Below are 72,089 nucleotides of genomic sequence, written 5' to 3'. Positions count from 1 at the left end.
AGATTTAGCACCCGAGCAAATGGTAGGTCTCTCGTTTCTCCTCTTCTCTGGAACTGATTCGCATTCCTGGAAACGTTCGAATAATACGTATTTAGCCTTCCGACACTGCAACACTTGGAAATGCATCTACGAAATGAGTTTACAAACGACTGGCTAATACTGTTCATGCTCTTGGGAAAACATGGTTATAAAGGAATGTGACGTACCATAGTTAGACGCAAACCCGTTAAATTCGCGACTTCGTTTGGTGGCAATACAACTTGAGGTGATATATTCATGTGGCTGATCGAACTAATGCACTAAAATTCGGTTTCTCAGTATATTATTTTTCTTTACTATTAAATCGACAAACTTTAAGTGGTTGTGGAATCCATAAACTGTGTTATAAGTTAGTGAACACAGCTCGTTTCATCAGATTAGGCGAGACAGAATGGCAGGGACCACTGCAACACGAGAGACATCTGCCGTCAGTAACGTCAAGTGCACGCACCACACAAATGGGAAATGTAAATGATCAAAGGGACGTCGCAGTGACAGCACCGCACCACCAGATAAAGCGGGACGCATTGACGGAACACCAAAGCACGTGCTGCAAGTTCGAGAGGCAGAGACATGCGTGCATAAAGCGGCAGTTCTGATCAATACCTCACGACACTGTGTTCCGGTAGAGAGTACCAGCGAGTATATACGTTTTGGAACAGCATCGAATCTACGACGTAGAGGAAGACAAATGCACAGTCCTACAGCTATTCATACGAAGCGTAAGGTCTTCGTTACAATAGGATGTTCGCAACCTCGCACACAAAGATGGTAGCACTGCACGCATTCCCACCATACACACAACATGACGTGAGGATCGCCTGAATGGGCCACAGCAGCATTGGAGAGTAACTCTGAGCTGACAAAAAGTCATGGGATAGCTATTTGTGAATATACAGCTGGCGATAGTATCGCGTACATACGGTAAAGGGAAGAGCGTTGGTGATTCGTGTGATAAGGTTTCCGACGTTATTATGGCCGCAGACGGGAATTAACAGACTTTGAACGCGGAATGGTAGTTGCAGCTAGAGGCGTGGGATGTTTCATTTCGGAAATCGTTAGGGAATTTAATATTTTCGGATCTACGGAGTCCAGAGTGTGCCGAGAAAACCAAATTTCAGGCATTACTTCTCACCGCGACCGAGAGCCGTGGTGTCTGCGTACAGTCGTCATTGCTAACAGGCTAGCAACACTACAGAAGGGACCGCAGAACTCAATATGGGAAGTACGACGAGCGTATCTGTTACGACAGTGCGGTGAAATCTGGCGTTGATGGGCTATGGTAGCAGACGACCGACGTGAGTCCCTTTCCTGCGCATGCAGCGCCTCTCCTGAGCTTGTGCCCATATCATTTGGATCCTAGGCGACTGAAAAATTGTGGCCTGGTCAGATGAGTCCCTATATCAGTTGGTAATTGCTGATGGTAGGGTACGAGCGTGGCGAAGACCCTAAGAAGTCATGGACCCAAGTTGTCAACAAGGCACTGTGCAAGATTCTTTCTTTCTTTCTTTCTTTCTTTCTTTCTTTTGCTACTGCCTTTATCCTGAATTGTGCGCAGGGTCGGCAGGGTTAAGTACGGATTTGGCATGGTTAATTTTAAGGGGTGGCCGGATGCCCTTCCTGCCACCACCCCATACACACCGGGACGGAATTAGTGTACCCCAGCTGTCCGCGTCCAGTGGAAATCGTGAAATAGTGTGAATGTCTTTCAAATGTCTGCGAGTCGTGTAACTGAGACGGGATGTGGGGGCCAGCCCGGTATTCACGTAGTAGGATGTGGAAAACCGCCTAAAAACCACATCCAGGCTGGCCGGCATACCGCCCGTCGTCGTTAATCCGCCGGGCCTACCCGAGTCCAGGAAGCAGCGCGTTAGCGCTCTCACCTACCCTGGCGGGTGCACTGTGCAACATACTGCTGGCTCCATAATGGTGTGGGCTGTGTTCACATGGAACGAACTGGAACCTTTGGTCCAACTGAACCGATCCTTGGCTGGAAATATTTATGTTTGGCTATTAGGAGACTATTTGCAGCTATTTATGGACTTCGTGTTCCCAAATACCAATACTTTTATGGATATTAATCCCGTGATAGACCACACTGCTGTATAAATGAGCACAAGGGTACCCCAAGCATCGTGTTTTTTATATAGTGGTTGGACGAAAATATGGAAAAACGAAAAACACAATACATTATCATACGTAATACTATGCAGAAAACCTGTTGGCATTCAACACAGGCTCCAGACGTATCGGAATGAATAAATACAATTTCTGTACGATTTTGCAGGTAGTCTCATACCAGTATTCCTGCAAAATAGTGGCAAATTATGGTAACGAAAATGGAAGTGGTTAGCGATGAAGCATCCTTCTCTCCAAAGTAGACTAAGGATTAACAATACCGAGATCTGCTGACTGTGGTGGCCACGGGAGATGCGAGAGTTCATTATTCTGCTCATTAAAACAGTCCTGGGTGATGAGAGCTGTGTGAACTGGAGTCTTGTCGTCTTGGAACACTGCATAACCTTTAGGGAACCTGGTGAGCCAAAATGGTTGCATGATCCTTGGAACTAATGCGGCCTTGAGGAGTAACTACGTGCTCCATGGAATACCACGACTTTACTACCCAAATCATCATCACGCCACCCTCATTTTTCACTCTTGAGCCGTGAACTCGGTCAGAAGTTGGAAACAGTGTGAACCAAGACTGATCCAACCAAAGGACATTCCTCCATTGCTAAATAGTCCCTGTTTTACTGCTCAAGCGCCACGTTTTCCTGTTAGAGGTTCAAATGGTTCAGGTGTCTCTAAGCACTGTGGGACTTAACATCTGAGGTCATCAGTCCCCTAGACTTAGAATTACTTAAACCTAACTAACTTAAGGACATCACACACATCCATACGCGAAGCAGGTTTCGAACCTGCAACCGTAGCAGCAGCGCAGTACCAGACTGAAGCGCCTAGAACCGCTCGGCTACAGCGCCCGGCCCTGTTACAGGTATTTACATCACTCATGAGTTGTTTTTGAATAACAACTCTTCCTCCGATTCCCAGATTATGGAGATCCTTTCGAATTCTTTGGTCCTGATTGGGTTCGCGAGTGCAACATTCAGTTACGCAGTGACTGTCGCAGCTGCCACAACTGCCTTCAGTGAGCGTCCATCACGATCAGTCAACACATACTTTCCTCCACGTTGAGACTTAGCGGATTATGTTTCGCCGCCTCCCCTGTGTGCGGTTTAAATCTTCGATCTTATTTCTCTTGAAACGCCAAACACTTCGGCTTCCTAGGTTAAAGAAGCACGCACCATAAAACACCAACAATTTGCACACTTTCGAATTCACTTAGCTCCAGTATAATGCACTCAGAAGTACAAAGGACACCTTTCAGACCACGGCTGACACTTTTCCAAATAATATTACACTCCTAGCTTGTGTGGTTCCGCTGGTCATACTTGTCTGTTACACATATCGTTTCCTTATCGACCTGTGCTGTAGTCTCTGTTAATCTTCACACATCGACTGAACACAAATACATTTACAGATAAATTACGTTGATATCTGTTATGATACACACATTTCCGAATTTTAAAACTCTTTTGTTCTGTTTTGGCAGTTACAACTGAGATCTTTCTCTCAGATTAAACTGGAACGGAACTAGCGGCCGCACTTACCTGCTTACAGGCAATACGCGCAGCGAACGGGCTTCAATCATTCCCACAGTGCACAGCAACCGGATAATAGGGCTGCAGCATCAAGGAGATAATTATGTATTTCTGAAGTGAAACGTCTTGTTTTTCCTTGCTAATTACGCCACTGTCTGTAATACGTCAATCAGGAAACTGCTCTACCTCAAGGGGTGAGACAGGCGCACCAGAGATCGTAGGCTGCGTGGGTTGACTTTGTTAAACACTGGACTTTCGACAGCAAAGGACAAACCCCTAGGTTACTCTTCGGGTTGTGCAGATTCAACTCGCTGTTGATCCGCAAACTGTTAACTGGTTGCTCCGTATGACACCCAACCGCGGTATCCCGGTGAAATCTTACATGGTAACGAATTTGGCTGCTATCTCAGAATGTGGACGAGCTCTCTCCCCGTTCCTTCAGTGTGCTTAATAATAAAAAAAAGTAGATGGAGGAAAAGTTACTGAGGCTTGACCTGATTTGTGCTCCTGGACAAGGCCTTCGTAAATGAAAAATGGTACAAGATATTTGAATTGTCAGTATCATATAGTATCTGATTATACGATACACACTACTAATACCAATGGTCTATGAATAACGCCTTTGATCCATAATCAAAACGTCTTCGGTCCCGGGTTCGAATACCGCCACTGCTTAAATTTCGATTAATAATCAGCATTGGCGGACGAAGACTTCCGGCATAAGAAGTCACTCCTCATTCCGCCAACGGCCTTGTCAAAGAGGGCGAAGGAGCGGACAAAAGTTTAGGGCACTCTTTGTCCTAGGGGTGGGAAGCTGCCCCTAAAGGCAGAAAAATCAGCAATGACCAATGGCATGATTATGCAGAAGACAACGGAAACCACTGTGTTAAAGACATATAGCCTGTAATTGAGAAGGTGTCAAGATGATCTCTCCATTGCCAAAAGATTTAGGAATAGTCCCCCATCCGGATCTCCGCGATGGGACTGCGGAGAGGGAGGTTACCGTGAGAAAAAGATTGAATAATCAACGGAAGGACAATGTTCTACGGCTCGGGGCGTGGAATGTCAGAAGCTTGAACGTAGTAGGGAAACTAGAAAAACTGAAAACGGAAATGCAAAGGCTCAAGCTAGATATAGTAGGGGTCAGTGAAGTGGAAAGAAGACAAGGATTTCTTGTCAGATGAGTATAGGGTAATATCAACAGCAGCAGAAAATGGTATAACCGGAGTAGGATTCTTTATGAATAGTAAGGTAGGGCAGAAAGTGTGTTACTGTGAACAGTTCGGTGATAGAGTTGTTCTTATCAGAATCGACAGCAAACTATCACCGACAACGATAATTCAGGTATACATGACGACGTCGCAAGCTGAAGGTAAAGAGACAGAGAAAGGAGGAGGATATTGAAAATGTGTCAAATGGCTCTAATCACTATGGGACTTAACACCGGAGGTCAACAGTCTCCTAGACTTAGAACCTAAGGACATTACACACATCCATGCCCGAGACAGGATTCGAACCTGCGATCGTAGCAACAACGCGGTTCCAGACTGAAGCGCCTAGAACCGCTAGCCACAGCGGCTGGCGAAAATATTGAAAGGCTAATACAGTATGTAAAGGGACATGGAAATCTAATAGTCATGGGAGACTTAAATGCAGTTGTAGTTAAAGGAGCAGAAAAAAATGTTACAGGAGAATGTGGGCTTGGGACAAGGAATGAGAGGGTCGAAAAACTAAATGAGTTCTGTAACAAGTTTCGGCTAGTAATAGTAAATACTCTGTTCAAGAATCACACGAGGAGGAGGTATACTTGAAAAGGCAATCTGATACGGGAAGATTTAAGTTAGAGTACATCATGGTCAGACAGAGATTCCAAAATCAGATACTGGATTGTAAGGAGTACCCAGGAGCATATATAAACTCAGATCACAGTATAGTAGTGATGAAGAGTAGGCTGAAGTTTAAGACATTAGTCAGGAATAATCAATACTCAAAGAAGTGGGATCCCGAAGTACTAAGGAATAACGAGATTCGGTTGAAGTTCTCTAACGCTATAGATACAGTACAGTTGAAGAGAAATGGACATGTGTAAAAAGGGCCATCACAGAGGTTGGGAAGGAAAACGCAGGTACAAAGAAGGTAACTAGGAAGAACCCTTGGATAAAAAAAGAAATACTTCAATTGATCGATGAAAGGAGGACGTACAAAAATGTGCCAGAAAACTCAGGAATACAGAAAGACAAGTAGCTGAGGAATTAAATAAATAGGAAGTGCAGGGAAGCTAAGACGAAATGGATGCAGGAAAAATGTGAAGACATCGAAAAAGAAATGATTGCCGGAAGGCCAGACTCAGCATACAGTAAAGTCATAACAACCTTCGTTGACATTAAAAAAAGCAGGTGTGATAACATTAAGAGTGCAACGGAAATTCCACTGTTAAATGCAGAGGAAAGAGCAGATAGGTGGAAAGATTACATTGAAAGCCTCTTTGAGGGGGGAAAATTTGTCTGATGCGATAGAAGAAGAAACAGAAGTCGTTTTAGAAGAGTTAGGTGATGCTGTATTAGAATCAGAATTTAAAAGAGCGTTGGAGAGCTTAATATCAAATTAGGTGGAAGGGATGGATAACATTCCATCTGAATCATTGAGGGAAGTGGCAACAAAACGACTGTTCAGGTTGGTGTCGAATGTATGAGTATGGCGATATGCCATCTGACTTTCGAGAAAGCATCATCCACACTATTACAAAGACTGTAAGAGCTGAGAAGTTCGAGAATTACTGCGCAATCAGCTTAACAGCTCATGCATCGAAGCTGCTTACAAGAACAGTATACAGAAGAATGGAAAAGAAAATTGAGGATACGCAAGATGAAGATCAGTTTGGCTTTAGGGAAGGTAAAGGCACGAGTTACTGTTAATAATGTAAGCAAGACTAAAGAAAAATCAAGACGCGTTTGTATGATTTGTCTACCTGAAAAAAGCAATCGACAATGTAAAATGGTGCAAGATCTTCGAAATTCTGAGAAAAGTAGGGGTAAACTATAGGGAGAGACGGGTCATATACAAAATGTAAAACAGCCAAGAGGGAATAATAAGAGTGGACAACCAAGAACGAAGTGCTCGTATTAAAAAGGGTGTAAGACAAGGATGTAGCCTTTCACCGCTACGGCTCAATCTGTATATGGCGAAAGAAATGATGGAAATAAAAGGTTCAGGAGCGGAATTAAAATTCAAGGTGAAAGGATATCAATGATACGATTCGCTGATGACATTGCCATCCTGAGTGAAAGTGAAAAATAATTACATTATCTGATGAACGGAATGAACAGTCTAATGAGTACAGAGTATAGATTGAGAGTAAATCGAAGACAGACGAAATGAGAACAGCAGAAATGAGAACAGCGAGGAACTTAACGTCAGGGTTGAGGATCACAAAGTTGCTGAAGTTAAGGAATTCTGTTACCTAGGTAGCAAAATAACCAACGACGGACGGAGCAAGGAGGACATCAAAAGCAGCCTAGCACTGGAAAAAAGGGAATTCCTGGCCAAGAGAAGTCTACTAATATTAAATATCGGCCTTAATTTGAGGAAGAAATTCCTGAGAATATACGTCTGGAGTACAGCATTGTACGGTAGTGAAACGTGGACTGTGGGAAAACCGGAACAGAAGAGAATCGAAGCACTTGATATGTGGTGCTACAGACGAATGTTGAAAATTAGGTGGACTGATAAGGTAAGGAATGAGGAGATTCCGCGTAGAATAGGAGAGTAAAGGAATACGTGGAAAACACTGATAAGGAGAAGGTACAGGATGATAGGACATCTGTTAAGACATGAGGGAACGACTTCCATGGTACTAGAGGGAGGTGTAGAGGGCGAAAACTATAAAGGAGACAGAGATTGGAATACGTCCATCAAATAATTGAGGACGTAGGTTGCAAGCTCTACTCTGAGATGAAGAGGTTAGCACAGGAAAGAAATTCGCAGCGGGCCATATCAAACCAGGCAGAAGACTGATGAGAAAAAAAAGACTGCTAATAGAGAACACGATATATATATAACGCGACATTTACTTGTCTTTGATTTATAGTCATTACTCAATGTATGGAGAAATTAATAGCATAAATCAATAAGAAGCATGCGTGACGAAGTGTAATTGACGTCACGTAACATGTAATTATTTTTCTAATTGTGTTATTTATTTGAAGAATGACCTTCCTAAGTAGTACTCTAAATTCTGTGGTTAATGTTACAGTAAAAAAATTGTCAACTGGAAAGAAGCGAGAAATTAAACTTTAAGATATTGTAATTTGCCGAAAAAAAATCTGCATTAATCAATTTTTTTCATGTTAGTTCCATTGGTTAAAAGAAGCAAGTCATTTTAATAGGAAATGCGTTGTCAAATTAAATCAACTGTATAAATCTTTTTGTGTCCAAGTTGTAATAAAGAAGAGGGCAAATTGATTTTCATAACGTTGAACACGTGAATGCAACCGCGACCGTGTGGCTCAGTTTAACTCAGTATTGTGTTATCTGGCATAGTTTATTTCATATTTTTGCTGATAATACTTCCTGTATTTAATACGGCATTATAGGGATAAAGATTGGACTTGTTGTTTTTGCTGATAATACTTCCTGTATTTAATACGGCATTATAGGGATAAAGATTGGACTTGTTGTTTTATGAAAACTGAACTCATCTGGCACATCTAGAGTGAATAAATGGAAAGTTTTGTGAATTATGAGTGCCGTTATTTAATTCAGTTAAGGATCCTGGACATCGTTATTGAACTTGTAAGCCATGTATATTGTTTATTATTGTTCGTACGATATGTACTGAAATATTTTGCCAATAGAACCACTCACCGAACAATTTCTTTTAATAATATTTTAACATTCAGTAGTTAGAAGATGGAACATTTGGACATTTAAGTTAGGACTAGCACAAACCTTAGAAAATTGTTGATTAAGTACAGATTCACCACTGTTGTTCAACTTATATGGTAGCGACCCATTGTATAACACGTAGTGGAATAAAATTTTGGAAGGAGAATAAAAATTGAAGACTGCCCAATAACAATTTAACTTGCTCTTTCGTGGTAAACTGTGTATACTGGTTCTGCTTGTTAAAATTCTGGCACGTGAAGCAGAGTTTAGCTTGTCTTGGCATGGGAAGCTGGGTATAACGGTAAGTTACATTAAATCTCTCTATGAACATTTTAGTGTCAATTTTTTATTCGTCATTTGAGCAACGTATTTTTTTACCTCTTTTGCTCATGTAACGTCATCTGACTATTATGCAGAATCTGCTACACACAAACTTTTAATTTCTTATAACTGAAATTCCTGAGTATTTTGGAAGACTTGTACAGCTGCACTTTCATTAAGTCTACTCCTTGTTACCTTTATAATGATGGTGAGCTCAGCTTGAATACATCAGTCTTTTCTTGTTATTTCGTATGTGAGTGATTAAACGAAATAATAGATCTAAAATTCTTTCATTTAACACTTATTTCAGTTAGTTATTTTTGGCTCTAACTTAATCATACACCTTTACAATGGATTGTCTTTAAGTATCTCCGATCAGCGTTTTGTAAAAATAAAACATATTCAGTAATGTTGTTAATGTACAGTCATCTTATGCCCTTAGTATTGTTTAAAACTGCCTAATATCTCAAATATTTCTACAGCACTCTCCCGTCCAACCCTTCTCCACCTTCTGAGGTGACGCTATCGATGTAGCTGTGGCCTCCCCCCCCCCTCTCCCCCCGAAGGAATTTATCTTCTTTAAGTTGCTTGTTCTGTTATTCGTCGATTACACCATATGGTTTTATATGATGTGCCAATGTCAATGTTCTTCTAAACAATTTCCTCCTTTTAAAGGTGCTTTTTCTTATGAGACCTCTATGTCAAATTAGGGCTCTGTAGAAGTTTTAATTACCCGACATTTAATAAAAATTTGAGGTGACGTCGATGTTTCGAAAGGTATATTAACTTTAAAACCGTGCTAAAGTGTACAGATGACGTAGCTCTTGCCACATATAAAGAATATCAAGCAAAGCCACTGAAAGAAATAGATAACAAACTTACTATCAAAAACGACTTAAGGGTAAATAAAGCTGAAGGGTAGAAGGCAGAAGGGTAAAGACGCCTAAGACCAAAATTAAGAACGCCACAGTGATGGAACAAATGACAGAATTATCTCTTTAGGAGTGAGATTACGAAGGATGGCGGAACAAAGAAACGGAAGAGATCGGAAGCACATGATGTCCACAAGAAACATCTGATTTCCTAATGAAATGTAAAAAGCTAAAAGACAAACTTGCGGTTTGGAGCATCGCATAAAACAACTGAAAGTTTTGTGCAGAGTTTTTTTCTGAACGATTTGCTATGTTGCAGGTGCTTATTAATTGCGAGAGATGACTACAACTGAAGAGAGAGCCCAATGCGTTGTCTGGTATGCGGGAATGAAATCATCCATTGCTATCTCATACAATTTCCAATTGTATTTTAAAGGGAGCCTTCAGACTTCAAGACGACTAATACTTAGCAACTGGGAGTGTGAACTGGTAAACAGGTTCTGGTAGAAAATACACTTGTGTTCAAATGGAAGAGGAGATACTGTCCAAAGAAGCCCAACAAAGTCAGTTCGCCGAGAATCACGAGAGCTAGACATCCCTAGCTCGAGAGTCCCCGAGGTGCTATATAAACGACTTCGTTTGCGTACTTACAAACTTCAAATTGTGCAAGCACTGAAGCGAAATAACTCCCAGCTTCGCCACGTTGTACTGTTGAGATGCTGATGGGACAAAACTTCCACTACCTAAAAAGTATCGTTGCTTCCATAGAAGCAACTTTCCACAGATTTGGGAAGGTTAATTGACGGGAAAACCCGTACTCTCCTCGGAAATATTTCAGAGGCACTAAAATGTGGTGTGCACAGATGAAAGACAGCATAGACGGACCATTTTTCTTCACAGAGCAAACAGTAACAGGATCCATTTAACTGACGTGCTCGAGCAACTTGTGGTCATGAACCTCTTCCCATTGCAGCCAAATGTGGTTTTCCAGTAGGACGGCACACTATTGCACTGGGTTATTGCTTCCTGGTCAGAAAACTTTCACAGTGATGGATAGGTCGTGATGGACCAGCAGAGTGACTGCTCCCATCTACATCACACCGCGCATGCTTGTGCGCCAATGGGCGAAGATAGAGCATCGTCTAGGCGTTTTACGGGTTACGTGAAGAGCCTATACAGAATATCTTGTACAGAACTTTGAGTCATATTTTATATATTGTCGCAAACCTCCAGAATTTGTATCACAATGCTCTTTAAACTCTATTTGCAAATCATGGATTTTTCATGTGGACATCTTATTCATTGACAAGGCGATAAAGTTTTCTAGAATAAAACGGCTCTACTGGTATCGGAAATTGCCGTGGAAGATGTAAACGTGGCCTGAAAGTGTATTTAAGAGGCGCAGCGCTGGATCTGTCTGCTACGTCCGTGACCTACAAGCTTGGTGTCAGACGTTAGGGTTTCTTATCCGTTGCAATCGCTAATGAAGCGCGGGAGGAATGACTGACGAAATCCTTTTTTGCGTGCTGGAGTTACTCTATTTTTATCTTCACTATCCATATAGGAGTGATACTTAAGCTGTTGACGAATGTCTATGAAGTGAAGAGAGTTTTAGGATACATCCTAATGTCGTGTTGGACATCCTTTCGCCCAGCGTAGCGCAGCAACAGGACGTGACAAGGACTCAAAAAGTCGCTAGAACTCACCTGCAGAAATACTGAGTCATGCTGCCTTTGTAGCCGACCATAATGACGAAATTTTTGCCGGTGCAGGATTTTGTGCACGAATTGACCCCTCGATTATACACTACTCGCCATTAAAATTGCTACACCAAGAAGAAACGCAGATGATAAACGGGTATTCATTGGACAAATATATTATACTAGAACTGCCATGTGATTAACATTTTCACGCAGTTTGGGTGCATAGATGCTGAGAAATCAGTACCCAGAACAACCACCTCTGGCCGTAATAACGGTCTTGATACGCCTGGACATTGAGTCAAACAGAGCTTGGATGACGTGTACAGGTACAGCTGCCAATGCAGCTTCAACGCGGTACCACAGTTCATCAAGAGTAGCGACTGGCATATTGTGACCAGCCAGTTGCTCAGTCACCATTGACCAGACATTTTCAATTGGTGAGAGATCTGGAGAATGTGCTGGCCAGGGCGGCAGTCGAACATTTTCTGTATCCAGAAAGGCCCGTACAGGACCTGCAACATGCGGTCGTGCATTAGCCTGCTGAAATGTAGAGTTTCGCAGGGATCGAAAGCCACTGGTCGTAAAACATCTGAAATGTAACGTCCACTGTTCAAAGTGCCGTCAATGCGAACAAGAGGTGACCGAGAAGTGTAACCAATGGCACCCCATACCACCACGCCGGGTGATACGCCGGTATGGCGATGACGAATACACGCTTCCAATGTGCGTTCACCGCGATGTCGCCAAACACGGATGCGACCATCTCGATGCTGTAAAAAGAACCTGATTCATCCGAAAAAATGACGTTTTGCCATTCGTGCACCCATGTTCGTCGCTGAGTACACGATCGCAGGCGCTCCTGTGTGTGATGCAGCGTCAAGGGTAACCGCAGCCATGGTCTCCGAGCTGACAGTCCATGCTGCTGCAAACGTCGTCGAACTGTTCGTGCAGATGGTTGTTGTCTTGCAAACGTCCCCATCTGATGACTCAGGGATCGAGACGTGGCTGCACGATCCGTTACAGCCATTCGGATAAGAAGCCTGTCATCTCGACTGCTAGTGATACGAGGCCGTTGGGATCCAGCACGGCGTTCCGTATTACCCTCGTGAACCCACCGATTCCATATTCTGCTAACAGTCATTGGATCTCGACCAACGCGAGCAGCAATCTACAATCCGACCTTTATCAAAGTCGGAAACGTGATGGTATGCAATTTCTCCTACTTACACGAGGCATCACAACAACGTTTCACCACGCAACGCCGGTCAACTGCTGTTTGTGTACGAGATATCGGTTGGAAACGTTCCTCATGTCAGCCCGTTGTAGGTGTCGCCACCGGCGCCAACCTCGTGTGAATGCTCTGAAAAGCTAATCATTTGCATATCACAGCATTTTCTTCCTGTCACTTAAACTTCACGTCTGTAGCACGTAATCTTCGTGGTGTAGCAGTTTTAATGGCCAGTAGGGTATATCATAAATTTTCGATCGGATTCATGTCGGGCGATCTGGGTGGTCAAATCATTCGCTCGAATTGTGGAGAATGTTCTTCAAACCAGTCGCGAAAATTGTAGCACGGTGGCATGGTGCATTGCCTTCCATAAAAATTCCATAATTTTTTGCTGAAAATGGTATCTAAGTGTGGGGATATAACAATTTCCAGTTAATGATCTGAACATTTGGAGCAGTGGACCCAGTCCATTCCATGTAAACGCATCCCAAACCATTATGGAGCCATCACCAGCATGCACAGTGACTTGTTGACAATATAGATCCGAAACTTCCTGGAATCTGTGCCACACTCGAACTCTACCATCAGCTGTTAAAAACTGGAACAGGGAATCATGTGTCGAGGTTATAGTTTTCCAGTTGTCTAAGATCTGACCGATACGTTCACCAGCCTATGAAAGACCCTGCGGGCGATGTCATGCTGTCAGCAAAGGTACTAGAGTTGGTCGTCTGCTGCCACAGCCCATTAACGCCAGATTTCGCCGCACTCTCCCAACGGATAGGTCCTGAATTGATTTCACACATAGTGTTGCTTGTCTGTCAGCACTGACAAATCTACGCAAAAGCCACTGCTCTCGATCGTTGTCAGTAGTGAGAGGTAATGTCTGAAATTCGATATTCTCGGCAATCTATTGCGGCTGTGGATCTCGGAATGCTAAACTCCGTAACGGTTTCCGAAATGTAATGTCCATGCGTCTAGCTCCAACTACCATTCCACTTTAGTATTCTGTTAATTCTCGTCGTGCGCCCATATTCACGTTGGAAACCGTTTCACATTAATTACCTGAGTGCAAGTGACAGTTCCACCAATGGGGTGCCTTTTTATACCTTGTGCGTGCGATATTACCGCCCCCTGTATATTTGCATATCGCTATTCAATGACTTTTGTCAACTCAGTGTGTTGTCTTAATATCGGTTTTTGAAACCAAGCAGGCATTCGCGGGTATTGGCGTCTGTCCTCACGTGTGTGTCAATTGAGATTTTACAACAAACATCTCCATAGCATTCTCCCATGAGTCAAACGAGCGTTCACCTGTTAGTTTTCACAGACATGAGTAATAACGTAAGATGGGATGCAATACTGATTCTCAAGCTCTCTCTTTTGTGGACATTGCATTTTCCCATAATCCTCCCAATGAACAAAAGTGTGCCACCACCTCAACTACGACTGCGTCAACGAGATCATTGCATTACATACCCCTACAATTTGTTACATCTTGATATCTGAATGATTACAACTGGGGCTCATTTTTCTCCGTTTCAAACGTGCATGATTTCACTTTTCTGAACACTGAAAGCAAGTTGTCGGTAACTGTACTACTTTAAAATCTTTTCAAGGTCTGATCTAATAGTTTTGCAGATTTTTTCACATAATATTTCATGTTATCGGGTGAATATAATCACAGAGCAGCCACTGACGGAAGTCCAGTGTGGGCTTTAATCAACGTATGGCAGCGATACTTGGTAAGTATGCTAATGCGTTAATGCGGAGGCGTTTTACGCTGAAAAGGAAAATTAATGCCAATTTTGGTCACTAGGTGCCAATCTGGGGCTATGTATGGAAGAAAGACGTATAGAAATGTTTCCATATGTAATGGATCAGGAACGAGATGTAGACAGGAAAGGTCAATCAAGTAAGAAAGACATAATATTGATTTTAATATTAACCGTCACTTCCACAGTTTCTTCAATATGAGCATCCGTGAAACGACATGATCAACTGTTGCTCGCAGCGATTCGATGCAATCTGAGCAATGTCATCCAGTACAGTATACTGGTCTTCAAGTCAGGTAGAAACCTAATGTATCCATGAAAAAGCATTCTTTTAGACATCTCCAGAACCAAAAGTCACCTGGCCACGCATTTGGAAAACCTCGAGATAACACGTTCGTGTAAGGTTGCGCTGAGCAGATCTTTCATTGGGCAAGCGACTTGAGACGTTGACCTATCTTGCATGCAAGCAGTGGTTTCCACACAGTTGTTCTCTTCCAGTGCGAGAATCACATGCTATACAAGCAGCTCTGGATAGCGTTCAGACGTCGCCGTACACCTGACAGGCCCTCTGAGTGTATTCTTTTGAAAGAAGAACGAGCCGAGAATAAAGTGTTTATGAATCCGTACCGAAAAGTCACAACACGCGGTTTAACAGTACCCCAAGTTTAGGAGCTCTGTGTATCCACTGCATCCTGTAGCGTAAAACGTGTCTCCTCACTCACAGACTACAGCCCGGTCATATGTCACCATCTTCGATCTGTGGCAGGACCTAAGAGCAAATTCAGAACGTTGCTTGAGGATCATGAAGTTTCAATTGCTGTACCGATGCCAGAGTAAAAGACACTGCAAAACTTTCCGTGCTGTTGGCCATGTGATGGACAATTCACGTGACACTACTCGGTACACGTGCTGCATGGTCAGTTACATCAGCAGCAACGTCGTCAATAACGTATACTGGGATAGAATGACTCTCTGTTCCAGGTGCCGTACCACGCTCAAACGCGTTTTCTAATTTTATTATCAACACTTTTAAACCGTTTAATGACGTTAGAGCCCTCCTCAGCTCTTTCAGTCGGCGATACTATCTCAATGCAGCACTGAAATTGCTCGGTCTTTCTTCTCGATAGACATACTGCTCACTGACGTTATAGCTTGTCAAACGATAGAGTGGATGTCATACTGCGATAAAAACAGCATACAGAGCCAGAAATGTGTGTGAAATCTTGTGGGACTTAACTGCTAAGGTCATCAATCCCTAAGCTTACACACTACTTAACCTAAATTGTCCTAAGGACAGACAGACACACACACACACACACACACACACACACACACACACACACACACCCATGCCCGAGGGAGGACTCGAACCTCCGCCGGGACCAGCCGCACAGTCCGTGACTGCAGCGCCTGAGACCGCTCCGCTAATCCCGCGCGGCACAGCGCCAGATTTCCACCTTCTGCGCACAACTGGAACCAACTTGTTTTCCAACTAAAATCGGTTCCGCATTAAGGCATTAACATACCTACCAAGTTTCGCTGCCATAAGATAACTACAGCCCACACTGAAACTCCGTTTGTGTGAGTGAAATGGATAACGGTTAAATTCAACTTCGTAGAATCAACAATCAGATTTTGACCTCCGTGTGTGTGAGTGAAGTGGATAACGGTCAAATGCTACTTCGTAGAATCATCAACCAGATTTTGAAGGAAAGGTGTCGATATAAGGCAGTTGCTGAAGTATTTACGAACAGCAGCAGTACATAATCCGCCCGTGAAGCACGCGCGCACTCAACAGATAGAGCCAAGACACCGCTGTCGCACTTCTACAAGCTATTATTTCTGCCAGCTAGTTATGTGGACTAGGTGTTAGCCGATTGTGTGATAATTCCCGTATTTATCTGCTTTTCGTGTCTTTGGGATTGTATGTGTAATTTCTTCCGAAGATACCACAAATTCAACACATGTAGTTGCATCTTCTAGACCTACTTACAGACTCCACAAACCACCATACGGTGCATGGTGGAGGGTACCTTGTAACAATGACAACCTTTCTTTCCCTTTGCCGTTCCACTTGCAAATGGAACGAGGCAAAAACAGCGGGCCGTGATCTGTCTTATCTTGTTTCAGGGTCCTTACGTGAGATATATGTTGCTGGCAACAGACTCGTTTGACAGCAGTCGCAAATGCCGATTCTCTAAATGGCTCTGAGCACTATGCGACTTAACTTCTGAGGTCATCAGTCCCCTAGAACTTAGAACTAATTAAACCTACTTAACCTAAGGACATCACACACATCCATGCCCGAGGCAAGATTCGAACCTGCGACCGTAGCGATCACTCGGCTCCAGACTGTAGCGCCTAGAACCGCACGGCCATTCCGGCCGCCGCCGATTCTCTAAACGCACAACTGCGTTCCGCGAAAAGAACGTTCTCTTCTCTCCAGATATCCCCATTTGAGTTCACGAAGTACCTTAGTAAAATACGAGTCGATCAAAGCTGCCAATAACAAATCTAGCAACGCGTCTATGAATTATTTCGATGTCTTCCTTTACTAAGGCCTGGTGGGTATACCAAATACTTAAAAAGTATTCAAGAACTGTCGCACAGATGTTCTGTACGCCGTGTCCTTCATAAATAGGTTACATTTTCACAAAATTCTCCGAAATACCCAAGGTGACAGCAAGCCCACCCTTCAACAACATTACGTGTTACTAAATACCTCCCGCCTCCGTAACCGAGTGATCAGTGAGGCTGACTGCCATGTAGTGAACCCGGATTCGATTCAGGGTACTGCCAGAGATTTTTCCTTGGTAGGGAAGATACGGAGGGCAGTCTGTCTCGTGATGCCATCTGAGGAGGTGCTCGACGTAGTACTACCGGTTCCAACGTCAAGAAACCCAACAACCGCTGGAGCGGTGTGCCGACCCCACGCCCCTCCATACCGCATCCAATAACGCCATTGGCGGAGAATGGCGTGACGGTCGGTTAAGATCATTCAGTCTGTCTAGGGCCTGTACGCGTAACTTCACCACTTTCCCCATTTTACACTGCATTGTGACGGTACGCCTGCATATTTAATCGATGTGAATGCGTGAAGCAGCACTACACTAATACTGTATTCGAAAATTACACGATTGCAGTTGTTCAACATTCGGAGTTGAGCGAAAACAAGATCCAACAGAAATGCTACTATGGATATTTGTCCACTTTTCCACAGCCAAACGAAGAGGGAAATGGACATATAGAATATCTAGTCTTGGAAAAAAAAAGGAATTATTGCTTGAAAGTAATCAGGGTAATTAAGAATAAATTATTGGTTTGAGAGAAAACTGAAATGTTGCGGAAACATCTGCTGCTACCTATCTAAATAAAGTGTCAGTAAGTTCATATCTTTCAAGGTCTAGCTATTTTGTACGTAAAATGTTAGATTGGTACTGAAATTGTGGACAACTTGCGGCTGTTTTCAGCATTTCCTACAGCGTAATTTACGAAAAACAGCTGCGGTGTTCTCCAACCAAAATGGATAAAATAATTGTGGAATTCTTTGTTTCATGTTGAAAAAATAATAGAAATAACAAATTACGGCGTAAATTGAAACTTTTCTGCTTTCTTTAGATCCACATAATCGGAACAATACTGGAACTCTATTTAAATATATAATATTTCATGCTTTCTGAACAAAACTAGAAAAACAAACAAAAACTTGGAAAAAAAAACTGAAATGATTTGTCTATAAGTAAGAAATTAAAAAGAGAAACATTTTGCTTGCGTTTCGTGCTGTACATGACTTTGATCATCATTCAAATTCCAGTCGGATGCTTCTCTGTTTTGTTTTAGACAAATTATTCCACAAAAAAATATGACGGTTTTGGAGATTTATTTTCTACCCATCTGTTTTAACTTACATGTCTGCCATTAATGTCGCTAACTTGAAATTTTGTCCAAGACATACTGTATCCTGCTACAGTCACTCAACAAGGACACTCAACAGTACTCTGCTTCGTCATCAGCAACCTGTAGTAGCTTCTTGCTCACACTGTTCGTCAGATCGTTTACGTATATAATTACCCAATAATTTTAATTTAGAAGGATCGTTATCTACACGTTCGGCATTGTTTGATCGCAGATCTTCCAAAGCTGTGTCAGACTCTGACTATAACACTAAATCCTCCCATTTTCCCAACCGTTTGAATTTCTTTTGCTAATACATCAGGAGACAGTTCCTTGCCCACGTAGAGATCTTACGTGCACCCTCTCCATCCACCCTCTGCTTTACATTTTACAACTGAAATTATTCTGCACTTGTAACGTTGATGGCTTCACCTTTAACTACAAGGAAAGTTTTGACTTTTCTGTATGATGGATATCAGAACCTGCTAAAAAAAACTGTTAGTCAAAGATAATAATATTTCAATAACTGCTACCGATTGGTAGGTTTCTACCTTATTTTTGGTATCAATGGAAGTGATGTGAGCTCTCTTTTTTATTCGATCTTCCATACTTCATATCTGTGCACAGGATACTTTCAAATAGAAGTCAACAGCCGACAGCTTACGCCACAGAGGTTCTGAATACAATGAATGTGATCTTTGGTTTATGAGAGGTATCATCGTTGCCAGTGTAGCATTCACTGAGAAGTAAGAGAGAGTTAGTTGTTGGTCAAACTGCCGATCGGTTTAGAAATAACTAGCAGAACGTGAAGATGCAAATGTAGAGGATATTGTTTTCGGAAATATTATCTTGGAAAGATTGATTTCAGGCGTGTGAAGATATTCAGTTAACTCTGTTGCTCGCTTGTAATTTATGATGAGTTTGTGGAAATCAGGTTTGTCAGAATTTTGTCTTTGTTAGTTCTGGTCGGTCAGTTCGACTGTCGAGACAAGTTTACGCAAAATTAACTGCTGACTTAGGTTACAGTCAGATCTATGAATTCACCACATATTTACTATTGTTTTAACTAAGTTAATGGCAGAGTTAAATATGTTTAACAAGAACTGAATTCCTTAAAGACTGTTGTAATATTGCTCAGGAATCACAGTTTCATAATACAATCTCAACTACATCATTCAGTAAGTTCAATTACTTCCACCGTTTTCTCACGAAAATTTGTTTTGTAATCGTGTGTCGCTGCTTTGCACTGAGCAGAACACAATCACTCAAAGTAAAGCGCGATGTACTTAGAAGAGCTGTTTTCCCTTGCACTGTAATTGGCAAGGTTTTTATGCAGCTGGATTGCTGCTGCGCTGTATTTCAATACTCACCACTTTAGAGCAGTACCAAGGGTAAGTTGCCACAAGGTAAATGATGAAAATTTGTTACAGACAATTTAACGTTATATTTAGGGCACAATAAAATAATACAAAACCATCATCAGGGTCAGTTTAAGTAAAGTTTAATTTAGATCCTTCTCTTTATGTAGGCATTCTCATTCTTATAGTGCAGTGTTACGAGTTCGCATGTGTGTTATTTAATATTTGGAATTTTATTAAGTGAGTTTCCGTACGTGAATTTACAGGGCATTTTAACAGAGGCATTTTAGTCATTTATTATTTCGAAGTTCAGTTTGTAATTTCATGTGGAATTTTTACTCTGTTAGTTCTGGGTGCTGGAACTGCAAGTGAGATACCCTCACGTCACGCGTTGTAGCATTGCTCACTGCAATGCAAGATGAAGAGTATCACAGTTCTTTTGCATACAGGCATACGTTTTCCAATTATTTTTCGTAAAAGTTAACTGCAATACAGTTATGCAGTTTCAGTTGATTTTGGCGACTCATTTCACCAGATATCGTTCACGTAAACACAGCACTTGCGTTGTTCACTCTACAACACAGACACGCATGTTGAAGAATAGAGAAACTGGACATAATGAGATTTTCACTCTGCAGCGGAGTGTGCGCTGATATGAAACTTCCTGGCAGATTAAAACTGTGTGCCGGACCGAGAGTCGAACTCGGGACCTTTGCCTTTCGCGGGCAAGTGCTCTACCAACGTTTTTTCTTTCTTTTTTTTCTTTTTTTTCATTTTGTTCGTTGTTGATCCTTGTGTTTGGTTGTTGCGGACGTCACATGATATCCGCGCAAGTTGGTTTGTTGATCCTTTCACTCAGTTTTTTTATTACAGAGGCCAACCAGCTCTCTGACTGAACACGCTGAGCTACCGTGCCGGCTGAAATCTCATTTTGTTCGTTTTAGTTCGTTTCATCTTCTCGGGGCGGACGTCGCAAGACACACGTTTCAGATCGTCGTTGATCCATTAACTCAGTTTTTGTATTACAGAGGGCAGCTAACCCTCTTACCGAACACGCTGAGCTATCGTGCCGGCTTTTTTTGTTCGCTGTTCTTCATTGCATTTGCTCGGGGCGGACGTCGTAAGACATCCATTTACTTCGATGTTGATCGATTAACTCAGTTTTTTTTATTTCAGAGGGCAGCTAACCCTCTGACCGAACACGCTGTGCTACCATGCCGGCTGAGACTCGAACTGTGGACCTTTGCCTTTCCCGGGCAAGTGCTCTAACAACTGAGCTACCCAAGCACGACTCATGCCCCGTCCTCACAGCTGTACTTTTGCCAGTATCTCGTCTCCTACCTTCCAAACTTTACAGAAGCTCTCCTGCGAACAGTGCAGAACTAGCACTCCTGAAAGAAAGGATATTGGGGAGACATGGGATGTTTCCAGAATGAGATTTTCACTGAGATTTTTAATAGAGAACCTGTTTACATACAGTACAATAAACAACAAACAGGAATAAAACAAAACAGTTGCACGATAAGTAACCGTTTAGGCGACCTCTAGTCTATACTCTGGGCCACAACAGTATGCCCCAGCCAACAACGCCTACGAACCTCGCCGGCAGTGTGTGCGCAGCTATTGCAGGCCAGCCTGGGGTCCCAGTAGGCCGACTGGGCGCCACGTAGTGCCAGCCAGCCCGTGCCACGCGTCGCGGCTTCCCTGGAATGGCGCGCAGCCCCGGAATGCTACTGTGAGGGCAGAGTTGCGCCCGCTCGGCCACCGGCTGGCTAATTGCGCCGCCGCAGCCATTACCGCAACATGCGGAAGCCTACGCTCCGGAAAAAAGGCTCTCAGCTAAAAGCGCAAAGCCAATCAAAGCTTATCTCTGGAGAGCTTTAGACAGCCAGGCCTCTCTCAGTGGAGAGAAATGTGTTACGATACCATCAACGTTTTATTTCATGATCACAGACGAGGAGTTGTCAAAATTGTAAGTTCCGGGTGATCAAAAAGTCAGTATAAATTTGAAAACTTAATAAACCACGGAATAATGTAGATAGAGGGATAAAAATTGACACACATGCTTGAAATGACATGGGGTTTTATTAGAACCAAACAAAAATCAAAGTTCACAAAATGTCTGACAGATGGCGCTGGACCTCAAAACCGCTACCGTGACGCGTGAGAGGTACGCCGATATGTTACAGAATCGCATCATCCCTAACCTGGCTGATAAACACCTGCTGGAACGTACGATGCTTATGCAGGATGGCGCTCCACCTCATATTGCTAGACGTGTGAAAGATCTCTTGCGCGCGTCGTTTGGTGATGATCGTGCGCTCAGCCGCCACTTTCGTCATGCTTGGCCTCCCAGGTTCCCAGACCTCAGTCCGTGCGATTATTGGCTTTGCGGTTACCTGAAGTCGCAAGGGTATCGTGATCGACCGACATCTCTAGGGATGCTGAAAGACAACATCCGACGCCAATGCCTCACCATAACTCCGGACATGCTTTACAGTGCTGTTCACAACATTATTCCTTGACTACAGCTGTTGTTGAGGAATGATGGTGGACATACTGAGTATTTCCTGTAAAGAACATCATCTTTGCTTTGTCTTACTTTGTTATGCTAATTATTGCTATTCTGATCAGATGAAGCGCCATCTGTCGGACATTTTTTGAAGTTTTGTATTTTTTTTCGCTTCTAATAAAACCCCATGTCATTCCAAGCATGTGTGTCAATTTGTACCTCTCTATGTACATTATTCAGTGATTTATTCATTTTTCAAATTTATACTGACTTTTTGATCACCCAGTATCACCTCGAAATAATAAAGTCTCGTAATCAGTTTTCTTTGTTTGTCGTTACATTCTGAAACTGGTCGTGCCGCGCCGCCACAACGAGCCAAAACAAAATAGTGTCGTCCATTGATAAAGTGGTGTATCCAAATTTGTTTTTCTAATTTCATTCATCGTAGTCATTCGCATGGATAGCCGCGCGCATGAGCAAGCCGCTTTCAGGATTCGGGGAGGTAACCCTGTCACGCATCGGATACGCCCCGCAGATGAACGACAGCGGCCGGTTTGCCGGTCAGAGTTTATGAGACTTTTAGGCGGTTTCCCACATCCTCTAGGTGAGTATCAGTCTGATACCCACGTCCTGCCTCATTTAATCGATTCAAACACATTTAGAAAACGTTCTCAAACTTAAAAATGGGGTAATGCTACACAAGAATAATTTACAGAAGAATGGAAAACAAAGTTAAGGATCCATTAGATGATGCTCAGTTTGGCTTTAGGTAAAAGCACCAGAGAAGCAGTTCTGTCGTTGCGGTTGATAATGGAAGCAAGAATGAAGAAAAATCAGGACACGCTCATAGGATTGGGCGACCTAGAAAAAGCTTTCAACAATGTAAAATGATGCAAGATGCTCGAAATTCTGAAAAAAAGGAGTAAACTATAGGCAAAGACAGGTAACATACAGGATGAGTCTAACTATTGAATGTATGATAGGAGCTCAAAAGTTTGTGGGGCAAAAGTTGCATGAGGCAACAGGGGCCATAAGAAGATGTTGGTTTCTTGCTATTAGGTGGGGTCGCTTCAGAGATATGAAGGTCAACTTTGATTTTGTTAATGGGATGCTATAGTTTGGTACTTATTTTCTAATAGTTGCTATCGAGACGAATCCAATGATGAGTAACAGTAAGGTCTTTGAAGGTCAACGAAGGTCACAAAGGTGGCATGAACGTCCATTTACAGCAGGAGTTCGGAGTGATGACTATTGGTACCAATGCAGTGCTGCAATCTTCTTATCATGAATTGAGTGGTATTGCTTATCACATCGGCACTTATCGAAGCACATGCTCTAACAATTCTCTCTCGCATATCTTCAGGTGTAGTTGGAACGTCTTTGTAAACAATGTATTTTACGAATCCCCACAAGAAAAATTCAAGAGGCGTCAAGTATAGTGAATGAGCCGGGCACGACACTTCTCTTCCTCGTCCAATCCAGCGATTTGGGAATTGTCTCTGCAACTCATTTCTAGCGAAAAATGTGCCGGACACCCACCGTGTTGATACCAGATTCTGTTCCTTGTTCCTAAAGGTACTTCTTCCAGTAACAGACCTATGTTCCTTGCAGGAATGTGGTGTACTTCCTTCCATTAACAATTCCTTTGATGAAATAGGGGCCTATATTCTCTCCTCCAGAATGCCACACACTACATTCACCGACCACGGCTTTGGGTATGCAACTTGTCGCAGTCAGCATGGATTTTCAGTTGCCCAATAATGCATGTTATGCAAATTAAAATTTCCATGGTTCGTGAATGTAGTCTCGTCAGTAAATAAAATCAGATTAATAAATGTGTCATCCCTCTGAATCTGAAGTTGCGCCCATCGGCAGAATTCAATGCGACGCATACAATATGTACCAGTTAATTCTTGGTGAGACTTATGGTAAGGATGATATTTATGGTGATGCAGAACACGAACAACACTACTCTGACTCATGCCTGATTCCCTTACGATTTGACGTGAACTAACACAAGGATCTCGACTAACACAAGGATCTCGAACCACGGTGGCAAGAGTACCAATTTCCGTTACCTCGTTAGTAACTTTCCTTTGCCGGATATGTTTCCGATTGGTTAAAGATCCAGTTGTTCTCATTTATCATACACATGTATGACGTGTGGCGTGAGTGGACTTGTTCTTCGAAGGAATACATCATTCACATTCGCTTGATTCGACGATCCTAGTCTTACCGTTCCCATTAGCGTTTTACTGCGAAACCGTCGAATGGTGTTTACATGTCAAAGGCACGTCAGATGGAGACGACGTATTCGGCGAATATTTACTATCTGCACGATATACGAGAGAGAATTGTCAGAGCGTGTGCTTCGATAGGGGCCGATGTGATATGCAATGCCGCTCAATCCATAAGAAGAAGATTGCAGGACTGCACTGATACCAATGGTCATCACTCCGAACACCTTCCGTAAGGGTCATTCAGGCCACCTTTATGACCTTCACTGACGTTCAAAGACTTTACTATTACACATCATTGGATTCGTCTCAATAGCCGCTATCAAAAAGTAAGTACCAAGCTATAGCATCTCATTTAAAAAAACAAAGTTGACCTTCACATCTCTGAAGCGGTCGCCGGCCGGGGTGGCCGCGCGGTTCTAGGCGCTACAGTCTGGAACCGCGCGACCGCTACGGTCTCAGGTTCGAATCCTGCCTCGGGCATGGATATGTGTGATGTCTTTAGGTTAGTCAGGTTTAAGTAGTTCTAAGTTCTAGGGGACTGATGACATCAGAAGTTAAGTTCCATAGTGCTCAGAGCCATTTTTTTGAAATTCTGAAGCGACCCCACCTAGCAAGAAAAAACCGACGTCCTATTATGGCCCCCGTTGTTCTATACAAATTTATCCCACAAACTCTTCAGCTAGTATCATACATTCGGACTTATTCTAGGTGGCAATAGTTAGTGACTCAAATTTATAATATGTACAAGAACCATGAGGAAACAATAGGACTGGAATACCAAGAACAAAGTGCTCAGATTAAACAGAGTGTAGACATTGTGTAAGGTTTTGCCCCTATTATTCAATCTAAACACCGAAGGAGGGATGACGGAAATAAAAGGGAGGTACAAGAGAAGATGAAATACAAGGCGAAAGGATCGTTGATGACATTGTTATTCTCAAAGAAGAAGAAGAAGAAGAAGAATTACAGAATATTGAATGGAGTGAAGGGACTATTAAGTACAGAGTATGGATTGAGAGTAAATCGAAGAAACATGGAGGTAGTTATATGCAGCAGAAATGAAAACTGCGAGAAACTTAATATCGTAACTGGTGATAATGAGGTAGATGAAGATAAGAAATTCTGCTACCTAGGCAGCGTAACAGCTCATGACAGACGGTGCAAGGAGGGCATAAAAGCAGACTAGCAGTGCCAGAGAGGACATTTCTGACCGAGATAAGTCTATAAGTATCGAACAGCGTTCTTAATTTGAGAAAGAAAATTTCTGAGAACGTACGTTTGGAGCGCGGCATTGTATGACTGGCAAACATGGACTGTGGAGAAACCAGAACAGACGAGAAATGAAGCATTTGAGATGTGATTCTACAAAAGAATGTTGAAAAAGAGTTGAACTGATAAAGTAAAAAGCGAGGAGGTTTTTCGCAGAATCTGCGAGGGAAGGAGTATATGGAAAACATGGCCGAGCAGTAGGGACGGGATGAACATCTGTTAAAACATCAGGGAATAGCCTCTTGTGGTGTGGTACGAGAGGAAGCTGCGGAGGGTAAAAACTATAGGAGAAGACAGAGACTTTGAGGACATAGGTTGCAAGTGCTACTCTGAGATAAAAAAAGAAAAAAGACTAGATACAGATTAAAGGGACAAATAAAGATATCTATCCTGAGGGGGGGGGGGGGGGGAGGAAACGGTAAGCGCGTCCATTCATCCTTTGTTGCTAACATTACCGAATCCAGAAAAACATGACGACCTGTGTAGACAAGAGATAAAGCCAAGGATAAGAAGAAGAAGAAGAAAATAATCGACGTTTTTAGAAAGCCTGCATCCATCCTTAATAATTTAAGCAATGAAGCACTGCACCAGATATATTATTTCGTCCATAACTCTGAGTGACGTGTATGATAAAACTTACCTGGTGCAGCATTTTCTCATCTGAGTCAATAATTCGGTTTCTGCATTTGAAGAGGAACAACGCTGCAACAGCATGACGTGGTAGAATTTTGCACAAAGGGCTTATTGATGTACCGAACACTGAACTCCATCTTTGGAGAGTTTTAACATTTTGCTGTTTCATTGTCAACTAAATCTTTAAATTCCTTCTGCATGGTATTGTAGTATCATTTCATAACAAATGCGCAGTGCCAATTGCTTACGCTAATGCATATTATATACATTGACAATTCTCATCCCTTTATTTGTCATTCCCATTCATTTTTAAAGACTTGAGGCGATAGATCTCTAGATTGTCTTTTCTATGTTCAAACTGCCACTGGATCTGTGGGTGTCCCTGATACGACAAACAAGACGCAAAGGGTAAACAGCGCTGGCACCACGATTTTGCAGAAATGAAGAGAGTTGAGTCGACCAAAAATTGCCATTCTGCAACACTAAATGAAATGTATAGTACCGGGTATTTCCGAGGAGGGCCGACCAAAGCCGAAACAGACCAGACCTCGGCCTGCACCCAACCCATACAACCGGTCTGCGCGAAGTTGACACGCTGAGTTGCGTTGAACACCATAAGGTTTCGCCATTTGTCTCTCACATTCCAAATGCTCACCGAGCCTAACCAGCAGTGGAACTTTTGCGATTGTTTCAGGACACTGTCACCAAGTAACTGCTTCCTCTTTCCTCGGAAAAAATGTGTCAAGTCAAATGTGAATATATAGAGACGTTTCATGGTCCGAAATTACTAATTTCGATGTGATAATTGAAAAGTTATTACTAGACCTCGTAGAATTAAATAAGAGGCACCACTGATGCTAAAAATTAAAGTTTTTAGTATTAATGAGAGGAAAATTTTTTATATTGTTTTTATGTTTGTTTTGAGAGCGTCCAGAAATAGTAGTACTTAAAGTAATCACACTCCACAAGTATAGGAGCATTATACGCTGACATTTGAGAGTCTATACTCAATTGTATTAACAAGTTTCTAATTATCACCAACATTTCTGTTGAAACGAAGTCCTTGCGGGATAAAATCCTGTCTACTTCAACCTACTTCTGCTCCTAGAAGTTGGCGGTAAAAAGTTAGCTAACCTTTGACAACAAAACATCTTACAGCGGACCTTTCAGACCCAGTTAGGTTGTTAACTGCCGCTGCAATTGCACAGTATAGACACCATATATGCGTGACATATGAAGGTGTATCTGTTCTATCGGACATGTTCATCTTCATATAGTTAAGGATAACCGGCCATTGACCTCCTTCCTTGCGGATGCACATACATTGCCCGAACTCATACGGGCCTCGGTAAGATTGTCTGCCGCGAGTAATGAGTGTAACGGGCAGGGGCACTACGAATGTAGTGTGTGGACGTTAAGTTGGGAATTTGGGTCTCACGGAGAGCGTGCAAGGGATAAGGCCCTGCAGTCGCACTATCCTCTCTGCGCTCGGTGGCTCCGATGGATAGTGCGTCTGCCATGTAAGCAGGAGATCCCGGGTTCGAGTCCCGGTCGGAGCACACATTTTCAACTGTCCCCGTTGATGTATATCAGTGCCTTCTGGCAGCTTAAGGTCTTGATATATTTACCATTTCATTCACCATAGCTGTGTGGTATAACTAAGCGTGTTATACTGCTACCAGTCACATTAATATTTATGTTCTGTTTAACATATCATAACAGTATCTGTTTCGATCATTTACGATTTCACCCTCCATACCTTCAATCGCATTATATTTCCTTCAGGCACACTAGTGGTACTGTAAACTGACAACGGCTTGGCTGAAATTCCCTGCATAACACGTTCTCTGATGGAAGAAAACGTTACACACTTGTAGCACTCATTAAAATAACGTGTATGTCTGTATGGATACACCCCTGGAGACGAGCAAAACGTGCGAAACACGTAGCGTTGTGTTAACGGAAAAGCCGGCCGGCGTGGCCGTGGGGTTATAGGCGCTACAGTCTGGAACCGCGTGACCGCTACGGTCGCAGGTTCGAATCCTGCCTCGGGCATGGTTGTGTGTGATGTCCTTAGGTTAGTTAGGTTTAAGTAGTTCTAAGTTCTAGGGGACTGATGACCACAGTAGTTAAGTCCCATAGCGCTCAGAGCCATTTGAACCATTTTTTTGTTAACGGAAAATAAGTATAAATGTTGCTGGAAGTAGTACAGCGTAGTAATTTGGAAAATAAATATAAATGTTACTGGCAGCAGTATAGGATAGTAATTTCATAAGTTGGTCATAAAAAGGCAGTGCCACCACACTCGATACATTTTCTCGAACCCAGAGGTTTCGAACGGGACCTGACATTAGCAGTCTGTGTAATTTGCTGTATTCTCTGATCGATGTAGCAACGCTTTTGCCTTATGGGCCTGCAGTTAGGACGTGATGTCTGTAGACATTTCCCACAGCTATGCAGCACTAATGAATGCTACAAGTAGTCATTTTAATGAGTTCGTCCCTCGTTGCGATAGCTCGAATTGCTAACACAATGGTAACGTTTCCTCTACGCTTCTAAGTATTCGCTCATCGTTTATTTGACGATATTTGTCTCGGTCGCTTCATTATCCAATACCTTTCCTTACTCTGATTTGTACTCTCCAACTGACTTTGTGATTCGTGTTCTAAGAACACATTACCTGTCCCAGAGACATAAATACCTCCCCTCCCCCCGCCTTGTATGTCACCACAATTCATATGTAGTACTTGAAGGGGTTTTGGAGAGCTGGGGTGGGGATAATGGCGTATAATTATCACAGTTAAATAATTTTTGCCACTACATACAAGCCACATTTTATTTCTGTTCCTGTCTAACAGGCGTCTGACGTAAATAAGTAATATTAGGTTGATGCATAAATTCGTTGCGGATTTGGTTTTCGTGTTGGTATCCCGGTTGGCTCAAATGGCTCTGAGCACTATGGGACATAACATCTGTGGTCATCAGTCCCCTAGAACTCAAAACTACTTCAACCTAACTAACCTAAGGACATCACACACATCCATGCCCGAGGCAGGATTCGAACCTGCGACCGTAGCAGTCGCCCGGTTCCGGACTGCAGCGCCTACAACTGCTCGGCTACAACGGCCTTCTATTCCGGTAGCTATGGGTTTATTTATCGACTGTTGTTTCTCTTTGTGGTTCATTGTTGCTATTTGAGTTTATATATTATCATTTTGTCATTTGGAGATAGTGAGTGGAGATGTGGACGCTACAAAATTGAGTGCCAAGTGGAGAAATCGTGACACTTACGACATATTCTCCTGTTTGAGCTTAATAAGGGGATGAAGCTACGGAGTCAACCAAAACATTTGTGCTGTGTATACGGATAATGCCATTAGACATAACAAGACAGATAAAAGATTTCTCATTTTAAGAAGGGTCGTTTTGACATTAGCGACTCTTCACGTTTAAACGCATTTATCCTCAAAGATCCGTGTCAGTGTTATCAATAACTGCCAAATATGATGAAGTTTGGTCATTCCCCTATCGTGAGATATCTGCATGCAGTAGGGAAGGCTAAAAATCCTATCGTATGGGTACCGAATTCTCTAAGCCAACATTACAGAAATTAGCGGATAACCGTGTATGCACCTCTGCTTGCTCGTCAGCAACTGGCTCGTGAACAACACCGACTATTCCTACCCTGGCGACGAGGAATGGTGTCTTAATGTTAACACAAGGAAAGGAAAAGAATGGTTGGGCCCAAACAGAGCAGCATCTACCCGTACAAAAACCTGCGCGTATCCTCATAAGATGATAGTATGCACCTGTCGGAACAGCAACAGCATGGTGCACTTCGAACTGCTTCCTCGAAGTGTAATCGTATCTGCTGACATTTAATGTCAACAACTGCGACGTGTTGCAGACGCAGTCCAAGAACAACGACCAGAAATACTAAGCGAAGTGATGTTGCTACACGATAAAGCCAGCTCACATTCGGTTAGAACGACGAAAAACATTATTCACGAATTGGGATGGGAAGTCGTGCCTCATCAACCTTATTCACTTGATTTTACGACCTCAGATTTTCGCCTGTTCCGATCTCTGTACCGAGCGGGATGGCGCAGTGGTTAGCACACTAGACTCATATTCGAGAGGACGACGGTTCAATCTCACGTTCGGCCATCCTGATTTACGTTTTCCGTGATTTTCCTAAATCGCTCCAGGCAAATGCCGGGACGGCTCCTTTGAAAGGGCACGGGCGACTTACTTACCCGTCCTTCCCTAACCCGATGAGACCGATGACCTCGCTGTCTGGCTCTTCCCCCAAACAACCCAACCGAAACCGTTCTCCGTTGAACAACCTTCAAGCAATATCCTTTCCGATTGAAAATGGGCTACGACCATGATCGGACGTGTTCTTCGCCTTAAAACCACGTGATTTCTACAGTCGTGAACTCGAAAAGTTACCACAACAATGGAAGGTTATTGTAAATAGCGAAAGAGAATATATTTTTGATGACTGAAATGTCTGTTACGTGTGTCTGTTGTGTTTATTAAACTTATGGAAGAAACGCTACGAACCTATGCACCAACCGAACAGTACAAGGCCGCGTAATCAGCCAGAAGTAAAATAAACGATATGCTATAGCAGACAAAGCTGAATACTGTTTCTCGATGTTTAATATGGTTCAAATGGCTCTGAGCACTATGTGACTTAACTCCTGAGGTCATCAGTCGCCTAGAACTTAGAACTAATTAAACTTAACTAACCTAAGGACATCACACACATCCATGCCCGAGGCAGGATTCGAACCTGCGACCGTAGCGGTCGCTCGGCTCCAGACTGTAGCGCCTAGAACCGCACGGCCACTCCGGCCGGCGATGTTTAATAAATTGGTCGTTCCTAACTTTTTTTTTCAGCATCACCTAGTCGTGAGATATACTGTTCTTTTCATTGGTAGCAAAGGCAGTCGTATAAGAAATATACAACAGCAATTTTCGAGGCTTTTACACACACACACACACACACACACACACACACACACACGAACACAGAAAGAGGGGGAGGAGGGCTTACGGTTTAGCTTTGGCGATATCGTAAGACGATATTCCTACGCAGCGCAGCGCCACAGCTAGGATGCGTTGCGCATTGCAAGTAGCTCCTGCCACGAGCAGGTCCCTGGGGAATCAAAAGAGCATCGATGCCGGAAATTACGTTCAGCGGGCTCGGCTCTCGCATACGTGGAATGTAGGCTATGCTCATATGGATGGAGCGTCGACGCGGATCATATTGCACCTATTGTGCAGAGACAAAACCGCGAGAAAGGATAGGTATGGGGGAGGGGGGGGGGGGCGAGTGTGGGAGATGAGCGTATTACGCACAGCCGCGGTTGCCTGCGATCTGACAGACCAAGCGCCGCCAGAGGCTCTGCAGACAATGAGTAAACTATGCCCTCTACGGGTTCTCTGGCGGAGCACACAGTAGGTTGCCCTAGGCTTCGTCCCAGTGCCTCCTGGCGCTTCGCTGCCACTTTACAACACAGCCGAATGGTTCACATTTTTGAAACGACACTCCCGACAAGGCTATAAAACAGCTGAAGATAATCCACTGCGCTACTACTTGAGCACGTTACGTTGTAGAAACAGTGTTGTTTTCTTTCCAAGGAAGAACTGTAATTACGCCTGGTCCCGGCGGAGGTTCGAGTCCTCCCTCGGGCATGGGTGTGTGTATTTGTCCGTAGGATAATTTAGGTTAAGTAGTGTGTAAGCTTAGGGACTGATGACCTTAGCAGTTAGGTTCCAGAAGATTTCACACACATTTGAACATTTGAAGAACTGTAATTATTAATATAATACACTCCTGGAAATTGAAATAAGAACACCGTGAATTCATTGTCCCAGGAAGGGGAAACTTTATTGACACATTCCTGGGGTCAGATACATCACATGATCACACTGACAGAACCACAGGCACATAGACACAGGCAACAGAGCATGCACAATGTCAGCACTAGTACAGTGTATATCCACCTTTCGCAGCAATGCAGGCTGCTATTCTCCCATGGAGACGATCGTAGAGATGCACTATTCAGTGTCCCCTCGACGATCACCAGTGGTGTACGGCCAGTGTAGGAGATCGCTCCCCACACCATGATGCCGGGTGTTGGCCCTGTGTGCCTCGGTCGTATGCAGTCCTGATTGTGGCGCTCACCTGCACGGCGCCAAACACGCATACGACCATCATTGGCACCAAGGCAGAAGCGAGTCTCGTCGCTGAAGACGACACGTCTCCATTCGTCCCTCCATTCACGCCTGTCGCGACACCACTGGAGGCGGGCTGCACGATGTTGGGGCGTGAGCGGAAGACGGCCTAACGGTGTGCGGGACCGTAGCCCAGCTTCATGGAGACGGTTGCGAATGGTCCTCGCCGATACCCCAGGAGCAACAGTGTCCCTAATTTGCTGGGAAGTGGCGGTGCGGTCCCCTACGGCACTGCGTAGGATCCTACGGTCTTGGCGTGCATCCGTGCGTCGCTGCGGTCCGGTCCCAGGTCGACGGGCACGTGCACCTTCCGCCGACCACTGGCGACAACATCGATGTACTGTGGAGACCTCACGCCCCACGTGTTGAGCAATTCGGCGGTACGTCCACCCGGCCTCCCGCATGCCCACTATACGCCCTCGCTCAAAGTCCGTCAACTGCACATACGGTTCACGTCCACGCTGTCGCGGCATGCTACCAGTGTTAAAGACTGCGATGGAGCTCCGTATGCCACGGCAAACTGGCTGACACTGACGGCGGCGGTGCACAAATGCTGCGCAGCTAGCGCCATTCGACGGCCAACACCGCGGTTCCTGGTGTGTCCGCTGTGCCGTGCGTGTGATCATTGCTTGTACAGCCCTCTCGCAGTGTCCGGAGCAAGTATGGTGGGTCTGACACACCGGTGTCAATGTGTTCTTTTTTCCATTTCCAGGAGTGTACATGTGGGTCTCTTGCATAAGGGAAAGAGTTGAGGTTAGAATGAACTTTTATTGCCGCTGATGTCCACAGAACTGTCGGTTCTCATGATACCTGTATACCTGTTTCGGTCAGCAGTGGCCGTCTTTAAATCTGTTTTGTAACGTATACCCATATAACGAAGCCTTAGTGGCATCATCACAAAAAACACAAAAAAAATATTGTTAACCGAAAGCGTTTGTGTAGGGGCCAGAAGTTTTGTGATCATTGGCGGATGTGAAAGAAATTCGTTCTAGACTTACCGGTTCACTATTTTAATCCTCGACCATGTCGAAACTTGTGCGAGTTGAGGTTAATGTCGAACGTCATGTGGTTCTAGTGTGACGTCTTAAGGTTATGGCCAAAATTTAGGGCACTTTATTGGATTGAAGTGTGATCTTTTCTTTACTTGTTTTGTTTGTTATTTATAGAGAAGAGCACAACCTTTTCCGGTTAACCATACAACGGAATGCACCATCGCGGAGCTGCGCCGTTAAACGACAGCCAATCAGCGACAAGCCCGTCGAAGTATTTGCGGTAAGCGATTGTGTTTGAATATGTCTAGCGTTACGATTTTGTTCAACTGAGCTTGAGAGGATGCGCCAATAACTTCTTCGAAGGTTCGAATTTCGTATATTTGCTGCAAAGAAAAGAAGTTGTATTCAATATTTAATTTCTGTTCTTTTTCAGTATTTTCTTAGCTCAGACTTACTGATCTGTTGTATGTTTTAGAGAAGTTCATTTACGATCTCTGTAAATTAAACTTCGAGCCTTTATCTGCTATGCAGCCGTTTTATAACTGTATCATGATTAGAATACTGATAATTTAACGTACCAGTGGTCGAATGTGTGATTATTTACCACAAAATGTTTCGGAACTGCATTATTCTGTCATTAAGTGCTGTACAACAAGAAACAAAGATAAGTATCTCGCAATACTTCACATACTGACAAACATGTAAATATCTCTATATTGCCACGTAATAGTACGTTCCTTAAAAGTTTCCGAGCGAGGTAGCGCAGTGGTTAGCACACTGGACTCGCGTTCGTGAGGACAACGGTTCAATCCCGCGTCCGGCCATCCTGATTTGGGTTTTCCGTAATTTCCCTAAATCGCTCCAGGCCGGGATAGTTCCTTTGAAAGGGCACGGCCGAATTCCTTCCTCATCCTTTCCTAATCCGATGAGACCGATGACCTCGTTGTCTGGTCTCCTGCCCCAAACAACCAAACCCTTAAAAGTTACTAAGCCATTCGGCACAGTGAAAGTAAAACGCCAGCAGCAAACACGCATTGGCAAACATATAAAACTCTTCTTGAACACATCATCTTGGCGCTGAACACTTTCACACAATCAGTTTTTAACTAATGGATACCGCCCTCACCTACCAAAGATTGTATTGTGCTGCAGCGTAAATGTCCCAGCCTTAATCTACGCTACATCTATTCATGACTGGTGGCACACTTTTGTCATGACTGGTTCTCCCAACCGTTTAATAACTCAAGGAACATTGTCTGCTCCCGGTATCCAGTTCCGACTTTCAGTGACATAACAAATTTTTCTCGCAATATGACACCACCTTCTCCACTTCATCCACCTTCGCTTCGCTTCCGCAATAGAGTGTGGTTATAATTAGACTTTCCCAACCTGAGTTAGTATAAACGGAAAACCGTTTATAGTATGGATATCCAAGTTTATAGGAATGATGTTCAGGCTGTGCAGTGCTTACCGTTAGGCGCCAGTAATGGCATGGCGACGTAGGGTTGATACAAAAGCATCAAGGTGCATTATAGTTGCAGAAAGTCAACATGGCTTTGGACAGGGTGAGCAGAGCTTTGCTCGTAAAGCTGTTTTATCAAAACAGCAGCAACAGCGCTGCTGCTCTTCGTGAGTACCGACGCATAAAAAACATCGTAGTTGAAGGACATGATTCGGAAATTTGAATTGACAGACAATTTGGGAATCGCTCGACGGCCAATTGCACCAAAAGTTGTTGAAGAAGTTGCTGTTACTGTTGTATCCTGCCTACTCGTCAAATATGGGGTACCTAGCAAACCTAATTCTCGGATTGCTAGACAACAATTCAAGCAAATCATGTCAAAGGATTTCATTCCAGAAAACAATGACATAACTTAAGTTTTAGAAATGCAGATGTGTCGCAAGCAAAAGGTGACATGCAAACAAAAAATCTCTTCAGTACATACAATTCGTAATACAAGAGAAGTAATAAAGTGAATGTCTCTATCCAGGTCGCTGGTCTTGACCCGTCTCGTAGAACTCACAGAACTGGGCCTCCGCGCTTATGTCCTCTTCGTGGTGAGGGCGCTGCCGTCGCGTCACCGTCCTGGAGAGGGGTCCATCGGTGGGAAATTGGCTGACGTGTTCTTACAGCCCTCTCTGGTCTAACGTTCCATCGTGGCGAGCCGGCGCTTGCCTTTACGCCGGAACAGTTGCCGTGGCTGAGAATGCTGTGTGCGATGCACTGTCTTCAAGCAGTGCACGAGCTGTGTCATGACAGATGAAGATTCCGTGGACCACCGTTAGTAAAGTGCTGCAAACAGTTGTGAGATGATATCTCTAGTGCGGTTCCAGGCATTTGTGGATGTAAATGATCGTCAACATGAGTAAAGTTTGAAGCTTGAAATGAAACGTAAACATGGTAACAAACGTTATCCTCTCATATTGGAATGAAAATGTGTGTCTTTCAGCGGTTTATTCGTTATTTCTCTTCTGCACCTCCTTACAAATGTTTTCACAAAGTCTCCGTGTCCTACGTTTTTCATGGGGGCCCTCTCAAGCAGATAAAGTTTATTTGTAACCGTCCTGTATTATTGCAATGCCTTGCTTACTGAGAAGGTGGCTCATAACAGTCTCGATAGAATGTGATCGGTGCAATGATGTATTTGAGTAGAAGGTTAGTGCTCGGATATTACTTCTCCTCTGTGGAGAATTACACTGTCAGTGATTCTCCAGAGTTAGGCAAAATATTTAATAACCAACTAGGGTGTAGTTGGTACTTATATCATAATAACAATGGTACAGTTACGTTTCTAGAGATTGTAGACGCTGGTGTTGAGATTTACCTATGTTTATTTGAAACGGCATTAACTCGGCTTGGTGAGACTCCAAGTTGTATGAGACTTTTCGGTCTCTGACGTTTCCCTCCAGATCTGCACTGGACATTTTCACAGCTGCTCCTGATTCCATTAAGTATTGCCGTGTCGGAAAGACACAGTGGAACGTGAAGCATCTCTGAAGACATCCAAAGCGGCTCCAGTGGAACGTCAGGAACGGTAAAGTTTCATGAACCACGGCCATACAATTGAGACGACTCACCGGCAGTGGTCCTGAAAGCCTTCACCAAGTGATTAACATGAGTCCCCAATAACAATATAAAATACCAAATCCTCAACTGCTGTAGATACACTTACCCTGTAGTTGTTTGTATTCCAGGGTTTCTGATCAACGGGTCTATGTTATGTTTCACATTATCTGACTTTATAAATAACAAAATAAAAATCTGAATCGTGTTTGTTTATTGCTTCAAGTAGAAAAACAAAATAACGACATAAATGAGATGGAATGAAATATTTCGCTCCACCAGTGTCGCCACCTCCACATTATAGACACCTTGAAACGCCTATCGACATCGTGCCGAGAAATTCACTGCAACTACCATTGTCCAGCTGAGACCGTCTCCTGTACTCCTGTGATCTGTGACGTGATTCCCATGGTATCATACAAGCCATACATCAGTATAACTTATCTCTTTGAAACAAATTATGTATCTTGTAATTGTTAGTTACGGTGATGACTAATTGTATTGATTTTTCAGTGCACCAAAATGAAGCTCGTTATCCCTCATAAATTCCCAGTTCTGTTCACGTGGATAGATATCTACATCTACATGACTATGCGATTCACAATTAAGCGCCTGGAAGAGGATTCATAGAACCACCTTTAAGCTATTTCTTTACCATTCCAACTCGGGATAGCGCTCGTGAAAAACCGAAGTTTTAAATCTTTCTGTGCGAGCTATTATGTCTCTTATTTTTATTAAAAATGATCATTTTGCCCTAATCAGATGGGCGCCATTAAAATATTTTAGCACTAGAAGAAGAAAATTGGTGATTCACATTTCGTGAAAGGAGCCTTCGCAACGAAAAACTCCTTTGCTTTTAATGATTGCAACCACAGTTCGCGTATCACTTTTGTGACACACACACACACACACACACACACACACACACTCTCTCTCTCTCTCTCTCTCTCTCTCTCTCTCTCTCCCTTCCCCCCCCCCCCCCTATTGCGCGGTAATACAAAGCGGGCTGCCCTCCTTTGAACTTTTTCCATGTTCACCGTCGACCTATCTGATGAGGATCCCACACCGTGCTTCAGTACTCCAGAAGAGGACGGACAAGTGTAGTGTAGGCAGTCTTTATAATAAAACTGTTGCCTCTTGTGTGACTTATCGTGTAACTGAGATTTAGTGAATTTCTTTCAGTACTCATTCGGATGAGTCAAGAGTTTTCATTATTTAGAATCAATTGCTACTTTTTTTACCGTATAGATATCTTTTCTAAACCAGTTTGCAATTGGTTTTGACCACCTGACGACTTAATGAGGTGGTAAAAGAGAGCATCATCTGCTCATCAATAAACAGTCTAAGGCTGCTGCTCAGATGTATCCTTGATCTTTTATGAAGATTACGAACACTTTCTTGGGAAATATCAGAAATTATTTCCGTTTTACTGGAGGACTTTCCGTCAGTTACTACGAACATTGAACTTTCTGACAGGAAGTGATGAATCTAGTACACAACTGAGACCATACTATGTAAGCACGCAATTTGATTAGTAGTCACTTTTGAGGAACGGTGTCCAAAGCCTTGTGGAATTCTAGAAGTATGGAATTAATCTGAGAGCCCCTGGAGATCAACCGGGTTGAATGAAGGCTGCAAGGGCTAAAACATACGGAAAAGGTACTTCGTGGAGAAACGTCAAAATAAAACTAAACCCAGTATTATTGTGATTCCCTTTAATCAGAGGATTACGAAACTGAAATTAGGTTTTGTTTAGGCAGAGTATAAATACAATATCCTTGTTGATGTTTTGGTGCAAATGGTTCAAATGGCTCTGAGCACTATGCGACTTAACTTCTGAGGTCATCAGTCGCCTATAACTTAGAACTAATTAAACCTAACTAACCTATGGACATCACACACATCCATGCCCGAGGCAGGATTCGAACCTGCGACCGTAGCGGTCTCTCGGTTCCAGACTGTAGCGCCTAGAACCGCACGGCCACTCCGGCCGACCGTTGATGTTTTAATTAATATTAATTAAAACATCGTCTTTTACACAAAAATAGTTATCGAGGTAGTTTTACCTCGTGCTTCAACTGAAATATCTTATTTCATCTATTTCGGTTGGAGAACACCGCAGCTGTTTTCGCAAATCACACTGGAGGAACCAGCAACCATCCGAAAGCTTTTTTGAAATGATTTGATTGTACCGTTACTAGTTTCATGCCTGATTACATCGTCAGATGGTAGCGTTGACGTCTTTTAATTTTCTACTTTGTGTCCTTTCCTACTTGACAGTTTTACTGTTGTTCTTGATATTCACTTTTACGTACTTTGGAACCACATTTTCAGCTAGACACTTCTTCTTAAATGCAATAGCAAGTATTACTTTCATTAGCTCAAACTTGCACATTCTGAAATCCCACACGGTTCTCTTTACCTGTCGGGGCAATAAGGACATTATTTTATACATTTTGTTTGGAGAAAATAACAGCTGTTGTCTTAAATTACACTGCAGGGAGTACTAGAACCAGCTACCCGATTTTTGAAATGGTTTTATTGTACCATTACTGGTTTCAGCCCTGCGCCCACCGTAAGACGGTAGCGTTGACTTCTTTGTCGTTATTACCCGCCAGGCAAAGAGAACTGGGCATGATTTCAGAAAGTACAAGTTTCAACTAATGAAAATAACAAAGAGTGTGCAGTTGAAAAAATTATTCCGGGGTATAAAAAGGTAACATCAAGAACAACAGTAAAACTACACAACTAGCAAGAAAAAAACTGTAAAACTTTCAAAAAAGTCAACGCTACGGTCTGACGATGGGCACAGGCCCAAAACTAGTAACGGTACAACAAAATCATTTTGAAGAAAACTCTTGGCTGATTGCAATGTTTCCTACAGTGCAATTTGAAGTATCGCAATTGCTTCAAAAACGTATCGAAAAAAGTGTTAAAATTGAGATGAGCGATTCCAATAGAATTATGCCACAGTTTGTTTAATGACAATTACGTGAAAGGTAGCTAAAAGGAAACAGAAAAGAGGAAATCGAATCAGTTATCAAATCACTGAAGATTACTCATCTAATAAATATCATGTTGGCTTATAAAGGCGGCAAATGTCAATACGTGTGAGGAATTTGGTGAATTCGCTAATGCGAATTGTGCTGGTAGCAGCGATCCCAGCCCGCTTTGGAAATCTGTCCATTGTGTTGCTTATTTGCAGGCGCGAACTAATTCGATACGAGAACATGGAGCGAATGATTTGTCTACATGTTTGGAAACGCCTGCCCCTCCCCCTCCCCTCCCCTCCCCTGGTGCAACCACGTCCATGAGCCTATTACTAATCGGAGAAATGCTCTGCCCTCTGATATGTAATTTTTCTTTATTTGTTGCAATTTTGGCGCAGTCGTTTTCTGAAACACCAGAGCTATTTTTGTGTAGAGTCACGAGTGCAAGAAATCTTCCAGATGCAGACTGTTCCCGTGATGACTGACATGTAATTTTGTACAACTTCTTGTAAAATAGGAGAAACATATAAAACAGATTTTTGCAAGCCGAAATCGTGGCGACCACTTTTTTTGAAGACCTTTGAGAACGAATGTACAAGAGCATAACAACACAGAACACAGATTGGATTCACGAAAAGGACAAACATGAAAATCAACTTATCCTTCCGTGTGTGAAGCACTGTTCCTGCTAAATGATCCATAGAGGACAGTAAATATCTTCTTTCATTTGATAAATAATTTTATGTTGGAACTTTGCGTAAACTATAAAACAGGAAACGTAAAGCTACATTCCAGTGTCATCAAACACGAAGCACGGGCACCATAAAATGATGTTTGCCATTTTGTTCTGGGTCTACTACCTTTTTGTTAGAAGTAAATGTGCAGATATTGTGATTAGTTGTAGCTTCACTTCAGCGTATGTGATTTTTCTGTGCGTCTAACAGTCTTCGCACAAACTCGTCTCATTGTACTACCCGATGTTTGCTGTATGGTCGTAACTGCACCACTAAGTGGATTATGACTCTCTGTATAGACTAACCGTTTTCCACCCATGCAGCAACACTTCCACTCCTGACCTGCTGCCAAAAGGATAATAAGCATTACTTGGAGGTACTAACCAACCTAAAAACATACTACTCTTAATAGCTATAATTATTAGTCTACAAATGAAGTAAATACTGATATAATGTCGTTCAGTAAGCTGTCCTTATTCACCAAGAAAAATATCTGCACTTGTACCTCCAACATCCCGTATAGAGACGTCAGTCTCACAAGAACCCACTAGAACTTCCTCAAATGCTGTAGATATCGAAATCAGGTTTTTGGTTAATTATGATGTGTAACAGGGTGGTTATAATGTTATCCACATTTTTTTCTACCGAATTACTAAATTATGACATTTCCTATTGCAGCTGTGGAATTTTTACGGCATTTCATACTTCGTAATAAAGAGAGATACAGTGAAGAACATTTAGTGGTGGCTACGATGAGTTTCGCAAAAGAAGCTGGAAGCTGCGTTAAATGTCAGCTCGGTGTCTGCTAACACGCCGCTTCTTCAACCTCGTTTTTTTGTAAACATGGCCTAACTGGGTTGGAAAAACGCGCCATGGTTGGCAGGCTTTGGCTTAACATTCCGCACATTTTCCGGCATATTTTGCGAAAAGATTCACAGGCAGCATTAACATAAGGATTAGTAGTGCACTCTTCTTGGCATACGGGCCTTGACGATAAGCGCCTAACGATTTTGATTCCGTTCATTCATTCTTAGCATACGGATAAAAAGTACGCACTTACATTAAAAAAGTGTATTGGTTTTGTATCTCATTAAACAAAATATTTTTCAGTCATACAGAAAATTACTCATCCTCTTATACAGGGTGGTCCATTGATCGTGACCGGGCCAAATATCTCACAAAATAAGGGTCAAACGAAAAAACTACAAAGAACGACACTTGTCTAGTTTCAAGGGGGAAACCAGATGGCGCTATGGTTGGCCCGCTAGATATCGCTGCCATAGATCAAGCGGATATCAACTGCGTTTTTTTTTAAATAGGAACCCCCACTTTTTATTGCATACTCGTGTAGTACGTAAAGAAATATGAATGTTATATTATACCATTTTTTTCGCTTTGTGATAGAGGGCGCTGTAATAGTCACAAACATGGCTCACAACTTTACACGAACAGTTTTTAAATTAAAATACATAACGTAGGTACGTTTGAAAATTTTATTTCGGTTGTTCCAATGTGATACATGTACCTTTGTGATCATTTCTGAGAACGCATGCTGTTACAGCGTGATTACCTGTAATTACCACATTAATGCAATAAATGCTCAGAATGATGTCCGTCAACCTCAATGCATTTGGCAATACGTGTAACGCCATTCCTCTAGTAGGTTGCCTTCCGTAATGTTCGCACATGCATTGACAATGCGCTGACGCTTGTTGTCAGGCGTTGTCGGTGGATCACGATAGCAAATATCCTTCAACTTTCCCCAGAGAAAGAAATCCGGGGACGTCAGATCCGGTAAACGTGCGGGCCATGGTATGGTGCTTCGACGACCAATTCACCTGTCATGAAATATGCTATTTAATACCGCTTCAACCGCACGCGAGCTATGTGCCGGGCATCAATAGTGTTGGAAGTACATCGCCATTCTGTCATGCAGTGAAACATCTTGTAGTAACATCGGTAAAACATTACGTAGGAAATCAGCATACATTGCACCATTTAGATTGGTAAACGGTCCATTTTAACACGGGTAATATATCACGAAGCAAATTCCGTCCGCACTGGCGGAATGTTACGTGATACCACGTACTTATACGTTTCTGACTATTACAGCGCCATCTATCACAAAGCGAAAAAAGTGGTCCAAGTAAAACATTAATATTTCTTTACGTACTACACGAATATGTAATAAACAATGGGGTTTCCTATTTAAAAAAGCGTGGTTGATATCCGCTTGAACTATGACAGCCCATCTAGCGGGCCAACCATAGCGCTATCTGGTTTCCCGCTTTAAACTAGACACCGGCCGAGGTGGCCGAGCGGTCCTAGGCGCTATAGTTTGGAACCACGAGACCGCTACGGTCGCAGGTTCGAATCCTGCCTCGGGAATGGATGTATGTGATGTCCTTAGGTTAGTGAGGTTTAAGTAGTTCCAAATTCTAGGGGACTGATGACCTCAGAAATGTCCCATAGTGTTCAGAGCCATTTGAACCATTTTTTTTTTTCATACTAGACGAGTTTAGTTCTTTGTAGCTTTTTCGTTTGTTGCTTATTTCGTGAGATATTTGTCCTGGTCATGATCAATGGACCACCCTTTATACTACGATGTAGCGTAAATAGCAATTTGGTTACTGCAGCTGCTACGGAAGCTTTAATGAGTCCATTCTTAGTGGACCAATATGTGTATCAGTAATCTACCAGTAAACATAGAAAGTGTCGGAATGTTTTACTTAATACAGGTGGCACATGTCATTAAAGAAGACGTTGAATGAAACGTACGTGATCTAATGAATATGATGGTCCTTAATCTCGTTGATGGCTGATGCAGTACAGATCATCACGAACTGCAATTAATACTTTTGCAATGAAACTTAATCTGTTTTTTTCCCAAGCAGTTAAAATTAAATATGAGGCCTGATAATTTTAAATTTGTTTCCCCGTAAAGAGAAGCTGTTGAGTGGGAAAACTGGAGATTTCCTATGTATTGACCAGCTTTTATTATCTTACACGGCAGTGCAAGCACAAGGAACAGACGGCCAAGATGGCGAGCAGTGTCCTGGAGGATTTTTGGAAGCCTCAGGTAGGTGGATAGAATCTGGTGGGAGAAATACTGCGTAGTCTCTCTGCCAAGACACACTCTGGGAAGAACGAAGCCACCCTGTGTTCCGAAATAGTACCACATTTTCTTTTCCTCATTAATTATCATAATTAAAAACTAAATTTGCTTACAGTGAAAAAAGTCGCCTCCACACTATTAAATGTTCAACAGTACAGAAAATAGCAATTCACACGTGAGAAAAGGGTAGGGAGGCTATGTTAGTAAGTCCCCACTCTGTTAGGGAGAACGAAGTAGAGGTCGACGAATGAGAGTCGCCCGTGACACGCCTTCGCTAGCTACAGTCGCAGCAGACCTATTTTATATGATACGTGTTCGTTTCTGAGCAACAAATATGCCACGAGACTAATTACAGCTTGGTTAATGCCTGCTACTTTCATGTTCCCGTCTCCACAGGCAGTTCATGACGACTCTGTAGTGTATAGCAGCATCCATGATGCAACCAAGCAGTTCATCTCGCGTAGTCACCTTTCATTTACACAGCTCAGAATTCATCCAACCACATAAACAAAAAATGTATCGGCCTGAGGCCTGGCGATCTTCGCAACCAGTTAATTGTACTACTAAGACCAGTCCAGCGGTTAGGGTAAGGGCGGTTGAGATGTTTCGGGATAAGTCTGATAAAATGCGGAGAGCCTCCATCGTGCCGGAAGTACATTGCTTCTTCAAGCTGTTCAATTAATGAATTTACAAAAAAAAAAAAAAAAAAAAAAAAAAAAAAGACGAGTATTCTCTCCCGTCATTCGTTGTTTTACAATGAGTGGCCCTATCAACATGTTACTGATCATACCGCACCAAACATTCATCAATAATCTAACTTTCAAATTAGTTTCCCTTCAGCGTGTGGATTTTCTGGCTACCATCAGTAACATCCACGCGTGTTGCTGATTCCATTCCACGTTAAGTGTGGCTTCAGCAGTGAAAGCAAGTGACAACCCTCATTTAAACAGGGGAAAAAAACAAGATGTGTGGCATTGTCGCCATTGCGCAGATTGTGGACACGCACTGTGTGCAACAATTTTTCTATCTCCTTCCTAAGGGTTATGGCAAGAATGTAACAGGGAACAGGGGAACCGCTATTTCCCACTGTTAAACGATATAGGACAAAGAATGAGATTTTCACTCTGCAGCGGAGTGTGCGCTGATATGAAACTTCCTGGTAGATTAAAACTATGTGCCGTGCCGAGACTCGAACTCGGTAGAGCACTTACCCGCGAAAGGCAAAGGTCCCGAGTTCGAGTCTCGGCCCGGCACACAGTTTTAATTTTCCAGGAAGTTTGATATAGGACAAAGTCTCTAATAATGGGAAGCAGTGCCCTCCCCCATGACTGTAGTATTTTGTGGAGTATACATCTAAACTGCAAATATTTTGACAATCTGTGAAATAAGTCGCTATTCAAAGACACTTAAGACAAAATAAAGGTTTACACCGTCGAAGAGTACTTTTACACAGTGGCTACAACAGCTGGAGACACGAAGAACCGCATACCATAAAGAGTGTTGCTACCCACGCTCTCGTCGATGGACCTTGTGTTTTCTGTGGTTGTAGACTTAATTTCAGCATTGACATTAATGATACTTTTGATCATGGTAATGGTTGGCTCACTGTAGCCATTGTACGTGGAAGTAGTGGAGTTCCTAACGTACCTGGACTTGAAAGTTTTGTTGATAGAGACATTATTGCTTATCGTACCCACCATCTGGCAGAACTTGCAAATAAAGTACAGTCTTATGGCATTGTTGACTGGGAGACCCGAAGGGCAGGTTGGCTTTTTGTCCTTCGTGCACAATGAACCCTTTCCCTTGCGAAGTGTGAGACTTGGGTGTTGAAATGTATCTATAATAGCTGTATGTAATGTGGTGTTATGATTGTGTTGTCTGTGGATGAAACCGTGTGCCAGCAAGATGGTCGCCGAGCTTGACATCTCCATTCGAAGGACGGATCACCAAATGTCACATGTCCTGAAGCTTTGAATATAATCTGGAGCCTTGGCGTAATTGCCTCCCCCCCCCCCCCTTTCTCCTCTTTGCCGTCAAGGCGAAGGGAAAGGGTAAAAACCACATTCTTTACGCAGGCGGTTACTCATGCAACTAACTACCACCTCCGGACATCTTGGAAAGATGGCAGACTTTTGGACCTTTTACAAGGAAGGTTGGTGAAGTCAGCGATGAAGATGTATCCGATGTGATATATCAGATGGATATCGATTTTCAAATATCGTGACCCAAGGGTGTTGGAGAGGTCGTTACCCAGAGTTGTTGCAGAGGCAATTCCAAGTCCTACTCGCTCAGTTGGTAGACCAAGATTCCATTAAGGGCATGTCCAGTCCATGCAGGAGGTTGGAATAAGAAGTCAACCCATCCACGAAGATATATATTACAACGCACGGCTAATTTGATAATTTTCAGAATACTGTTGGTTACATTATGCTTTTCCTTCTTGTCGAAGTTTGCTCAGTAGAGGTCACCTGCTGTACGACGTAGGTTCTTCCTGGAGAAGTCACGTAGAGGAGGTGCAGTCGTAAACACACTAGACCCACTTTCGGGAGCAGTGGGTTCAAGTCCCCATCGGAACATATATACACTCCAGGAAATGGAAAAAAGAACACATTGACACCGGTGTGTCAGACCCACCATACCTGCTCCGGACACTGCGAGAGGGCTGTACAAGCAATGATCACACGCACGGCACAGCGGACACACCAGGAACCGCGGTGTTGGCCGTCGAATGGCGCTAGCTGCGCAGCATTTGTGCACCGCCGCCGTCAGTGTCAGCCAGTTTGCCGTGGCATACGGAGCTCCATCGCAGTCTTTAACACTGGTAGCATGCCGCGACAGCGTGGACGTGAACCGTATGTGCAGTTGACAGACTTTGAGCGAGGGCGTATAGTGGGCATGCGGGAGGCCGGGTGGACGTACCGCCGCATTGCTCAATACGTTGGGCATGAGGTCTCCACAGTACATCGATGTTGTCGCCAGTGGTCGGCGGAAGGTGCACGTGCCCGTCGACCTGGGACCGGACCGCAGCGACGCACGGATGCACGCCAAGACCGTAGGATCCTACGCAGTGCCATAGGGGACCGCACCGCCACTTCCCAGCAAATTAGGGACACTGCTGCTCCTGGGGTATCGGCGAGGACCATTCGCAACCGTCTCCATGAAGCTGGGCTACGGTACCGCGCACCGTTAGGCCGTCTTCCGCTCACGCCCCAACATCGTGCAGCCCGCCTCCAGTGGTGTCGCGACAGGCGTGAATGGAGGGACAAATGGAGACGTGTCGTCTTCAGCGATGAGAGTCGATTCTGCCTTGGTGCCAATGATGGTCGTATGCGTGTTTGGCGCCGTGCAGGTGAGCGCCACAATCAGGACTGCATACGACCGAGGCACACAGGGCCAACACCCGGCATCATGGTGTGGCGAGCGATCTCCTACAATGGCCGTACACCACTGGTGATCGTCGAGGGGACACTGAATAGTGCACGGTACATCCAAACCGTCATCGAACCCATCGTTCTACCATTCCTAGACCGGCAAGGGAACTTGCTGTTCCAACAGGACAATGCACGTCCGCATGTATCCCGTGCCACCCAACGTGCTCTAGAAGGTGTAAGTCAACTACCCTGGCCAGCAAGATCTCCGGATCTGTCCCCCATTGAGCATGTTTGGGACTGGATGAAGCGTCGTCTCACGCGGTCTGCACGTCCAGCACGAACGCTGGTCCAACTGAGGCGCCAGGTGGAAATGGCATGGCAAGCCGTTCCACAGGACTACATCCATCATCTCTACGATCGTCTCCATGGGAGAATAGCAGCCTGCATTGCTGCGAAAGGTGGATATACACTGTACTAGTGCCGACATTGTGCATGCTCTGTTGCCTGTGTCTATGTGCCTGTGGTTCTGTCAGTGTGATCATGTGATGTATCTGACCCCAGGAATGTGTCAATAAAGTTTCCCCCTCCTGGGACAATGAATTCACGGTGTTCTTATTTCAATTTCCAGGAGTGTATTTAAGCTTCCTTTGCTTTCACCACATCAATTTGACAAAGCCTTGGCTAATTTCTTACCAATCCATTTCACGTATCGAACGTGTGTTCCATCTCTGATGACCATGCCATCAGTGTAGATACAGATACAGCAGAATAAGTAAATCCAGGTCACGCAGCGATGAGGCTGCCTTTATACGCATGGGCCGAACCAAGTCTGTTGGTCTGGCTAGCCATATATCTTCTTCGTAGTTTAGATGTGTTTACGAACGGTGACAGGGCCAATAATAACAAAGTCGAAATGTCTGTCGCGTGTGTATTGAATATGGGAAAATCGAACATAACATACATCTGCCATCTGTAAGAGATTGTTTGCGGGAACGATTCAGGGAGTGAATCACCCTGTTAGCAGGCGGCTGCAAATAATCTTTTTAAAGCTGTCTGCAATGAAGATCGAAGTGAGAAATAGTGAAAAATGACGGAAGAATTGTTGGGCCAGAATAATGACCTCAGAACAAATATTTCTTGATAACTGTGCTTGTGTTCCATTTTCCTCGAATTTCAGGAGCAAGTAACTGCTTGTACTGACAGGTGGCAAATTTCTCCGATGACGGAGTTGGAATACTTCTGTCTCATTACAATTGTATCTCACTAGAGACAAGTTATGTAGAAGTCTAGTGGAAGGTATGTATATTTTCGTGTATAAAAAATCAGGATGGTGTTCAGCTACACACTAATGCGGAAAGTAAGACATCAAAAGTTGAAACATTACATTCGCTTCTAAGAACAGGTGAATACTGTTGCGCATTCATTCTTTAATTTGCCGAGATTATGTAGGAAAGTAGCAGATAACCTGCAAAATAGGGTTTGGACCAAATGCGAGTCTTATATCAACAACGCAATGCTACCTTGCTCATTTAAGGAATTTACACATAAAATACGATTTGAGTAATGTAGCAGGTACTAAATTTATTTTTAGTATGGCTGAATGGTGCGTAATATCCTCAAACGTCATTGCATCATAAACGTAACTACCTAGTTTCCTGATAAACATTGGAGGTCCCCAAAAATTACATTTTAGGTATAAGGTAATAACTGAAAAATGTAGCTCGACAGGACTAATTGTACAGTTTCATAATAACGATAGTTTCTGTGGTATTTTTTAAAATTATTTTAATGCGTGTTACATTTTATAATACGTAAGAAAAGGTTAAGATTGTGTTACAATCTCTTCCAAAGTGTTAATGTATGAATATGGCCTCTAACTGACGACGTCGATTGGTTCTGTAAATTGACGTCTACGCAGGTTCCTTCCGAAGAAACTTGGCATATGTCCTATTGTGAAACGCCTCGGAGCAGGCATTGTCAACCAGATGACACAGGCCTCTTATGCACTGTCGTCTATCAGCCAGCAACCAAGCAGACGGAAACCGTGAGATTAACAAATTTATGGGCGGTTCCGCACTTGGTTGTAACAACGAGCGAGCCACCGGAGACCAGGAGTGGGAATGCAGGAGCGGCCATGGGCGGCGACAGAGGTATGTGTCGTCCTGTGTTGCGGCAAGATAAAAGCCAAGTGTGCGCGTTAGTGTAGCAACAAGAAGACGACCAGTGTATTTGTGAATTCTTTTAAGAGCATGACGTTTGATACCGAGAGCTTTTTATCTTCAAAATTGATCTTGCAATAAAACTGGGCGTCTGTTCCACTAGAAAGGTGACAATTTCTAGGGGAACCTCCGATGTCACCGTCCTTTTCATTCAGGTACAGACAAACTTTATGTATAAAAGTAACATGTAAATGACCACTGACCTCAAACTCAGAATATGTAGACGACTGATTACAAGAAAGCGCCGAACAGAAAAGAAAGTTATTGAAGGAGTATTGCATTCGCAGTACAACAATGAGAAGATATTTGTTGTAATAAATGGAAATCCTCAAACCGACGAAGTGACTTTGCGGCGGTGCGGTTCCTTCCGTCCCTTTACGACGAACCTGCACCTACCTGTGAACATTGTCTCAGCAGATCATCAGAAGGGAAGCCGAGCGAGACCTACTGTACTTCGACGTGAACCAAGCTGCAATTGAAGTCACTAATCTACGTTTCGGGAGAAAGTTTTCACACGAAATGAAAGGTTGGAAATTTTGTCCTTGATTAATATATTCTGTAGGTGAACAAGTATCACTGCTAAGCCCGTACTAGTCTTAACACAGGCACTCACAATCCCTTTCACTCACATTAGCAAGTGTATGGCGTTGCTTCTCACGAAAACGTAATAGCTACAAAAATACGGATTGTTTCTGATTGAGAATGCTCGACAAATATTAAGTCAGTCGGTACCAAATGCAGTCACAGTTTTTAGCGACCGACCTGCTTAATACACCACGCGGAATTTATGTCTTTTCTCGTCACAATATTCACTTAATAATTCCGAAATTTCTACACACCCATCGGAACAATTATGTCGTCACTTTACAACACTTTTGATGTATGAAACACTGCTAGATCTGGCAACTTATCATTTCCATCGGAACTACTGCTACACATGTGCGAAATGTTTCATGGCTAGGCTCCGATTCCTCTCTAGAATACTCCAAGTCTTCTCTGCCAGCAGTGAAAGGCGCGCGAAGAATATTGCTTTACCATTGGTTAGTTTACTCAACAGCCAATAGCAAAACAACATTCTCTCGCGTCAATCCGCGCTTTTCATCAATAACCAATCGTAAAATAGTAAACCTAACGACTGCACTTTTTTACCGAAGTAATTATCTACTATGCTGAAGTTTTGTTAATGCATAAACTTATTTACTATTGTTATTTATACCTGAATTAACTTTCCCTTTACCATAAACTTACTTTACCAATATTTTCTACAAAAATCCCCTTTGTGCACATCCGTACTTCTTCGAAATGTTCCCACACTAAATCCCACTACACAACTCGTTAAACAATTATCTTCATAGTAACCTTAAACCACACTCACGCATCATTCATACTGCTAAAACACATTTATAACATTTTACATACACAAAAAGACATAACACTTCATGAAAATACTAGAACAGTTTATGAAAAACATTCTATTACTTTAGTGCACTCTAGTGGGCACAATCGAAACTAAATCACAGTCCCCTATCCAATACTGTCCTCTACAGGCTGATATGTAAACTACGTGCGCGTCCAGTCTCGCGTCACCATCTGTCACTATCCAGCTCTGACACACCTCCCACTTAACCGCCTCCAAGGCAGGATCGGTATACGGCGCTACGCCTCAACGTGACCGCAGGGCGTCAGTCGAGAATATATCGAGCGTCTCCGTCTTGATATTCGCCAGGCACAGTTTCTCTGGTGTTTAGGCGATATTTGCAGTTTTGTTTTTGCAATATGAAGCTGGAATCACGACAAAAAAATACAGCTCACCAGATCTTGTTTCCAGTTACGAACAAAATGACTTTTAAAGCGGAATTTTACTTATCTATTCGACAAAGCGGCCGCAAGTTAGTCTAGTGCGGGGTTCGGTTTAGTGATATTTATTAACAAGACAGTAAAAACACGAAGTGTAATCAGTATTCCAGCAACGACTAAGCAGCGCTGCCGCCGTCAGGGTGGGCGAGAGTGGTGTCGCCGCTGCTGCAGTGCTGATTATACTTGGTATTCTTACTATCCTGTTAATAAATATCACAAAAACCAATCTCGCAGTAGACTAACTTCAGACCACTCTGTCGAATGGACACGTAACATTCCATTTAAAAAATAATTTTGTTTGTAATGGGATACCAAAGCGGCGCTTCCCGTCAACATTTTGCGACTTGACGAGCAGTTTTGGATGCCTCCAGCTACATATTGCAAAAACTTTCTTTCTTTCTCTCTCTCTCTCTCTCTCTCTCTGTCTCTGTCTCTGTCTCTGTCTCTGTCTCTCTTTTATATATACGAGTATATATATTCTCAAAATAAACTTATCGAGTACTCTTATATTCAGTAACCAGCACTATCTTCCTCCTTCAGTGTTCCATCTCAGTACAGTTATCACTCTACTTATTCATACAATCCGACCTCACTCGCCGATGTTCACTCACAAGATACTACCCTAGTCTGTCCACTGTTCATGACCGTTCCACAATGTGCGCAGCTTCTCACCATCTACCATTGCCTTGCTTGATGTACATACGTATGTATATCCCTAGAGAGTGACGTCAAGCAAGGCAATGGTGGACGGTGAGAAGCTGCGCGCAGTGTGGAACGATCATGAGCAGTGGACAGACTAGGGTAGTACCTTGTGAGTAAACATCAGCGAGTGAGGTCGGATTATGTGGATAAGTAGAGTGATAACTGTTTTGAGACTGAACACTGAACGAGGAAGATAGTGCTGATTACTGAATATAAGAGTACTCGACGAAGTTTATTTTGAGAAAGTGCAATATAGTGAAGCCGTTTGAGGCAATAGGTAATGCCGGCAGCTGTCGCCGAGCGGTTCTAGGCGCTTCAGTCCGGAACCGCGCTGCCGCTGCGGTCTCAGGTTCGAATCCTGCCTCGGGCATGGATGTGTGTGACGTACTTAGGTTAGTTCCAAGTCTATGGGACTGATGACCTCAGATGTTAAGTCCCATAGGCCTTACAGCCATTTGAACGTTTTTTTATATTTGCTTTTAAATTCAGCAGTATAGAAATACAAGTCGCTGAGGAATGAAATAAATAGGTAGTGCAGGGAAGGTAAGACGAAATGGCTGCATGAAAATATGAAGAAATCGAAAAAGAAATGATTGTCGGAAGGACTGACTCAGCATATACGAATGTCAAAACAATATTCGGTGACATCATATAGAGTGAGTCGGAAATTCCACAATTAAATGCATAGGAGAAGGCGGACAGGACGAAAGAGTACATTGAGGCCCTTATGAGGGGGAAGGGCCACGCGGAGTGGCCGTGCGGTTTACGGCGCCATGTCACGGATTGCGCGGCCCCTCCCGCCGCAGGTTAGAGTCCTCCCTCGGGCATGGATGGGTGTGTTGTTCTTAGCATAAGTTAGTTTAAGTAGTGTGTAAGTCCAGGGACCGATGATGGTTCAAATGACTCTGAGCACTATGGGACTCAACTGCTGAGGTCATTAGTCCCCTAGAACTTAGAACTAGTTAAACCTAACTAACCTAAGCCCGAGGCAGGATTCGAACCTGCGACCGTAGCGGTCTTGCGGCTCCAGACTGCAGCGCCTTTAACCGCACGGCCACTTCGGCCGGCTAGGGACCGATGACCTCAGCAGTTTGGTCCGTTAGGAATTCACACACATTTGAACATTTTTGAGAGGTAAGGCTTGTCTAATGTGATAGAAGAGCAAACAGGAGTCGAGGGGATACATTATTAGAATCAGAATTTAAGAGAGCTTTGCAAGATTTGAGATCAGAAAGATAGAAGGGATAGATAACATGCCATCAGATTTTCCAGAATCATGGGGGGAAATGGAAACAAAACAACTCTTCACGTTGGTGTGTTGAATGTATGAGTCTGGCGACATACCACCTGACTTTCGGAAAAATAATATCCTCACAATTCGGAGGACTGCAAGAATTGAAAAGTACGAGAATTATCGCACAATCAGCTTAACAGCTCATGCATCCAAATCGCTAACAAGGATAATACACAGAATAATGGAAAAGAAAATTGAGGCTATGCTAAATTACGACCAATTTGGGTTTAGAAAAGATGAAGGTACCCGAGAGGGAATTCTGACATTGCGGTTGATAATGGAAGCAAGACTAGAGAAATATCAAGACGCGTTCATTGGATTGGTCGACCCTTAAAAAGGGTTCGACATTGTGAAAGAGTGCAAGATATTCGAAATTCTGAGAAAAGTAGCGGCAAGTTATAGGGAGAGACGTGTAATACCTATAATACGTACAAGAGTGAAGAGCGAATAATAAGAGTGAACGACCAAGAACGGAGCGCTTCGATTAAAAAGTGTGTAAGACGGGGATGAAGCCTTTCCCCACTACTGTTCAACCTGTACATCAAAGAAGAAATGATGGAAATAAAAGAAAGGTTCAGGAGTGTAATTAAAATTCAAAGTAAAAGGATATCAATGATACGATTCACTAATGAGATTGTTATCCTGAGTGAAAGTGAAGAAGAATTACATGATATGCTGAATGGAATGAGCATAGAAAATGGATTGAAAGTAAATCGCAGAAAGACGAAAGTAATGAGAAGCAGCAGAAATTAGAACAGCAAGAAACTTAAAATCAGTCCTATAGTGCTTAAAGCCATTTTGATCAATAGGTAATAATTTATGTTCACAGTTTGTGTCGTAGCATGAAGATGGAAATAATAAGTCTTGATTCAAGGGAAGCGATTGTAGGTTTCTTTTATTTCAAGAAAACATTTCCATACGATCGATATACTTTATCACAGCTTAACTAATCACAAGGTAACAAACACTTGATATCGTGTTGCAGGCGCAGCACAGCTCTTCAAACGAAGGATAGAAATGTCAGTGTTGTTCGCATGTCACGGAATCTCTAAATAACTTTCCTCTCTGTCGTACTGCATTTATGACAGCAGTCATACTCAGTAATAGCGACGGACACACAAATTCCGTTGATCAGAAACATTGACGTTTAACAGACAGATATCACGTGTATTATACTTGGCTTACGTTAGAATAAACAGTGATAACGACAGGCATATCACGCTCCGAAATAGTGAAATTAGGAAATGAAAACAAAAGTGGCTGGAATAAAATATTTGCTCCCAAAATATTGCATGAGAGGATAAAAGGGAACTAGGTAGGTATTGCTTTTAATTTGTAAGGAATTTTTTTCCAATAGCAATATTTACATTCCCATATCTAAAATTGAAATACACTCTAAGAAAGGGGGAAAAAAACGCACCACGAGCGGATTAGGCGAATTGGTGGGAAGTAAGTAGGCTCGATGTACAATTACAGACAAGCGCATGATTACAGTTCATTTATTCAAGAGAATGAGCTTTACAAAAAAAAAAAAAAAAAAGGATCTAATGGCTCTGAGCACTTGGGGACTTAACTTCTGAGGTCATCAGTCCCCTAGAACTTAGAACTACTTAAACCTGACTAACCTAAGAACATCACACACATCCATGTCCGAGGCAGGATTCGAGCCTGCGACCGTAGCGGTCGCGCGGTTCCAGACTGTAGCGCCTAGAACCGCTCGGCCACTCCGGCCGGCTAAAGAGCTTTACAAACTGAGGAAATCAGTAAAGCGCTGGGCCACCTCTGACCTCTATGCAATCAGTATTATACTCTGTATTTATTGCTTGAGTTACTGGCTGTCCTTCTGCGGAATATCGTGCCAAATTCTGTCCAACAAACGCGTTAGATCGTCAATACCCCGAGCTGGTTGGACGGCCTTGCACATAATTCCCCAAACGTTCTCACTTGCGGACCAGCGAGGTCGCCAAATGTCTTCCCAATTGAGAGCGTTTGGAGTATTGTAGATAGCGTCGTCCAATCAGTTAAAGGTTTTAACGAACGCGCCAATTGGACAGAATTTGGTACAGTGTCTCTAGGGACTACATCCAACAACCCTGTCAATCAATGTCAGGCTAAATAACTGCTTACGTAAAGGCCAGAGGTGGTTCAATGTGTTATTGACTAGTTCAGTTTCTGAAGCTGTTTCTCTTGAATAAATCCCGAATTTTTTTGAAATTTTAATTGTTTGTTTGTCTGTACATTTAAACCACACCTGCCGAATTCCACTCCAACCGGATAATTCATTCGTGGCATGTCGTTTTCTTTTGTACTACAGTCTGTTTATACAATTCTTTTGAACTGAGTATTCTACGTTTTTAATTCTAGACGTAATATTCTCTTTTCCTCTTCTTTGAATCAGTGTTGAAAAATAATACAGAGCACAAAATATTAGTCGTCCCTTTAAAAGAGCTCATTAGTTTCTCTGGACCGCTGTAGACGACATAAAAATATTACCAGGCAGCCATGTGACTCTGCAACGGTGACGTAAATCATGTCAGCGATGCGGTATGTGTGTGTTCAGTATCGACATGGAGATGCGGGAAAATGGAGGAAAGGAACTGTCGTGTTCTTACATGCTCACGACAACACGGTGAATCAATGTAGGTATATCAAGGCGAATTGTCCAATGTGTTTACAAGAAATAGTTTACCATTCGCAGCCTTGTAACGTGTATAACGACACAGCACATTGCACTGTCGGTGGTCTAGCGGTTCTGGCGCTGCAGTCCGGAACCGCGGGACTGCTACGGTCGCAGGTTCGAATCCTGCCTCGGGCATGGGTGTGTGTGATGTCTTTAGGTTAGTTAGGTTTAAGTAGTTCTAAGTTCTAGGGGACTTATGACCTAAGATGTTGAGTCCCATAGTGCTCAGAGCCATTTGAACCAGCCACATTGCACTGTAGTCATATCAAATGTTTCTCTATTTTCTGTCACATTTTCTGGATCTATTAGGCCGGGATGAAGATGGTGTACGCCGTAAAGGACATTGTCATGCCCTCTGCTTGTGGCTGGAACAACTTGGTTACCTCAAGCCGCTTACAAGTACTTCCCCGCCGTCCCTAGTAGGCAAAATAATAACTTCGGAAATATCTTTATGTCAAGAACAATTATACGACATGTACTAGAAAAACTGTACCAAATGTAGGTCGTAGTATGTAATGATTTCATATTAAACTTTTTTTAATTTTATATGAAAGATTTCTGCTGAACATCGTTGAACTGCAGATACCATAGTAGTTGTGTTAAGTACATTGTAGGACAGAGAAAACGTAGCAGCTGATAATTATTGGGCTTTGAAAATAGTTGCTTTCATGAATCGCCAAAAGGATGGTCGTATTCTGAGTGTGGACTGACATTACGGTGTAAAAGTATGCACACGTACAAAAAGTTATGTAGTGCGATGTAGAACAGAATAGGCGTGGGGGTTTAAAATTTTTACTTTGAATGTGTTTGTACGTTACTGGCTCTTACAAAGAACAGGCGCAGTTGATATACTCGCCTGTACTAGTCAGGAAAAATAACAGTATGTTTTAAAAAGTGAAACGATTACAGAAAGTTGCGCCTAGAATGGATACTGACTGCAATCGAGAAACTGGATACTGCATAATACTTCAGTTGTCTGTTCAGAAAGTTTGTTCAGTACATGGAATACAAAGATTTAAGTCAAGACAAATTTGTACATTCACACATTATAAGTAACGTTTACTAAAAGTGTTTTTGTGTCAGACTACGTTAATTGTGTTTTGACCTGAGATGACTTTCTAGCATTTTTTTTTCAGTTTTATATTGACTTACTGACTGGATACCTTAAACCTACGGCTACTCCTGTAGTTCCATTATAAACAGTGATCAACGGCAGTAAATGTTGCTTAAAAGAAAATAAACTGCACGCTTATAGAGTCCTTTTTTCAGTCTGAAACACCTATCACCTGGAACTGTATAGTTTCATTTGATTAAAGCAGCAATGCCTTTGTTTCGGGCAGGATCCACCGTTTCGTTCGATACTTAGGAGCTTTTGCAGTGCAGCTCGAGTTTAGGGGGAATACCAAGTGGGCTGATACCTAAGTCGGAATTTTGACCGAGGAGGCATGGGTCCTAAGGTAGTCCGTGCGACTGTGCAAAGCCACAGCTCCAGGGTGGCGTAGTGGTTAATGCATCTGCCTAGAGAGCAGGAGGCACGGGATCGAATCCTGGACTGGTTCAAAGATTTTTTTCCGTTTCTGCAGTCTACATATATATAAAAAACAAAATAACAGATAGTTTATATTGCATAACTAATGTTATGGACATTTGTAGTAAGTTCCTATGGGACCAAACTGCTAAGGTCACCGGTCCCTAGGCTTACACACTACTTAATCTAACTTAAACTAACTTACACTAACGACAACACACCCATGCCCTAGGGAGAACTCGAACTTCCGACAGAATGAGCCTCGCGAACCGAGGAAAGGTGCCTTTGACCGCACGGCTACCCAGCGCAGCACTAATGCTATGATGAAGATCTCTGGGGAGAAGTTTGGTCGGTTGGTTGATTTGGGTGAGGGGATCAAACAGCGAGGTCATCGGTCACCCGGAGAGAAGATATCGTGGTCTTGGTACCAAAGCGATGACCCTTAAGCAAGAATAACTATTGTACCTCTCTCCTTACTTCCAGTTATAACATCAGAAAAGTGACTTGTTCATTTTACAATAGTATGTCTTGAAGAATGACTATTTCAGAAAAATGGCAGAAAGTCGAAGTACGGAGGACCACGCTTTAGAATGACTGTCTTGGAATCCACATACATTAGTTGGTCATGACACAGTGTCCAGGCTACCCAATAGTGAAGGGCAGTTCTGCGTGGTGATGACGATAAGGTTGCTGTCTCACAATTGCTCCGCAAACGGCTGGTATGATGGCTGCAGCTCGGTCCCGGGTTGGCTTTGGAACTGCAGGACGTTTCACAGGAGAGACTCTCACTGAGGAACAGTTTCAGCGGTTAGCGTAATCGCCCAGAGAACTCCTGACGCGAACTGGCTCGATAGCTGAGGCTGAACTGTCGTTCCGTGTTTGAGTGCCGGCAGAAATTCTATCACGGCGCACTTATACAGCGCGACCTGCTTGTGGCCGCGTGGCGTCGCGGAGGTCCCCACGATTACAGTGTCGCGATCTTGAATGCGTGGTCTGCCGGTACCGTCTCTTGTGGCGGCTGCCAGACATTCCGAGCGCAACAAACCGGCCTATAATGTTGTCCAGAAAGCTTACTAACACGCAAGGCGACCTCAGATCAGTGATTGGCTTGCAGGTGCCTATACTGGTTGTAGCGGACGACGCCTGTAGCCCGGCCACCCGCTAGACGCGGATGTGTGTGTGTGTGTGTGTGTGTGTGTGTGTGTGGTTAGTGTCTGACTGAGTAGGCGAGCCCCTGAGCAATAGTCTAGGAACGGTCGAGGGAGTGCTTTGTAAGGCACTTTCTTCGTGGATTAATTACATTTTATTTAGATTCTTTAAATGTTTCTCAGCCTGCAATCTACTTTTCCTAGAACTAGCTGCATTAAAATGTTACACTTTAGGGAGAGTTGGACATTTAGTCCCAGGTATTTTAAACATGTTACTCTTTCTGGTGAATTTTCGACAATAGCCTTTTTGGACGCAATTCACTGTAACTATTGACGTTCAGCGACGTCTTCCAATCTCTACATCAATCATCGGTTCTGTGCAAATTTACTGCATTTCGTTCCCGTCTTCCGGCGTTCCAAACTTCTTTTAGACAACAGAATATTAGGCTAACAGTTTCATGGAATTTCTGTTGTTACCTATATTGAATATTAATCACCAGTGGGTGAGCTAGTTGAATTAAGTCTGTCCCACTGCTGTTTGACCAGGGAGAGATCAGGATTCCAAACAGAATTTAAGCAAAAAACTCTGTCTCTGTTTATAAGGTCATTTGCTAATTTAATTTCAACTACAATTTCCTTAATAACACAGTCAAAATAGCCGGAGGTGTACACCAGACACTCTGTTTTGTTATAATGTGTAGGTGACCGGTACCACCTCAATAATTTGCAATAGCAGATTTTCTCCTACACCGTTCTAATGGCCTGACCAACGTATCAGCTACCACAGCTGCAAGGAATACGACAGACACACATCTGACGCAAACCAACATCATCCTTCATAGACGCTAAAAGGACCCCAATCTTAGACAATGTGCGAGAAAACCTACTTCGAATCAAGTTTCCGCAGAATAAGACTGCCACTATTGGAAATTGTACCTGCGTAAGGCATCACTCACCCGACATCTGGTTGGTCATCATGTCACACGTTTGTCAATTGAATGTCACTGTAATCGTTCTGGTGAAAGGTGACTTTTTAAGTTGCCTAACTTAGCTGAAAAATTTTCGGATTTGAGATGATGTGGTGCCTATGAACCAAGGTACGAAGTACAAAATATCCCTTCACGCTGAGCCGGATGGTGACAACTGTTAGTTTGAAGATACAAATTAGTGAGAGTTGACTCTCTATAAATGGCACGTCCAACTTCTTAGAAGTAGCCACTGAATAGAAGGTAAGTGGAACCCCCCCCACACACACACACACACAAAGGAAAGGAAAGGAAAGGAAACGAAACGAAAGGAAAGAAAAGAAAAGGAAAAAGAAAAGAAAAGAAAAGGAAAAAGAAAAGAAAAGAAAAATATTCGTAAAAGTATCCACGGAATACAGAAACTAATAAACTTTGGCGGCCCATAGATGAATCTTTACGAATTTCATTCCGTGTTCTCAGTTTGGTAGTAACTATGCCTCGCAGATACCGCGTGAACAATATCAGCAAAGCTCAGAAAGATTGGAGCATTTGAGAGAGCAGTTGGGCTCAAAGAAGCCGATGGGAGTAACCGGCGAATCGCTCGACATTTGAATTGGAGCGATGCCACTATTTGACGACGCTGGCACGAATGGGTGAACCATGGCCGAACCCAGCGTCAAGACGGAAGCGGTCAACCAAGAGATACGACAGCACATGAGGATCGAGAAATTGTCAGAGGCACCCTCAGAGCCCGTGATTCATCATTAAGACGTGCAAATAGTGCTTCAATACCGACAAGGACCATTGATAGGTTGCTCACAGAGAGGAATCTGAGCTTACGGTCCCGTCCCACCGATTGTCGGTGATCTATGTACAGTAATAAGCCCGTCTGCAGTGCCGTTGGGCACATTCAACTTGGAACCTCACTGACTGGGGTAGAATTGTCATTGATGGTAAGTCCTGCTTGAAGCGAGCATCGATGAACCGTGAAGACGTGGGTGGAGACATGATGGGATACTAACCTGACTGTCGCCTGCCATACGGCTCGACACCAAGGAATGATGTTTGAGGTTACATTTCATTTCATAAAAGGACTACTGTGGTTGCCATTCGCGAAAACTTAACAGCACAGACGTACGTCGACGATATACTGCGCCACGTTTTGTTGCCCTGCATGGGAAGCTGTCCTGGGATTATATTTCAGCTAGACAATTCCCTTTCGTGCCCGAATAGAGTTTCTAATGCTTGTATTCGTGCTTGCCAAACCATACCTTGGCCAGCTAGGTCACCGTATATCTCCTCAATTGAGAACGTATGGAGCATTATAGGCAGGGCCCTCCAATAATCTCGGGATTTTGACGATCTAATGCCAACTGGACGGAATCTGGCACGATAACCTGCCGGAGGACACTAAGAAACCTCTCGATCAGTGCAAGCCGAATAACTGCTTGCACAATGTCCATAGTTGGACCAATACGTTATTGACTTGTTCAATTCGTCACTCTTTCTCTGTTGAATAAATCATCCAATAATTCTGAACTTCTAATCTACCTATTTACGTCCCATTCGTATAATTCCTTCGTGTTGGGTCTTTTTTTTATCTTATAGAGCAGATTAGTTAATTCTTCACCAAACCGCAATTAAATGTAATGAATGAGACAGAGGAACGCGAGTGAAGAGGAAGGCTGTATCAGAAAATATGAAATATCAGATTCACTCAAACACAGTTCATATAATCTACCTAATAAATCTGCCGAGTTCCTAATGTGATGTACAAACCGATCAACCAATAGTCTCAACCGAGTAGCACGGCATTTTGTGACAGAGCAACGTTACGGACAGCAGCAGTAAGGGGAACTCCTTCCTTGTGGATCTTCGGGAGTCAGTAAAATGTAGGGGGGCAGCACAATAAGGGAATACTCACACGACAAGGAACTTCCCTTCAGGAGGTTGTTAATCTTTTTCTCAATCCTTTTTGTCGGGTCAGCAGCGAGTCTGCCATATGCTGTATCGAATAATAAACGCTACATCGAATAATAAAGGCAGCATTTTTTTGAAAACAATTCTGTTTGTCCAGGACCACGGTACCACTGTCCGTGGGTAAGATAACAGTATAAGAATCCACACTGAGTGAACACCCTCTCAACTGCGGTAATATTACTCTTGAATGAACTTGCCCCAGCCAGCACATGATATGATTCCTTTCTAACTTCCTTGGAAGCATCGGGAGATAGTTAATAACAACCTAATAGATTGATTCAACAACTGGTAAACGCTTGTGCGTCGATTTAAGGCTTAAAGCTTTCTCCAGTATGTGGTTCGAAGTGCGATATTACAGCCCGAAGGTTTTATTCAGAGAGAAAGTTGGTTAACGCATGTAATGTGGATATGAGAGTAAGTGGGAAGATGGGAGGGAGTCGATGGTTGCACCAGGTGTAATTTTTAATAGTGTACTGGCACGTGAGTCAAACCATGATACGATGAGAAAAGGAAGAGGGATGGTGTAGAGTGAGGAGAAGGTGTTCTCTGATGTGGGATTGGATATGAATGGAAGAGCTTGACATTATAAGGCAGGTAGATATTGGCGAGGATTTCATTCTCTTGGGGAGAGAGGTGGTAGAGGGTATGGAGTGTCTGTAGAGATGTGGGGTAGGAAACTGAAGGGAAACAAGAGGGTTGGTGGAGTCCAGTTTACAGAAAATTGGTATTCGATGAGGGCGACAAGGGGAATTTGACTAGGAGATACAAGATCGATGTGCGATAAGATAAATGGATGCAAAAGGTAAGTTGGAGTGTATACAGCTCTGAAACTGTGCAGTTAAATATCTTAATTTCGTAGCAGCATAAAGATTAGTTTTTCAGATTTTCGTTCTTTGTTGGGTATGAAGTATTTCACCAGGCAGTAGTATGACGAATATTAGATAATAATGAAGAAATCCTTCGACGCACTTGTCACCCAGCTTGTGACGAAAGAGTCGGCTGGCAAAGATGGGCTTGGTAGACAGCGGTACGATCTCTGTCAGTCAGCTTCAGACCGCGTCATCAAGCCGCCGATGGCCAAAGATTGGTGACACTGATGGAATTATAAGCTTTGTCGACAGTTTTTGCAACGCAAAAAAGGTAGCCCAAATGCAGCCAGCCAGGGAATCGTTAAAATATGTAATATCAGTGCACTAAAATCAAAGAACTAAAGCCGTTGAAAGCTCCTTTTATTATATATATATATATATATATATATATATATATATATATATATATATATATATATATATATATATATTCGGAGTGTCTAGGATTGTATGGCAAGTTTCCAGGAGCTACATGCACATAAAGACTTAATTAATGAAGCAGATGAAAATTTTACTAATTCTAGCGAGGAAATCTGGACAGTCGGGATAGTGCACGATAGCCAATAACAAGCGCTATCATATGACTCAATCATACCGTTAATTACACAGTCTCTAGGGACGGAAAATTAAAACATAATTACGTAAGTAATCACCTCTACAGCACATTACTGCAACAAACAAGCAATAGCTTATGAGAGATCTAGACCATAATAATACAATTTACGAGAAGGTCTACTACTTTCATGTATTTATTGTCGTTAAATTGTATTAATTGTGCAAAATTTCTCGTAAACTGTCTAACGGCAACTAACACTAAGTGAAAGGCGAGGAGAAGGTGTTGATAAATCGGCGTGGAATTACGATCCATACACTGTACTTGGATTTTGTGTGTGTTACGTACTTTAGATTTCCATAATGTTACTGCGATTTGGAGAATCGATGATGACGAATTGTTATGCAGTAGGACGAGCACCTCACATTATAAACACATCTGAGGAAACTGGCTCTGGATGGAGCGTATCTCGCAGTGAAGCGACGCGGAATGTGTGGTTTTTGACCTGCATTACAGTTTCCCGCACTTTGGGATTATTACTAGCGATTACTTGCGGCACTAAGGATACTTCCAGGCACCAAGTCACTGGACGCAGAAAATACTGGGTAAGATTGAGGAATGTGTAGAATGTCGAGTATGATACTTTCTCGTTGTGTGGGGCCGATAAATGGAATCAAACTTAGGATGTTCTCATCGGAACATATAACAACTCTTGTGCAAACACATATTTCAAGTATTTTTTTAAATGTAATACAGGCCGACGCGTGTAATTCTGAGGGACTTACTCCAGGCATTCAAGTAATTTGCTTATTTAGTGCAGTTTCGGCTTTTGCCAAACTGAACCACACATTCGGTTTCGTGGAACGCTTAATTGATTCTCAGGAATAGTTCCTTGCGAAAAGGTTTGTTTTATTACGTCGGACATTGTGTGAACAACTAAGTTTCGTCAGCGGTAGGCTGTTGTGAAAGGGCTGAAGGAACAATAATTCAAGAAGTTTCGATTTTATTACTTATAGGCGATGTCTCATTCTTGTATTCTTTTCATGTACAAAAATAGGATGACAAAGTAAGAGAAGCTCTCGTTAAAAATGGTAAAGGAAATGGTTGGAGTTGAAAGTTTTCTCGTTTATATTTCATCTCGGACAAGTGAAGACATTCATAATGATGTTTGGAGTTAATATTTTCCTACGTTTACTAACAAATGGATAAATAATTAATAATCGATTTACAAAATATTTGTTTAAAATACATACAGAGTGTCTTAGTAAGACTGGGCCACACGTTGGAATTTAATGGTCAATTCTGAAGCGGAAACAGGCATTTGTACGTAGTGGTAGAGCTTCAGAAACGTCAGCTACTTCAGACTCGCAATTTTTAATTGCTTGAATGCTAATCATTTGTGAACGTTCACCGCTATATTGTTGCTTGTGGGGCCGTGTTTACGAATAAGCAATACAAGAAAGTATTTGCTTTCTCGTATTTTAATGCTGGTCCGCGCGTTAAAAAATGAATGGACGCAATCCCTGTTCACAAAAAACATATGACTATAAGAGCAGAAAAATAAATTATGATTGGCGAAGCTTAAAAAATAAAAGAGGAATCTCTGTGCCGTTCTCATTCTTGGCGATTTCTAATAGTTTATTCTCTGAATTCAAAGCATAAGTGTATTTGAAGAAATTTCTTTTCCGTAGCGTATACTTAGTTATTGTGCTCAAGATTTTGTTTGATCGTTCTTAAAAATTCTTTTATTTTGTCCGTTTGTCCTGTTTGTGGTGCACTAATGGTAGGTAACCGTCCTTTCACGGTTTTAGAAATTTTTCTGAGATGGTTGGAAGCTGTCACTTTCGACACAATTGTCAGATAGCCTTAAGGAAGGAAGGTATGTACGTCTTGTACACGAAAGGTGTGAACTTCGCTTCGTCTCTTTTGAAAGTTTAAAACGCCATATGACTATATATTACTGCGATTTTCTTCTGCACTATCTAGATTTTGGCTTTTACGCCATTATCGAGTACAATGCTGAAAGTTCTTAAACCATTAACACGTTATATCTGGGAAAGTTAGCACAGAGTAGGTACACAAGACAAGCTAGTCTTATTTACTTGCTTTATGCTGCCTTTACCAGACAAGACGTATTAATTGTTTAAGAACTTTTAGCATTGTACTCGATAATGGCGTAAAAGCCAAAATCTAGATAGTGCAGGAGAAAACCACAGCAATATAAGGTCAATGGCGGTTTATTCTTTCAAAAAGTACTCCATGACTGTGCCTCAGCGCAATTGCAAACTTTTTCTATATTCATATTTTAATTGTATTTTATTGAACGTATTTTGAGCTTGAGAACCGAAGGAGTAATGCTTCTTTAAAAACTGTAAAGCAATATAATTCTCAGTCACTACGTCATTTATGATAGATTTGTTGTTAAACTTGTCGCTGGTGCATCTGTCGCGTAGATTTTCGATGAAGACTGAAACTTTCAACAATAGTCACCAATTTCTCTCTCAGAAATGAATCCAACTGAGTGTCAAAGAAATAATTGACTCATTTCTACTGCTCACTACGACCAGAGCTTGTGGATAAGCGAAAACTCACTGGGACTACATAGGAAAAAGTCCCGAATTTTATGTCTTGACCGAAACAAATACGCTGAGAGTGGCATTTTATCGTTGGTGTCAATACAATTGCCTGTTGCAGTAGACACATCTAGATGAGATGTATATGTGTAATTCCGTTACTTCTTCGATAGCTGTTTTTTCAAGGAAGACAATTGTCGTTATTGTCGAGAGCTCGAATTTTCATAGAGAATGAAAGCAACAAACGCACCGAAAACAGTTTCTAAAATTTTAATTTCACTACTTTGTATTTTTTAAATGTAGAAACTTGCTACTTTGCTGAAATTAAGGTGGAGTAGGAATTTGATTAACGACAATGGAAACAAAATGTGAAAGATGTATCTTCGACATGTCCTAAAAGATTCGTGTATGTGCACGTTTAAACAGCCAAATCTTTAGGTAACGTAAAACTGAAAAGGGTTTCGGATCTTGTTCCTACTCAAATTTTTACGTCACTCTAAATAGGCCCAGTTACCTCGGACTGAAATGAAGTTTATTTTTTTGTCCCTGATTCTACTAAAATAAAAAATATATTTTCTGTCAAAATAAAATATTTCACGAATCAGAGAATTTTGTTGACGGTGGAGCGCTACAAAAATAATTTTTTCATCGCTAACACGGATTAAGACAGTTGCTTAAAAACAACAATGAGCTCCACATATTATTGGTCCGGCGCGATGAGAACGCCCGCATGGCTACTTGATGACCTGGCGAGGTGACTGTAAGGCCGCGTGACGTACCTATGTAGGAGCTGTTGGCGAGAAGCCAGAAGAGCCTGAAGGCGTCCATCGGGGCAGCACGTCCGTCCGGAGCGTGGCGCGAGACGCGACTGGAGTCCGCGTGCAGCGCCGGCGAGTGGCGCGGGCGCATCGCTCACGTGGCGGCGCTGCCGGCGCCACCCCCGCAGCGGGGGCGGCGAGGGAGTGGAGGGGCGCACCAATCACCTGAGAGCTAGCCGACTGCTCGCTGCCAGCGACTTGTAAGGTAGTTACGGTTGCAGGGCTTGACGCCTTTCCGTAAGCATTTACAAACTACACATCTACATGCATACTGTATAAACCACTTTTCATTCTACGGCCGAGAGTACTTGCCATGTACCTCATACATCTGAGACACTGACAACTATAAGTGGCCAAAGCACCCAAAAAAGGTTTGAGAAAAGCAGAAATTTATGAAAATCATACTTGAGTGCAAAGTACCCATCTTATAAGTATGATCTGATTTTAACTAAGCTGCAATATCCTATTTTTCCTATAAAGAAGTCGTGTAACCATTTAATATTATGAAATTTTAGTTAATATTTTGGATTATTATTATTCATGTTAATCCACAAAGAAACTGGTATACCCGTGCATATTCAGATATAGAATACATAAACAGACAGACAATGGAAATGGAAATGAGCGTTTGGCGTCATTGGCCGGGAGGCCCCTTACGGGGCAGGTCCGGCCGCCGTGGTGCAGGTCTCATTACATTCGATGCCACATTGGTCGACCTGCACGCCGGATGGGGATGAAACGATGATGAAGACAACACAGCACCCAGACCCTGAGTGGAGAAGCCTGTCCCAGCCGCGAATCGAACCCGGGCCCCTTAGGACGGCAGTCCGTCACGCTGACCTTTTTTTTTTTTACGTCTGACTTTGTTCGCTTCATCTGCTCGGGGCGGACGTCGTAAGACGTCCATTGAGGTTCGTTGTTGATCGATTAACTCAGTTTTTTTTATTACATAGGGCAGCTAACCCTCTGACCGAACACGCTGAGCTACCGTGCCGGCGACCATTCAGCTATCGGGGAGGACGCTGCGACCGGCAACGCCAAAATGTCTCGCGCAGTTGTTAGATCGGTTACTGCTGCTACAATGGCAGGTTATCAAGATTTCAGTGAGTTTGAACGCGGTGGTATAGGCGGCGCACGAGTGATGGGACACACCATTCCCGATGAATTGGAGGGTTTCCCTTAAGGCCATTTCATGAATGTACCGTGAATATCAGGAATCTGGTAAAACATCAAATCTCCGACGTCGCTGTGCCCGGAAAAAGATCCTGCAGGAACGGGATCAACGACGACTGAAGACAACCGTTCAACGTGACAGAAGTGCAAGCCTCCCGCAAATTGCTGCAGATTTCAATGCTGGGTCATCAGAAAGTGTCATTGTGTGAACCACTCAACGAAACATCCTCGATATGGGCTTTTGGAGCCGACGGCCCACTCGTGTACCTTTGATGACTGCACAACACAAAGCTTTACGCCTCGCCGGGGCACGTTTCAAATTGTATCAAGCGGGTGGACGTGTACGGGTATGGAGACAGCCTCATGAATCCTTTGATCCTGCATGTCAGCAGGGGACTGTTCGAGCTGGTGGAGGCTCTGTAATGGTGTGGGGCATATGCAGTTGGAGTGATATGGGACCGCTGATACGTCTAGATACGACTCTGACAGGTGACATGTATGTAAGCATCCTGTCTGATCACCTGCATCCATTCATGTCCATTGTAGATTCCGAAAGACTTGGGCAATTCCAGTAGGACAATGCGACACCCCACACGTCCATAATTGCTACAGAGTGGCTTCAGGAACGTTCCTCGGAGTTTAAACACTTCAGTTGGCAACCAAACTCCGCAGACATGAATATGATTGAGGATATCTGGGATGCCTTACAACGTGTTTTTCAGAAGAGACCTCCATCCTCTCGTAATGTTACGATTTGTTGGCATCCCTGCAGGATTCATGACTTCTTCAGACATTAGTCGAGTTCACACCACGTCGTGCTGCTGCACTTCTACGTGCTCGCGGGGGTCCTACACGATTTAGACAGGTGTACCAGTTTCGTTGGCTCTTCAGCTGTATAGGCTAGCAACAATAGTGCCTTTTGACTGTTGTGTAGTTTGTAAGTAATATGAATCTAGAAGCAGAACATGAAAGAGCATATACTGAACGCACCAGTCACACAATTATGACCAATCCCAACACCTCATCGTGCTTGTTATCATCATTTTCATGAAGCACATTCTCTGACTTGTGAATCAGATAAAACTGTCTGCTCCATTTAGGCTTGAAAGCCTGTAGTATTGTAAAATCTATATTATCCAACTTAGATTTTGTCGTTTTGTTAAGCATCAATGTTGAAATTTTTCCAAGTATTTCAGCAGTGGATTTTGCAGGGTATCTACAAACTGTCCGGTAATGAGAAACTGTGGTCTCTCTCGATGTGTATTGAAGAAAATGGTGATCACTCACGAATCCAATGAAGAATATGTTACTTTAAACAGCTATTCATAGTAACCTGTTGAAATCATGATCTTTGTAAAATTTCTGAAATGTGCATTGTTACCACGTACGAAACATTTCGTTCGATAGTGACGTAGGTAACACTCTTATAGGTGCTGTAACTCTAAGCGTCCATTTTACACACTGTAACATTGCAGCCATGGAACGTGGTGTTACGGTGGGACATCCCATCATGAGCTTCGAGCTTTTATGGAGAAACAGGCGTCAGAGTAGCAAGTGAGCGTTCTTACAGCAAGGAACATTTGTGCTTTGGGCCCTTATGAAAATGAATGTCAAAGAAATCTGTGAGGCAGCTTTCTGCGAATGTTCATGTAGAGAGTGTAGGGGCACAACACTCATAAAGCTGTTCACCATAAGTTCAACACATGTCAGGAGCATGCATACATGCTACAATCTAAAAATCGACGGCAGTGTACTTTAGGCCCTTATGGCTCTCAGCGCCTCAATTTCTTTCTTCCCCCTACCATTTATCTCGTCTAGTACGGTGCCTGCTTGTTCAGGATTTGGAAAATTCATTACTTATCTTTGTAGCCGGATGCCCTTCTTGACGCCATTATCATCAACACAACCTGAAGAAGGAAATCCGTATGCGCTACCCGTCTGTGAATCACGTAAATTTTATTCTGTGCATTACCGTCTTTTAACTGTTTGTGTATCGTATTTTCCTAGGAGGGAATTTGGGAAACAACCCAGTATTTGCAACGAGCGTGAGCAACAGTCTAAAAACAACGTCTGGGCTGGTCGGTGTACCAGATTACGGTCGTTAATGCGTCGCGCAGATTCGGTCTGGCTCTAGCTGACTTTCTCATCTCATAACCTGGTGTGCTATGCGTTCCGCTATACGAGTAGATAATGTACTTCTTACAGTTAATGTAATTTTGTCATATGATGACATGGTTGGGGACCATGGCTGTTATTTGAAAACAAATGTTGATGTTGTTGAGACGGCAACCAGCCACATATTTATTTTAAGTTCCTTTATTCAAAAGATACCCTTACCGGTTTCGAATTATTACAATTCATCCTCAGACGGCTTTCATACTTTCATTAGAACATCTGGTGCGTCTTTTTATTGATTAGTTGTCTTAAAATATAAATAATACATAACTATAAGCACCCCACACAGATCGTTGTGTTACAGATTTGCACTGGGATGTGACTTACGTGTAATGTCGGTTTGGAGTATTTGTTCGTAGTTTTAACCACATTCTTATCATTTCACATATAAATTTGTATCATTGAGCACTTTAGATTTGTCACAGAATACATGAAAACCGTCTGACGATGAAATGTAATGATTCGAAACCGGTAATGGTACCTTTTGAATAAAAAAACTTAAAATAAATTTGTGGCTAATTGCTGTCTCAACACCATCAAATTCTCTCACTGCTGATGTTGTTGTTGTGGTCTTCAGTCCTGAGACTGGTTTGATGCAGCTCTCCATGCTACTCTATCCTGTGCAAGCTTTTTCATCTCCCAGTACCTACTGCAACCTACATCCTTCTGAATCTGCTTAGTGTATTCATCTCTTGGTCTCCCTCTACGATTTTTACCCTCCACGCTGCCCTCCAATACTAAATTGGTGATCCCTTGATGCCTCAGAACATGTCCTACCAACCGATCCCTTCTTCTGGTCAAGTTGTGCCACAAACTTCTCTTCTCCCCAATCCTATTCAATACTTCCTCATTGGTTATGTGATCTACCCATCTAAACTTCAGCATTCTTCTGTAGCACCACATTTCGAAAGCTTCTATTCTCTTCTTGTCCAAACTATTTATCGTCCATGTTTCACTTCCATACATGGCTACACTCCATACGAATACTTTCAGAAATGACTTCCTGACACTTAAATCAATATTGGATGTTAACAAATTTCTCTTCTTCAGAAACGCTTTCCTTGCCATTGCCAGCCTACATTTTATATCCTCTCTACTTCGACCATCATCAGTTATTTTGCTCCCCAAATAGCAAAACTCCTTTACTACTTTAAGTGCCTCATTTCCTAATCTAATTCCCTCAGCATCACCCGACTTAATTAGGCTACATTCCATTATCCTTGTTTTGCTTTTGTTGATGTTCATCTTATATCCTCCTTTCAAGACACTGTCCATTCCATTCAACTGCTCTTCCAAGTCCTTTGCTGTCTCGGACAGAATTACAATGTCATCGGCGAACCTCAAAGTTTTTATTTCTTCTCCATGAATTTTAATACCTACTCCGAATTTTTCTTTTGTTTCCTTTACTGCTTGCTCAATATGCAGATTGAACAACATCGGGGAGAGGCTACAACCCTGTCTTACTCCCTTCCCAACCACTGCTTCCCTTTCATGTCCCTCGACTCTTATAACTGCCATCTGGTTTCTGTACAAACTGTAAATAGCCTTTCGCTCCCTGTATTTTACCCCTGCCACCTTTAGAATTTGAAAGAGAGTATTCCAGTCAACATTGTCAAAAGCTTTCTCTAAGTCTACAAATGCTAGAAACGTAGGTTTGCCTTTCCTTAATCTTTCTTCTAAGATAAGTCGTAAGGTCAGTATTGCCTCACGTGTTCCAGTGTTTCTACGGAATCCAAACTGATCTTCCCCGAGGTTGGCTTCACTGCTGATATTAAAACTGAAACTTTAGCGAAGATACCAAATCCAGAATAGGAGGGACGTTTCTAGGTGTTTTGGGATTATAAAGATAACGCCATGGATATCTCTAAGATGGTGCACAGTCATTAACCTCAATTCGACAGGAATGTAGCGCCTGCTGCCCAAATTATCTGCTCTGTGAACCAAAGTTGTGTACCCAATGGTATCTTACGCCTACATTAGGTACTGGGGCAATGTGACAATGGGGAATGCACTCTGGCAACGTTCAGTTCCCTCGGAACCACGACAGGTTGACAGGTCCACCATGTTGCTGTTCTCATAACCGGAACTCGTATGAAAAGACGACGAGGTATCATTCCTGTGACTAGTGTTGTCATTTATTACAGGACCTTAGGTGCTGCCGGCCGCTGTGGCCGAGAGGTTGTAGGCGCTTCAGTCTGGAACCACGCGACCGCTACGATCGCAGGTTCGAATCCTGTCTCGGGCATGGATATGTGTAATTAAAGTAGGTTAATCCTTACAAAGAAGAATACAGCAACCAACCACTATTAATACTGCTATTTATTTAGGTAAATAGCGCTGTTACCGGTTTCGAACTGGCAAGTTCATCATCAGACGGCTGTTAACATGATTTTCAAGATACACTTTACATTATTGTCCGTTTTCGATTTTTATTATTCCACCGTGGAAAAATCGAAAACGGACGATAATGTGAAGTGTATCTTGAAAATCATGTGAACAGCCGTCTGATGATGAACTTGGCAGTTCGAAACCGTTAACGGCGCTATCTACCTAAATAAATAGCAGTATTAGTACTGGCTGGTTGCTGTTTTCTTATTTGTAAGAATTAACCTACATTAATTGTACACAGCCACGGTCTCACCATGTCAGTTTTAGA

The sequence above is a fragment of the Schistocerca piceifrons genome, chromosome 6 (assembly GCF_021461385.2).
Source record: "Schistocerca piceifrons isolate TAMUIC-IGC-003096 chromosome 6, iqSchPice1.1, whole genome shotgun sequence".
Lineage (NCBI taxonomy): Eukaryota > Metazoa > Arthropoda > Insecta > Orthoptera > Acrididae > Schistocerca > Schistocerca piceifrons.
The sequence above is the reverse complement of the archived record's forward strand: the minus strand, read 5'-3'. Positions refer to the sequence as shown.